At 48.5% G+C, this 60,948-nt stretch overlaps 1 protein-coding gene across 1 annotated transcript; it reads left to right on the plus strand.

The window, feature by feature from the left end:
- The first annotated feature begins 40,845 nt into the window (after window positions 1-40,845).
- On the plus strand, window positions 40,846-60,689 carry MYLK3 (myosin light chain kinase 3). The gene is made up of 13 exons (XM_063141031.1): window positions 40,846-41,301; window positions 42,722-42,812; window positions 43,950-44,355; window positions 45,669-46,213; window positions 47,879-47,984; window positions 50,084-50,177; window positions 51,569-51,678; window positions 53,415-53,556; window positions 53,889-53,959; window positions 55,328-55,456; window positions 56,445-56,597; window positions 57,503-57,635; window positions 60,350-60,689. Exons 1-13 carry the CDS (start codon window positions 40,870-40,872, stop codon window positions 60,419-60,421), a joined length of 2,484 nt encoding a protein of 827 aa, XP_062997101.1. The 5' UTR covers window positions 40,846-40,869; the 3' UTR covers window positions 60,422-60,689.
- The last annotated feature ends 259 nt before the right edge of the window (window positions 60,690-60,948 follow it).

A 60,948-nucleotide genomic window follows, 5' to 3' on the forward strand; every position in this document is an offset into this window, starting at 1 on the left:
CTTGCCAGTAGCTTCGATGGCTTCACTTGCCAGTACTTTACCTGCCAGTAGCTTCAACGGCTTCACTTGCCAGTACTTGCCTGCCAGTAGCTTCAACGGCTTCACTTGCCAGTACTTGCCTTGCCAGTAGCTTCAGCGGCTTCACTTGCCAGTACTTGCCTTGCCAGTAGCTTCAACGGCTTCACTTGCCAGTACTTGCCTTGCCAGTAGCTTCAACGGCTTCACTTGCCAGTACTTGCCTTGCCAGTAGCTTCAACGGCTTCACTTGCCAGTACTTGCCTTGCCAGTAGCTTCAACGGCTTCACTTGCCAGTACTTGCCTTGCCAGTAGCTTCAACGGCTTCACTTGCCAGTACTTGCCTTGCCAGTAGCTTCAGCGGCTTCACTTGCCAGTACTTGCCTTGCCAGTAGATTCAACGGCTTCACTTGCCAGTACTTGCCTTGCCAGTAGCTTCAACGGCTTCACTTGCCAGTACTTGCCTTGCCAGTAGCTTCAATGGCTTCACTTGCCAGTACTTGCCTTGCCAGTAGCTTCAACGGCTTCACCTGTCAGTACTTGCCTTGCCAGTAGCTTCAACGGCTTCACTTGCCAGTACCTTCCCTGCCAGTAGCTTTAACGGCTTTACTTACCAGTATCTTCCCTTCCAGTAGCTTCAACGGCTTCACTTGCCAGTACTTGCCTTGCCAGTAGCTTCACCGGCTTCACTTGCCAGTACTTGCCTTGCCAGTAGCTTCAACGGCTTCACTTGCCAGTACTTGCCTTGCCAGTAGCTTCAACGGCTTCACTTGCCAGTACTTGCGTTGCCAGTAGCTTCAACGGCTTCACTTGCCAGTACTTGCCTTGCCAGTAGCTTCACCGGCTTCACTTGCCAGTACTTGCCTTGCCAGTAGCTTCAACGGCTTCACTTGCCAGTACTTGCCTTGCCAGTAGCTTCAACGGCTTCACTTGCCAGTACTTGCCTTGCCTGTAGCTTCCATGGCTTCACTTGCCAGTACTTTACCTGCCAGTAGCTTCAACGGCTTCACTTGCCAGTACTTGCCTTGCCAGTAGCTTCAGCGGCTTCACTTGCCAGTACTTGCCTTGCCAGTAGATTTAACGGCTTCACTTGCCAGTACTTGCCTTGCCAGTAGCTTCAACGGCTTCACTTGCCAGTACTTGCGTTGCCAGTAGCTTCAATGGCTTCACTTGCCAGTACTTGCCTTGCCAGTAGCTTCAACGGCTTCACTTGCCAGTACCTTCCCTGCCAGTAGCTTTAACGGCTTTACTTACCAGTATCTTCCCTTCCAGTAGCTTCAACGGCTTCACTTGCCAGTACTTGCCTTGCCAGTAGCTTCAACGGCTTCACTTGCCAGTACTTGCCTTGCCAGTAGCTTCAACGGCTTCACTTGCCAGTACTTGCCTTGCCAGTAGCTTCAGCGGCTTCACTTGCCAGTACTTGCCTTACCAGTAGATTCAACGGCTTCACTTGCCAGTACTTGCCTTGCCAGTAGCTTCAACGGCTTCACTTGCCAGTACTTGCCTTGCCAGTAGCTTCAATGGCTTCACTTGCCAGTACTTGCCTTGCCAGTAGCTTCAACGGCTTCACCTGTCAGTACTTGCCTTGCCAGTAGCTTCAACGGCTTCACTTGCCAGTACCTTCCCTGCCAGTAGCTTTAACGGCTTTACTTACCAGTATCTTCCCTTCCAGTAGCTTCAACGGCTTCACTTGCCAGTACTTGCCTTGCCAGTAGCTTCAACGGCTTCACTTGCCAGTACATTACCTGCCACTAGCTTCACCGGCTTCACTTGCCAGTACTTGCCTTGCCAGTAGCTTCAGCGGCTTCACTTGCCAGTACTTGCCTTGCCAGTAGCTTCAACGGCTTCACTTGCCAGTACTTGCCTTGCCAGTAGCTTCAACGGCTTCACTTGCCAGTACTTGCCTTGCCAGTATCTTCAGCGGCTTCACTTGCCAGTACTTGCCTTGCCAGTAGCTTCAAAGGCTTCACTTGCCAGTACTTGCCTTGCCAGTAGCTTCAACGGCTTCACTTGCCAGTACTTGCCTTGCCAGTAGCTTCAACGGCTTCACTTGCCAGTACTTGCGTTGCCAGTAGCTTCAATGGCTTCACTTGCCAGTACTTGCCTTGCCAGTAGCTTCAACGGCTTCACTTGCCAGTACTTGCCTTGCCAGTAGCTTCAGCAGCTTCACTTGCCAGTACTTGCCTTGCCAGTAGCTTCAACGGCTTCACTTGCCAGTACTTGCCTTGCCAGTAGCTTCACCGGCTTCACTTGCCAGTACTTGCCTTGCCAGTAGCTTCAACGGCTTCACTTGCCAGTACTTGCCTTGCCAGTAGCTTCAATGGCTTCACTTGCCAGTACTTGCCTTGCCAGTAGCTTCAACGGCTTCACTTGCCAGTACTTGCGTTGCCAGTAGCTTCAACGGCTTCACTTGCCAGTACTTGCCTTGCCAGTAGCTTCACCGGCTTCACTTGCCAGTACTTGCCTTGCCAGTAGCTTCAACGGCTTCACTTGCCAGTACTTGCCTTGCCAGTAGCTTCAACGGCTTCACTTGCCAGTACTTGCCTTGCCTGTAGCTTCCATGGCTTCACTTGCCAGTACTTTACTGCCAGTAGCTTCAACGGCTTCACTTGCCAGTACTTGCCTTGCCAGTAGCTTCAGCGGCTTCACTTGCCAGTACTTGCCTTGCCAGTAGATTCAACGGCTTCACTTGCCAGTACTTGCCTTGCCAGTAGCTTCAACGGCTTCACTTGCCAGTACTTGCCTTGCCAGTAGCTTCAATGGCTTCACTTGCCAGTACTTGCCTTGCCAGTAGCTTCAACGGCTTCACTTGCCAGTACCTTCCCTGCCAGTAGCTTTAACGGCTTTACTTACCAGTATCTTCCCTTCCAGTAGCTTCAACGGCTTCACTTGCCAGTACTTGCCTTGCCAGTAGCTTCAACGGCTTCACTTGCCAGTACATTACCTGCCACTAGCTTCACCGGCTTCACTTGCCAGTACTTGCCTTGCCAGTAGCTTCAACGGCTTCACTTGCCAGTACTTGCCTTGCCAGTAGCTTCAATGGCTTCACTTGCCAGTACTTTACCTGCCAGTAGCTTCAACGGCTTCACTTGCCAGTACTTGCCTTGCCAGTAGTTTCAACGGCTTCACTTGCCAGTACTTGCGTTGCCAGTAGCTTCAATGGCTTCACTTGCCAGTACTTGCCTTGCCAGTAGCTTCAACGGCTTCACTTGCCAGTACTTGCCTTGCCAGTAGCTTCAGCGGCTTCACTTGCCAGTACTTGCCTTGCCAGTAGCTTCAACGGCTTCACTTGCCAGTACTTGCCTTGCCAGTAGCTTCAGCGGCTTCACTTGCCAGTACTTGCCTTGCCAGTAGCTTCAGCGGCTTCACTTGCCAGTACTTGCCTTGCCAGTAGCTTCAACGGCTTCACTTGCCAGTACTTGCCTTGCCAGTAGCTTCAGCGGCTTCACTTGCCAGTACTTGCCTTGCCAGTAGCTTCAACGGCTTCACTTGCCAGTACTTGCCTTGCCAGTAGCTTCAACGGCTTCACTTGCCAGTACTTGCCTTGCCAGTAGCTTCAACGGCTTCACTTGCCAGTACTTGCCTTGCCAGTAGCTTCAACGGCTTCACTTGCCAGTACTTGCCTTGCCAGTAGCTTCACCGGCTTCACTTGCCAGTACTTGCCTTGCCAGTAGCTTCAACGGCTTCACTTGCCAGTACTTGCCTTGCCAGTAGCTTCAACGGCTTCACTTGCCAGTACTTGCCTTGCCAGTAGCTTCCATGGCTTCACTTGCCAGTACTTGCCTTGCCAGTAGCTTCCATGGCTTCACTTGCCAGTACTTTACCTGCCAGTAGCTTCAACGGCTTCACTTGCCAGTACTTGCCTTGCCAGTAGCTTCAATGGCTTCACTTGCCAGTACTTTACCTGCCAGTAGCTTCAACGGCTTCACTTGCCAGTACTTGCCTTGCCAGTAGTTTCAACGGCTTCACTTGCCAGTACTTGCGTTGCCAGTAGCTTCAATGGCTTCACTTGCCAGTACTTGCCTTGCCAGTAGCTTCAACGGCTTCACTTGCCAGTACTTGCCTTGCCAGTAGCTTCAGCGGCTTCACTTGCCAGTACTTGCCTTGCCAGTAGCTTCAACGGCTTCACTTGCCAGTACTTGCCTTGCCAGTAGCTTCAGCGGCTTCACTTGCCAGTACTTGCCTTGCCAGTAGCTTCAGCGGCTTCACTTGCCAGTACTTGCCTTGCCAGTAGCTTCAACGGCTTCACTTGCCAGTACTTGCCTTGCCAGTAGCTTCAGCGGCTTCACTTGCCAGTACTTGCCTTGCCAGTAGCTTCAACGGCTTCACTTGCCAGTACTTGCCTTGCCAGTAGCTTCAACGGCTTCACTTGCCAGTACTTGCCTTGCCAGTAGCTTCAACGGCTTCACTTGCCAGTACTTGCCTTGCCAGTAGCTTCACCGGCTTCACTTGCCAGTACTTGCCCTGCCAGTAGCTTCAACGGCTTCACTTGCCAGTACTTGCCTTGCCAGTAGCTTCACCGGCTTCACTTGCCAGTACTTGCCTTGCCAGTAGCTTCCATGGCTTCACTTGCCAGTACTTGCCTTGCCAGTAGCTTCCATGGCTTCACTTGCCAGTACTTTACCTGCCAGTAGCTTCAACGGCTTCACTTGCCAGTACTTGCCTTGCCAGTAGCTTCAGCGGCTTCACTTGCCAGTACTTGCCTTGCCAGTAGATTCAACGGCTTCACTTGCCAGTACTTGCCTTGCCAGTAGCTTCAACGGCTTCACTTGCCAGTACTTGCCTTGCCAGTAGCTTCAATGGCTTCACTTGCCAGTACTTGCCTTGCCAGTAGCTTCAACGGCTTCACCTGCCAGTACTTGCCTTGCCAGTAGCTTCAACGGCTTCACTTGCCAGTACCTTCCCTGCCAGTAGCTTTAACGGCTTTACTTACCAGTATATTCCCTTCCAGTAGCTTCAACGGCTTCACTTGCCAGTACTTGCCTTGCCAGTAGCTTCAACGGCTTCACTTGCCAGTACATTACCTGCCACTAGCTTCACCGGCTTCACTTGCCAGTACTTGCCTTGCCAGTAGCTTCAACGGCTTCACTTGCCAGTACTTGCCTTGCCAGTAGCTTCAATGGCTTCACTTGCCAGTACTTTACCTGCCAGTAGCTTCAACGGCTTAACTTGCCAGTACTTGCCTTGCCAGTAGTTTCAACGGCTTCACTTGCCAGTACATTACCTGCCAGTAGCTTCACCGGCTTCACTTGCCAGTACTTGCCTTGCCAGTAGCTTCAACGGCTTCACTTGCCAGTACTTGCCTTGCCAGTAGCTTCAGCGGCTTCACTTGCCAGTACTTGCCCTGCCAGTAGCTTCAACGGCTTCACTTGCCAGTACTTGCCTTGTCAGTAGCTTCAACGGCTTCACTTACCAGTATCTTCCCTTCCAGTAGCTTCTATGGCTTCGCCTGCCAGTACTTGACTTGCCAGTAGTTTCAATGGCTTCACTTGCCAGTACTTGCCTTGCCAGTAGCTTCGATGGCTTCACTTGCCACTACTTTACCTGCCAGTAGCTTCAACGGCTTCACTTGCCAGTACTTGCCCTGCCAGTAGCTTCAACGGCTTCACTTGCCAGTACTTGCCTTGCCAGTAGCTTCAGCGGCTTCACTTGCCAGTACTTGCCTTGCCAGTAACTTCAACGGCTTCACTTGCCAGTACTTGCCTTGCCAGTAGCTTCAACGGCTTCACTTGCCAGTACTTGCCTTGCCAGTAGCTTCAATGGCTTCACTTGCCAGTACTTGCCTTGCCAGTAGCTTCAACGGCTTCACTTGCCAGTACTTGCCTTGCCAGTAGCTTCAACGGCTTCACTTGCCAGTACTTGCCTTGCCAGTAGCTTCACCGGCTTCACTTGCCAGTACTTGCCTTGCCAGTAGCTTCAACGGCTTCACTTGCCAGTACTTGCCTTGACAGTAGCTTCACCGGCTTCACTTGCCAGTACTTGCCTTGCCAGTAGCTTCAACGGCTTCACTTGCCAGTACATGCCTTGCCAGTATCTTCAACGGCTTCACTTGCCAGTACTTGCCTTGCCAGTAGCTTCAATGGCTTCACTTGCCAGTACTTTACCTGCCAGTAGTTTCAACGGCTTCACTTGCCAGTACTTGCCTTGCCAGTAGCTTCAACGGCTTCACTTGCCAGTAATTTACCTGCCAGTAGCTTCACTGGCTTCACTTGCCAGTACTTGCCTTGCCAGTAGCTTCAACGGCTTCACTTGCCAGTACTTGCCTTGCCAGTAGCTTCAACGGCTTCACTTGACAGTACTTGCCTTGCCAGTAGCTTCAACGGCTTCACTTGCCAGTACTTGCGTTGCCAGTAGCTTCAACGGCTTCACTTGCCAGTTATTGCCTTGCCAGTAGCTTCAACGGCTTCACTTGCCAGTACTTGCCAGTAGCTTCAATGGCTTCACTTGCCAGTACTTTACCTGCCAGTAGCTTCAAAGGCTTCACTTGCCAGTACTTGCCTTGCCAGTATCTTCAACGGCTTCACTTGCCAGTACTTGCGTTGCCAGTAGCTTCAACGGCTTCACTTGCCAGTACTTGCCTTGCCAGTAGCTTCAACGGCTTCACTTGACAGTACTTGCCTTGCCAGTAGCTTCAACGGCTTCACTTGCCAGTACTTGCCTTGCCAGTAGCTTCAGCGGCTTCACTTGCCATTACTTGCCTTGCCAGTAGCTTCAACGGCTTAACTTGCCAGTACTTGCGTTGCCAGTAGCTTCAACGGCTTCACTTGCCAGTACTTGCCTTGCCAGTAGCTTCAACGGCTTCACTTGCCAGTACTTGCGTTGCCAGTAGCTTCAACGGCTTCACTTGCCAGTACTTGCCTTGCCAGTAGCTTCACCGGCTTCACTTGCCAGTACTTGCCTTGCCAGTAGCTTCACCGGCTTCACTTGCCAGTACTTGCCTTGCCAGTAGCTTCAACGGCTTCACTTGCCAGTACTTTACCTGCCAGTAGCTTCAACGGCTTCACTTGCCAGTACTTGCCTTGCCAGTAGCTTCAACGGCTTCACTTGCCAGTACTTGCCTTGCCAGTAGCTTCAACGGCTTCACTTGCCAGTACTTGCCTTGCCAGTAGCTTCAACGGATTCACTTGCCAGTACTTTACCTGCCAGTAGCTTCACTGGCTTCACTTGCCAGTACTTGCCTTGCCAGTAGCTTCAACGGCTTCACTTGCCAGTACTTGCGTTGCCAGTAGCTTCAACGGCTTCACTTGCCAGTACTTGCCTTGCCAGTAGCTTCAACGGCTTCACTTGCCAGTACTTGCGTTGCCAGTAGCTTCAACGGCTTCACTTGCCAGTACTTGCCTTGCCAGTAGCTTCACCGGCTTCACTTGCCAGTACTTGCCTTGCCAGTAGCTTCACCGGCTTCACTTGCCAGTACTTGCCTTGCCAGTAGCTTCACCGGCTTCACTTGCCAGTACTTGCCTTGCCAGTAGCTTCAACGACTTCACTTGCCAGTACTTTACCTGCCAGTAGCTTCAACGGCTTCACTTGCCAGTACTTGCCTTGCCAGTAGCTTCAACGGCTTCACTTGCCAGTACTTGCCTTGCCAGTAGCTTCAACGGCTTCACTTGCCAGTACTTTACCTGCCAGTAGCTTCAACGGCTTCACTTGCCAGTACTTGCCTTGCCAGTAGCTTCAACGGCTTCACTTGCCAGTACTTGCCTTGCCAGTAGCTTCAACGGCTTCACTTGCCAGTACTTGCCTTGCCAGTAGCTTCAACGGCTTCACTTGCCAGTACTTGCCTTGCCAGTAGCTTCAACGGCTTCACTTGCCAGTACTTGCCTTGCCAGTAGCTTCAACGGCTTCACTTGCCAGTACTTGCGTTGCCAGTAGCTTCAACGTCTTCACTTCCCAGTACTTGCCTTGCCAGTAGCTTCAACGGCTTCACTTGACAGTACTTGCCTTGCCAGTAGCTTCAATGGCTTCACTTGCCAGTACTTGCATTGCCAGTAGCTTCAACGGCTTCACTTGCCAGTACTTGCCTTGCCAGTAGCTTCAGCGGCTTCACTTGCCAGTACTTGCCTTGCCAGTAGCTTCAACGGCTTCACTTGCCAGTACTTGCCTTGCCAGTAGCTTCAACGGCTTCACTTGCCAGTACTTGCCTTGCCAGTAGCTTCAATGGCTTCACTTGCCAGTACTTGCCTTGCCAGTAGCTTCAACGGCTTCACCTGCCAGTACTTGCCTTGCCAGTAGCTTCAACGGCTTCACTTGCCAGTACTTGCCTTGCCAGTAGCTTCCATGGCTTCACTTGCCAGTACTTTACCTGCCAGTAGCTTCAACGGCTTCACTTGCCAGTACTTGCCTTGCCAGTAGCTTCAGCGGCTTCACTTGCCAGTACTTGCCTTGCCAGTAGATTCAACGGCTTCACTTGCCAGTACTTGCCTTGCCAGTAGCTTCAACGGCTTCACTTGCCAGTACTTGCCTTGCCAGTAGCTTCAATGGCTTCACTTGCCAGTACTTGCCTTGCCAGTAGCTTCAACGGCTTCACCTGCCAGTACTTGCCTTGCCAGTAGCTTCAACGGCTTCACTTGCCAGTACCTTCCCTGCCAGTAGCTTTAACGGCTTTACTTACCAGTATCTTCCCTTACAGTAGCTTCAACGGCTTCAATTGCCAGTACTTGCCTTGCTAGTAGCTTCAACGGCTTCACTTGCCAGTACATTACCTGCCACTAGCTTCACCGGCTTCACTTGCCAGTACTTGCCTTGCAGTAGCTTCAGCGGCTTCACTTGCCAGTACTTGCCTTGCAAGTAGCTTCAACGGCTTCACTTGCCAGTACTTGCCTTTCCAGTAGCTTCAACGGCTTCACTTGCCAGTACTTGCCTTGCCAGTATCTTCAGCGGCTTCACTTGCCAGTACTTGCCTTGCCAGTAGCTTCAACGGCTTCACTTGCCAGTACTTGCCTTGCCAGTAGCTTCAACGGCTTCACTTGCCAGTACTTGCCTTGCCAGTAGCTTCAACGGCTTCACTTGCCAGTACTTGCGTTGCCAGTAGCTTCAGCGGCTTCACTTGCCAGTACTTGCGTTGCCAGTAGCTTCAACGGCTTCACTTGCCAGTACTTGCCTTGCCAGTAGCTTCAACAGCTTCACTTGCCAGTACTTGCCTTGCCAGTAGCTTCAGCGGCTTCACTTGCCAGTACTTGCCGTGCCAGTAGCTTCAACGGCTTCAATTGCCAGTACTTGCCTTGCCAGTAGCTTCACCGCTTCACTTGCCAGTACTTGCCTTGCCAGTAGCTTCACCGGCTTCACTTGCCAGTACTTGCCTTGCCAGTAGCTTCAACGGCTTCACTTGCCAGTACTTGCCTTGCCAGTAGCTTCACCGGCTTCACTTGCCAGTACTTGCCTTGCCAGTAGCTTCACCGGCTTCACTTGCCAGTACTTGCCTTGCCAGTAGCTTCAACGGCTTCACTTGCCAGTATTTGCCTTGCCAGTAGCTTCAACGGCTTCACTTGCCAGTACTTGCCTTGCCAGTAGCTTCAACGGCTTCACTTGCCAGTACTTGCCATGCCAGTAGCTTCAACGGCTTCACTTGCCAGTACTTGCCTTGCCAGTAGCTTCAACGGCTTCACTTGCCAGTACTTGCCTTGCCAGTAGCTTCAACGGCTTCACTTGCCAGTACTTTACCTGCCAGTAGCTTCAACGGCTTCACTTGCCAGTACTTGCCTTGCCAGTAGCTTCAACGGCTTCACTTGCCAGTACTTGCCTTGCCAGTAGCTTCAACGGCTTCACTTGCCAGTACTTTACCTGCCAGTAGCTTCAACGGCTTCACTTGCCAGTACTTGCCTTGCCAGAAGCTTCAACGGCTTCACTTGCCAGTACTTGCCTTGCCAGTATCTTCAGCGGCTTCACTTGCCAGTACTTGCCTTGCCAGTATCTTCAACGGCTTCACTTGCCAGTACTTGCCTTGCCAGTAGCTTCAACGGCTTCACTTGCCAGTACTTGCCTTGCCAGTAGCTTCAACGGCTTCACTTGCCAGTACTTGCGTTGCCAGTAGCTTCAACAGCTTCACTTGCCAGTACTTGCGTTGCCAGTAGCTTCAATGGCTTCACTTGCCAGTACTTGCCTTGCCAGTAGCTTCAACGGCTTCACTTGCCAGTACTTGCCTTGCCAGTAGCTTCAGCGGCTTCACTTGCCAGTACTTGCCTTGCCAGTAGCTTCAACGGCTTCACTTGCCAGTACTTGCCTTGCCAGTAGCTTCAGCGGCTTCACTTGCCAGTACTTGCCTTGCCAGTAGCTTCAACGGCTTCACTTGCCAGTACTTGCATTGCCAGTAGCTTCAACGGCTTCACTTGCCAGTACTTGCCTTGCCAGTAGCTTCAGCGGCTTCACTTGCCAGTACTTGCCTTGCCAGTAGCTTCAACGGCTTCACTTGCCAGTACTTGCCTTGCCAGTAGCTTCAACGGCTTCACTTGCCAGTACTTGCCTTGCCAGTAGCTTCAATGGCTTCACTTGCCAGTACTTGCCTTGCCAGTAGCTTCAACGGCTTCACCTGCCAGTACTTGCCTTGCCAGTAGCTTCAACGGCTTCACTTGCCAGTACTTGCCTTGCCAGTAGCTTCCATGGCTTCACTTGCCAGTACTTTACCTGCCAGTAGCTTCAACGGCTTCACTTGCCAGTACTTGCCTTGCCAGTAGCTTCAGCGGCTTCACTTGCCAGTACTTGCCTTGCCAGTAGATTCAACGGCTTCACTTGCCAGTACTTGCCTTGCCAGTAGCTTCAACGGCTTCACTTGCCAGTACTTGCCTTGCCAGTAGCTTCAATGGCTTCACTTGCCAGTACTTGCCTTGCCAGTAGCTTCAACGGCTTCACCTGCCAGTACTTGCCTTGCCAGTAGCTTCAACGGCTTCACTTGCCAGTACCTTCCCTGCCAGTAGCTTTAACGGCTTTACTTACCAGTATCTTCCCTTACAGTAGCTTCAACGGCTTCAATTGCCAGTACTTGCCTTGCTAGTAGCTTCAACGGCTTCACTTGCCAGTACATTACCTGCCACTAGCTTCACCGGCTTCACTTGCCAGTACTTGCCTTGCAGTAGCTTCAGCGGCTTCACTTGCCAGTACTTGCCTTGCAAGTAGCTTCAACGGCTTCACTTGCCAGTACTTGCCTTTCCAGTAGCTTCAACGGCTTCACTTGCCAGTACTTGCCTTGCCAGTATCTTCAGCGGCTTCACTTGCCAGTACTTGCCTTGCCAGTAGCTTCAACGGCTTCACTTGCCAGTACTTGCCTTGCCAGTAGCTTCAACGGCTTCACTTGCCAGTACTTGCCTTGCCAGTAGCTTCAACGGCTTCACTTGCCAGTACTTGCGTTGCCAGTAGCTTCAGCGGCTTCACTTGCCAGTACTTGCGTTGCCAGTAGCTTCAACGGCTTCACTTGCCAGTACTTGCCTTGCCAGTAGCTTCAACAGCTTCACTTGCCAGTACTTGCCTTGCCAGTAGCTTCAGCGGCTTCACTTGCCAGTACTTGCCGTGCCAGTAGCTTCAACGGCTTCAATTGCCAGTACTTGCCTTGCCAGTAGCTTCACCGCTTCACTTGCCAGTACTTGCCTTGCCAGTAGCTTCACCGGCTTCACTTGCCAGTACTTGCCTTGCCAGTAGCTTCAACGGCTTCACTTGCCAGTACTTGCCTTGCCAGTAGCTTCACCGGCTTCACTTGCCAGTACTTGCCTTGCCAGTAGCTTCACCGGCTTCACTTGCCAGTACTTGCCTTGCCAGTAGCTTCAACGGCTTCACTTGCCAGTATTTGCCTTGCCAGTAGCTTCAACGGCTTCACTTGCCAGTACTTGCCTTGCCAGTAGCTTCAACGGCTTCACTTGCCAGTACTTGCCATGCCAGTAGCTTCAACGGCTTCACTTGCCAGTACTTGCCTTGCCAGTAGCTTCAACGGCTTCACTTGCCAGTACTTGCCTTGCCAGTAGCTTCAACGGCTTCACTTGCCAGTACTTTACCTGCCAGTAGCTTCAACGGCTTCACTTGCCAGTACTTGCCTTGCCAGTAGCTTCAACGGCTTCACTTGCCAGTACTTGCCTTGCCAGTAGCTTCAACGGCTTCACTTGCCAGTACTTTACCTGCCAGTAGCTTCAACGGCTTCACTTGCCAGTACTTGCCTTGCCAGAAGCTTCAACGGCTTCACTTGCCAGTACTTGCCTTGCCAGTATCTTCAGCGGCTTCACTTGCCAGTACTTGCCTTGCCAGTATCTTCAACGGCTTCACTTGCCAGTACTTGCCTTGCCAGTAGCTTCAACGGCTTCACTTGCCAGTACTTGCCTTGCCAGTAGCTTCAACGGCTTCACTTGCCAGTACTTGCGTTGCCAGTAGCTTCAACAGCTTCACTTGCCAGTACTTGCGTTGCCAGTAGCTTCAATGGCTTCACTTGCCAGTACTTGCCTTGCCAGTAGCTTCAACGGCTTCACTTGCCAGTACTTGCCTTGCCAGTAGCTTCAGCGGCTTCACTTGCCAGTACTTGCCTTGCCAGTAGCTTCAACGGCTTCACTTGCCAGTACTTGCCTTGCCAGTAGCTTCAGCGGCTTCACTTGCCAGTACTTGCCTTGCCAGTAGCTTCAACGGCTTCACTTGCCAGTACTTGCCTTGCCAGTAGCTTCAACGGCTTCACTTGCCAGTACTTGCCTTGCCAGTAGCTTCAACGGCTTCACTTGCCAGTACTTGCGTTGCCAGTAGCTTCAACGGCTTCACTTGCCAGTACTTGCCTTGCCAGTAGCTTCACCGGCTTCACTTGCCAGTACTTGCCTTGCCAGTAGCTTCAACGGCTTCACTTGCCAGTACTTGCCTTGCCAGTAGCTTCAACGGCTTCACTTGCCAGTACTTGCCTTGCCAGTAGCTTCAACGGCTTCACTTGCCAGTACTTGCCTTGCCAGTAGCTTCACCGGCTTCACTTGCCAGTACTTGCCTTGCCAGTAGCTTCAACGGCTTCACTTGCCAGTACTTGCCTTGCCAGTAGCTTCAACGGCTTCACTTGCCAGTACTTGCCTTGCCAGTAGCTTCCATGGCTTCACTTGCCAGTACTTTACCTGCCAGTAGCTTCAACGGCTTCACTTGCCAGTACTTGCCTTGCCAGTAGCTTCAGCGGCTTCACTTGCCAGTACTTGCCTTGCCAGTAGATTCAACGGCTTCACTTGCCAGTACTTGCCTTTCCAGTAGCTTCAACGGCTTCACTTGCCAGTACTTGCCTTGCCAGTAGCTTCAATGGCTTCACTTGCCAGTACTTGCCTTGCCAGTAGCTTCAACGGCTTCACCTGCCAGTACTTGCCTTGCCAGTAGCTTCAACGGCTTCACTTGCCAGTACCTTCCCTGCCAGTAGCTTTAACGGCTTTACTTACCAGTATCTTCCCTTCCAGTAGCTTCAACGGCTTCACTTGCCAGTACTTGCCTTGCCAGTAGCTTCAACGGCTTCACTTGCCAGTACATTACCTGCCACTAGCTTCAACGGCTTCACTTGCCAGTACTTGCCTTGCCAGTAGCTTCAGCGGCTTCACTTGCCAGTACTTGCCTTGCCAGTAGCTTCAACGGCTTCACTTGCCAGTACTTGCCTTGCCAGTAGCTTCAACGGCTTCACTTGCCAGTACTTGCCTTGCCAGTAGCTTCAACGGCTTCACTTGCCAGTACTTGCGTTGCCAGTAGCTTCAACGGCTTCACTTGCCAGTACTTGCGTTGCCAGTAGCTTCAATGGCTTCACTTGCCAGTACTTGCCTTGCCAGTAGCTTCAACGGCTTCACTTGCCAGTACTTGCCTTGCCAGTAGCTTCAGCGGCTTCACTTGCCAGTACTTGCCTTGCCAGTAGCTTCAACGGCTTCACTTGCCAGTACTTGCCTTGCCAGTAGCTTCAGCGGCTTCACTTGCCAGTACTTGCCTTGCCAGTAGCTTCAACGGCTTCACTTGCCAGTACTTGCCTTGCCAGTAGCTTCAACGGCTTCACTTGCCAGTACTTGCCTTGCCAGTAGCTTCAACGGCTTCACTTGCCAGTACTTGCGTTGCCAGTAGCTTCAACGGCTTCACTTCCCAGTACTTGCCTTGCCAGTAGCTTCACCGGCTTCACTTGCCAGTACTTGCCTTGCCAGTAGCTTCAACGGCTTCACTTGCCAGTACTTGCCTTGCCAGTAGCTTCAACGGCTTCACTTGCCAGTACTTGCGTTGCCAGTAGCTTCAACGGCTTCACTTGCCAGTACTTGCCTTGCCAGTAGCTTCACCGGCTTCACTTGCCAGTACTTGCCTTGCCAGTAGCTTCAACGGCTTCACTTGCCAGTACTTGCCTTGCCAGTAGCTTCAACGGCTTCACTTGCCAGTACTTGCGTTGCCAGTAGCTTCAACGGCTTCACTTGCCAGTACTTGCCTTGCCAGTAGCTTCACCGGCTTCACTTGCCAGTACTTGCCTTGCCAGTAGCTTCAACGGCTTCACTTGCCAGTACTTGCCTTGCCAGTAGCTTCAACGGCTTCACTTGCCAGTACTTGCGTTGCCAGTAGCTTCAACGGCTTCACTTGCCAGTACTTGCCTTGCCAGTAGCTTCACCGGCTTCACTTGCCAGTACTTGCCTTGCCAGTAGCTTCAACGGCTTCACTTGCCAGTACTTGCCTTGCCAGTAGCTTCAACGGCTTCACTTGCCAGTACTTGCCTTGCCAGTAGCTTCCATGGCTTCACTTGCCAGTACTTTACCTGCCAGTAGCTTCAACGGCTTCACTTGCCAGTACTTGCCTTGCCAGTAGCTTCAGCGGTTTCACTTGCCAGTACTTGCCTTGCCAGTAGATTCAACGGCTTCACTTGCCAGTACTTGCCTTGCCAGTAGCTTCAATGGCTTCACTTGCCAGTACTTGCCTTGCCAGTAGCTTCAATGGCTTCACTTGCCAGTACTTGCCTTGCCAGTAGCTTCAACGGCTTCACCTGCCAGTACTTGCCTTGCCAGTAGCTTCAACGGCTTCACTTGCCAGTACCATCCCTGCCAGTAGCTTTAACGGCTTTACTTACCAGTATCTTCCCTTCCAGTAGCTTCAACGGCTTCACTTGCCAGTACTTGCCTTGCCAGTAGCTTCAACGGCTTCACTTGCCAGTACATTACCTGCCACTAGCTTCACCGGCTTCACTTGCCAGTACTTGCCTTGCCAGTAGCTTCAACGGCTTCACTTGCCAGTACTTGCCTTGCCAGTAGCTTCAATGGCTTCACTTGCCAGTACTTTACCTGCCAGTAGCTTCAACGGCTTCACTTGCCAGTACTTGCCTTGCCAGTAGTTTCAACGGCTTCACTTGCCAGTACTTGCGTTGCCAGTAGCTTCAATGGCTTCACTTGCCAGTACTTGCCTTGCCAGTAGCTTCAACGGCTTCACTTGCCAGTACTTGCCTTGCCAGTAGCTTCAGCGGCTTCACTTGCCAGTACTTGCCTTGCCAGTAGCTTCAACGGCTTCACTTGCCAGTACTTGCCTTGCCAGTAGCTTCAGCGGCTTCACTTGCCAGTACTTGCCTTGCCAGTAGCTTCAACGGCTTCACTTGCCAGTACTTGCCTTGCCAGTAGCTTCAACGGCTTCACTTGCCAGTACTTGCCTTGCCAGTAGCTTCAACGGCTTCACTTGCCAGTACTTGCGTTGCCAGTAGCTTCAACGGCTTCACTTGCCAGTACTTGCCTTGCCAGTAGCTTCACCGGCTTCACTTGCCAGTACTTGCCTTGCCAGTAGCTTCAACGGCTTCACTTGCCAGTACTTGCCTTGCCAGTAGCTTCCAAGGCTTCACTTGCCAGTACTTTACCTGCCAGTAGCTTCAACGGCTTCACTTGCCAGTACTTGCCTTGCCAGTAGCTTCAGCGGCTTCACTTGCCAGTACTTGCCTTGCCAGTATATTCAACGGCTTCACTTGCCAGTACTTGCCTTGCCAGTAGCTTCAACGGCTTCACTTGCCAGTACTTGCCTTGCCAGTAGCTTCAATGGCTTCACTTGCCAGTACTTGCCTTGCCAGTAGCTTCAACGGCTTCACCTGCCAGTACTTGCCTTGCCAGTAGCTTCAACGGCTTCACTTGCCAGTACCTTCCCTGCCAGTAGCTTTAACGGCTTTACTTACCAGTATCTTCCCTTCCAGTAGCTTCAACGGCTTCACTTGCCAGTACTTGCCTTGCCAGTAGCTTCAACGGCTTCACTTGCCAGTACATTACCTGCCACTAGCTTCACCGGCTTCACTTGCCAGTACTTGCCTTGCCAGTAGCTTCAACGGCTTCACTTGCCAGTACTTGCCTTGCCAGTAGCTTCAATGGCTTCACTTGCCAGTACTTTACCTGCCAGTAGCTTCAACGGCTTCACTTGCCAGTACTTGCCTTGCCAGTAGCTTCAACGGCTTCACTTGCCAGTACTTGCCTTGCCAGTAGCTTCAACGGCTTCACTTGCCAGTACTTGCGTTGCCAGTAGCTTCAACGGCTTCACTTGCCAGTACTTGCCTTGCCAGTAGCTTCACCGGCTTCACTTGCCAGTACTTGCCTTGCCAGTAGCTTCAACGGCTTCACTTGCCAGTACTTGCCTTGCCAGTAGCTTCCAAGGCTTCACTTGCCAGTACTTTACCTGCCAGTAGCTTCAACGGCTTCACTTGCCAGTACTTGCCTTGCCAGTAGCTTCAGCGGCTTCACTTGCCAGTACTTGCCTTGCCAGTATATTCAACGGCTTCACTTGCCAGTACTTGCCTTGCCAGTAGCTTCAACGGCTTCACTTGCCAGTACTTGCCTTGCCAGTAGCTTCAATGGCTTCACTTGCCAGTACTTGCCTTGCCAGTAGCTTCAACGGCTTCACCTGCCAGTACTTGCCTTGCCAGTAGCTTCAACGGCTTCACTTGCCAGTACCTTCCCTGCCAGTAGCTTTAACGGCTTTACTTACCAGTATCTTCCCTTCCAGTAGCTTCAACGGCTTCACTTGCCAGTACTTGCCTTGCCAGTAGCTTCAACGGCTTCACTTGCCAGTACATTACCTGCCACTAGCTTCACCGGCTTCACTTGCCAGTACTTGCCTTGCCAGTAGCTTCAACGGCTTCACTTGCCAGTACTTGCCTTGCCAGTAGCTTCAATGGCTTCACTTGCCAGTACTTTACCTGCCAGTAGCTTCAACGGCTTCACTTGCCAGTACTTGCCTTGCCAGTAGTTTCAACGGCTTCACTTGCCAGTACATTACCTGCCAGTAGCTTCACCGGCTTCACTTGCCAGTACTTGCCTTGCCAGTAGCTTCAACGGCTTCACTTGCCAGTACTTGCCTTGCCAGTAGCTTCAGCGGCTTCACTTGCCAGTACTTGCCTTGCCAGTAGCTTCAACGGCTTCACTTGCCAGTACTTGCCTTGTCAGTAGCTTCAACGGCTTCACTTACCAGTATCTTCCCTTCCAGTAGCTTCTATGGCTTCGCCTGCCAGTACTTGACTTGCCAGTAGTTTCAATGGCTTCACTTGCCAGTACTTGCCTTGCCAGTAGCTTCGATGGCTTCACTTGCCAGTACTTTACCTGCCAGTAGCTTCAACGGCTTCACTTGCCAGTACTTGCCTGCCAGTAGCTTCAACGGCTTCACTTGCCAGTACTTGCCTTGCCAGTAGCTTCAGCGGCTTCACTTGCCAGTACTTGCCTTGCCAGTAGCTTCAACGGCTTCACTTGCCAGTACTTGCCTTGCCAGTAGCTTCAACGGCTTCACTTGCCAGTACTTGCCTTGCCAGTAGCTTCAACGGCTTCACTTGCCAGTACTTGCCTTGCCAGTAGCTTCAACGGCTTCACTTGCCAGTACTTGCCTTGCCAGTAGCTTCAACGGCTTCACTTGCCAGTACTTGCCTTGCCAGTAGCTTCAGCGGCTTCACTTGCCAGTACTTGCCTTGCCAGTAGATTCAACGGCTTCACTTGCCAGTACTTGCCTTGCCAGTAGCTTCAACGGCTTCACTTGCCAGTACTTGCCTTGCCAGTAGCTTCAATGGCTTCACTTGCCAGTACTTGCCTTGCCAGTAGCTTCAACGGCTTCACCTGTCAGTACTTGCCTTGCCAGTAGCTTCAACGGCTTCACTTGCCAGTACCTTCCCTGCCAGTAGCTTTAACGGCTTTACTTACCAGTATCTTCCCTTCCAGTAGCTTCAACGGCTTCACTTGCCAGTACTTGCCTTGCCAGTAGCTTCACCGGCTTCACTTGCCAGTACTTGCCTTGCCAGTAGCTTCAACGGCTTCACTTGCCAGTACTTGCCTTGCCAGTAGCTTCAACGGCTTCACTTGCCAGTACTTGCGTTGCCAGTAGCTTCAACGGCTTCACTTGCCAGTACTTGCCTTGCCAGTAGCTTCACCGGCTTCACTTGCCAGTACTTGCCTTGCCAGTAGCTTCAACGGCTTCACTTGCCAGTACTTGCCTTGCCAGTAGCTTCAACGGCTTCACTTGCCAGTACTTGCCTTGCCTGTAGCTTCCATGGCTTCACTTGCCAGTACTTTACCTGCCAGTAGCTTCAACGGCTTCACTTGCCAGTACTTGCCTTGCCAGTAGCTTCAGCGGCTTCACTTGCCAGTACTTGCCTTGCCAGTAGATTTAACGGCTTCACTTGCCAGTACTTGCCTTGCCAGTAGCTTCAACGGCTTCACTTGCCAGTACTTGCCTTGCCAGTAGCTTCAATGGCTTCACTTGCCAGTACTTGCCTTGCCAGTAGCTTCAACGGCTTCACTTGCCAGTACCTTCCCTGCCAGTAGCTTTAACGGCTTTACTTACCAGTATCTTCCCTTCCAGTAGCTTCAACGGCTTCACTTGCCAGTACTTGCCTTGCCAGTAGCTTCAACGGCTTCACTTGCCAGTACTTGCCTTGCCAGTAGCTTCAACGGCTTCACTTGCCAGTACTTGCCTTGCCAGTAGCTTCAGCGGCTTCACTTGCCAGTACTTGCCTTACCAGTAGATTCAACGGCTTCACTTGCCAGTACTTGCCTTGCCAGTAGCTTCAACGGCTTCACTTGCCAGTACTTGCCTTGCCAGTAGCTTCAATGGCTTCACTTGCCAGTACTTGCCTTGCCAGTAGCTTCAACGGCTTCACCTGTCAGTACTTGCCTTGCCAGTAGCTTCAACGGCTTCACTTGCCAGTACCTTCCCTGCCAGTAGCTTTAACGGCTTTACTTACCAGTATCTTCCCTTCCAGTAGCTTCAACGGCTTCACTTGCCAGTACTTGCCTTGCCAGTAGCTTCAACGGCTTCACTTGCCAGTACATTACCTGCCACTAGCTTCACCGGCTTCACTTGCCAGTACTTGCCTTGCCAGTAGCTTCAGCGGCTTCACTTGCCAGTACTTGCCTTGCCAGTAGCTTCAACGGCTTCACTTGCCAGTACTTGCCTTGCCAGTAGCTTCAACGGCTTCACTTGCCAGTACTTGCCTTGCCAGTATCTTCAGCGGCTTCACTTGCCAGTACTTGCCTTGCCAGTAGCTTCAAAGGCTTCACTTGCCAGTACTTGCCTTGCCAGTAGCTTCAACGGCTTCACTTGCCAGTACTTGCCTTGCCAGTAGCTTCAACGGCTTCACTTGCCAGTACTTGCGTTGCCAGTAGCTTCAATGGCTTCACTTGCCAGTACTTGCCTTGCCAGTAGCTTCAACGGCTTCACTTGCCAGTACTTGCCTTGCCAGTAGCTTCAGCAGCTTCACTTGCCAGTACTTGCCTTGCCAGTAGCTTCAACGGCTTCACTTGCCAGTACTTGCCTTGCCAGTAGCTTCAGCGGCTTCACTTGTCAGTACTTGCCTTGCCAGTAGCTTCAACGGCTTCACTTGCCAGTACTTGCCTTGCCAGTAGCTTCAATGGCTTCACTTGCCAGTACTTGCCTTGCCAGTAGCTTCAACGGCTTCACTTGCCAGTACTTGCGTTGCCAGTAGCTTCAACTGCTTCACTTGCCAGTACTTGCCTTGCCAGTAGCTTCACCGGCTTCACTTGCCAGTACTTGCCTTGCCAGTAGCTTCAACGGCTTCACTTGCCAGTACTTGCCTTGCCAGTAGCTTCAATGGCTTCACTTGCCAGTACTTTACCTGCCAGTAGCTTCAAAGGCTTCACTTGCCAGTACTTGCCTTGCCAGTAGTTTCAACGGCTTCACTTGCCAGTACATTACCTGCCAGTAGCTTCACCGGCTTCACTTGCCAGTACTTGCCTTGCCAGTAGCTTCAACGGCTTCACTTGCCAGTACTTGCCTTGCCAGTAGCTTCAGCGGCTTCACTTGCCAGTACTTGCCCTGCCAGTAGCTTCAACGGCTTCACTTGCCAGTACTTGCCTTGTCAGTAGCTTCAACGGCTTCACTTACCAGTATCTTCCCTTCCAGTAGCTTCTATGGCTTCGCCTGCCAGTACTTGACTTGCCAGTAGTTTCAATGGCTTCACTTGCCAGTACTTGCCTTGCCAGTAGCTTCGATGGCTTCACTTGCCAGTACTTTACCTGCCAGTAGCTTCAACGGCTTCACTTGCCAGTACTTGCCCTGCCAGTAGCTTCAACGGCTTCACTTGCCAGTACTTGCCTTGCCAGTAGCTTCAGCGGCTTCACTTGCCAGTACTTGCCTTGCCAGTAACTTCAACGGCTTCACTTGCCAGTACTTGCCTTGCCAGTAGCTTCAACGGCTTCACTTGCCAGTACTTGCCTTGCCAGTAGCTTCAATGGCTTCACTTGCCAGTACTTGCCTTGCCAGTAGCTTCAACGGCTTCACTTGCCAGTACTTGCCTTGCCAGTAGCTTCAACGGCTTCACTTGCCAGTACTTGCCTTGCCAGTAGCTTCAACGGCTTCACTTGCCAGTACTTGCCTTGCCAGTAGCTTCAACGGCTTCACTTGCCAGTACATGCCTTGCCAGTAGCTTCAACGGCTTCACTTGCCAGTACTTGCCTTGCCAGTAGCTTCAATGGCTTCACTTGCCAGTACTTTACCTGCCAGTAGTTTCAACGGCTTCACTTGCCAGTACTTGCCTTGCCAGTAGCTTCAACGGCTTCACTTGCCAGTAATTTACCTGCCAGTAGCTTCACTGGCTTCACTTGCCAGTACTTGCCTTGCCATTAGCTTCAACGGCTTCACTTGCCTGTACTTGCCTTGCCAGTAGCTTCAACGGCTTCACTTGACAGTACTTGCCTTGCCAGTAGCTTCAACGGCTTCACTTGCCAGTACTTGCGTTGCCAGTAGCTTCAACGGCTTCACTTGCCAGTTATTGCCTTGCCAGTAGCTTCAACGGCTTCACTTGCCAGTACTTGCCAGTAGCTTCAATGGCTTCACTTGCCAGTACTTTACCTGCCAGTAGCTTCAAAGGCTTCACTTGCCAGTACTTGCCTTGCCAGTAGCTTCAACGGCTTCACTTGCCAGTACTTGCGTTGCCAGTAGCTTCAACGGCTTCACTTGCCAGTACTTGCCTTGCCAGTAGCTTCAACGGCTTCACTTGACAGTACTTGCCTTGCCAGTAGCTTCAACGGCTTCACTTGCCAGTACTTGCCTTGCCAGTAGCTTCAGCGGCTTCACTTGCCATTACTTGCCTTGCCAGTAGCTTCAACGGCTTAACTTGCCAGTACTTGCGTTGCCAGTAGCTTCAACGGCTTCACTTGCCAGTACTTGCCTTGCCAGTAGCTTCAACGGCTTCACTTGCCAGTACTTGCCTTGCCAGTAGCTTCAACGGCTTCACTTGCCAGTACTTGCCTTGCCAGTAGCTTCAACGGCTTCACTTGCCAGTACTTGCCTTGCCAGTAGCTTCAACGGCTTCACTTGCCAGTACTTGCGTTGCCAGTAGCTTCAACGGCTTCACTTGCCAGTACTTGCCTTGCCAGTAGCTTCACCGGCTTCACTTGCCAGTACTTGCCTTGCCAGTAGCTTCACCGGCTTCACTTGCCAGTACTTGCCTTGCCAGTAGCTTCACCGGCTTCACTTGCCAGTACTTGCCTTGCCAGTAGCTTCAACGGCTTCACTTGCCAGTACTTTACCTGCCAGTAGCTTCAACGGCTTCACTTGCCAGTACTTGCCTTGCCAGTAGCTTCAACGGCTTCACTTGCCAGTACTTGCCTTGCCAGTAGCTTCAACGGCTTCACTTGCCAGTACTTGCCTTGCCAGTAGCTTCAACGGCTTCACTTGCCAGTACTTTACCTGCCAGTAGCTTCAACGGCTTCACTTGCCAGTACTTGCCTTGCCAGTAGCTTCAACGGCTTCACTTGCCAGTACTTGCCTTGCCAGTAGCTTCAACGGCTTCACTTGCCAGTACTTGCCTTGCCAGTAGCTTCAACGGCTTCACTTGCCAGTACTTGCCTTGCCAGTAGCTTCAACGGCTTCACTTGCCAGTACTTGCCTTGCCAGTAGCTTCAACGGCTTCACTTGCCAGTACTTGCGTTGCCAGTAGCTTCAACGTCTTCACTTCCCAGTACTTGCCTTGCCAGTAGCTTCAACGGCTTCACTTGACAGTACTTGCCTTGCCAGTAGCTTCAATGGCTTCACTTGCCAGTACTTGCATTGCCAGTAGCTTCAACGGCTTCACTTGCCAGTACTTGCCTTGCCAGTAGCTTCAGCGGCTTCACTTGCCAGTACTTGCCTTGCCAGTAGCTTCAACGGCTTCACTTGCCAGTACTTGCCTTGCCAGTAGCTTCAACGGCTTCACTTGCCAGTACTTGCCTTGCCAGTAGCTTCAATGGCTTCACTTGCCAGTACTTGCCTTGCCAGTAGCTTCAACGGCTTCACCTGCCAGTACTTGCCTTGCCAGTAGCTTCAACGGCTTCACTTGCCAGTACCTTCCCTGCCAGTAGCTTTAACGGCTTTACTTACCAGTATCTTCCCTTCCAGTAGCTTCAACGGCTTCACTTGCCAGTACTTGCCTTGCCAGTAGCTTCAAAGGCTTCACTTGCCAGTACATTACCTGCCACTAGCTTCACCGGCTTCACTTGCCAGTACTTGCCTTGCCAGTAGCTTCAACGGCTTCACTTGCCAGTACTTGCCTTGCCAGTAGCTTCAATGGCTTCACTTGCCAGTACTTTACCTGCCAGTAGCTTCAACGGCTTAACTTTCCAGTACTTGCCTTGCCAGTAGTTTCAACGGCTTCACTTGCCAGTACTTGCCTTGCCAGTAGCTTCAGCGGCTTCACTTGCCAGTACTTGCCTTGCCAGTAGCTTCAACGGCTTCACTTGCCAGTACTTGCCTTGTCAGTAGCTTCAACGGCTTCACTTACCAGTATCTTCCCTTCCAGTAGCTTCTATGGCTTCGCCTGCCAGTACTTGACTTGCCAGTAGTTTCAATGGCTTCACTTGCCAGTACTTGCCTTGCCAGTAGCTTCGATGGCTTCACTTGCCAGTACTTTTCCTGCCAGTAGCTTCAACGGCTTCACTTGCCAGTACTTGCCCTGCCAGTAGCTTCAACGGCTTCACTTGCCAGTACTTGCCTTGCCAGTAGCTTCAGCGGCTTCACTTGCCAGTACTTGCCTTGCCAGTAGCTTCAACGGCTTCACTTGCCAGTACTTGCCTTGCCAGTAGCTTCAACGGCTTCACTTGCCAGTACTTGCCTTGCCAGTAGCTTCACCGGCTTCACTTGCCAGTACTTGCTTTGCCAGTAGCTTCACCGGCTTCACTTGCCAGTACTTGCCTTGCCAGTAGCTTCAACGGCTTCACTTGCCAGTACTTGCCTTGACAGTAGCTTCAACGGCTTCACTTGCCAGTACTTGCCTTGCCAGTAGCTTCAACGGCTTCACTTGCCAGTACTTGCCTTGCCAGTAGCTTCAACGGCTTCACTTGCCAGTACTTGCCTTGCCAGTAGCTTCAATGGCTTCACTTGCCAGTACTTTACCTGCCAGTAGCTTCAACGGCTTCACTTGCCAGTACTTGCCTTGTCAGTAGCTTCAACGGCTTCACTTGCCAGTAATTTACCTGCCAGTAGCTTCACTGGCTTCACTTGCCAGTACTTGCCTTGCCAGTAGCTTCAACGGCTTTACTTGCCTTGCCAGTAGCTTCACTGGCTTCACTTGCCAGTACTTGCCTTGCCAGTAGCTTCAGCGGCTTCACTTGCCAGTACTTGCCTTGCCAGTAGCTTCAACGGCTTCACTTGCCAGTACTTGCCTTGTCAGTAGCTTCAAAAGCTTCACTTACCAGTATCTTCCCTTCCAGTAGCTTCTATGGCTTCGCCTGCCAGTACTTGACTTGCCAGTAGTTTCAAAGGCTTCACTTGCCAGTACTTGCCTTGCCAGTAGCTTCAACGGCTTCACTTGCCAGTACTTGCGTTGCCAGTAGCTTCAACGGCTTCACTTGCCAGTACTTGCCTTGCCAGTAGCTTCAATGGCTTCACTTGCCAGTACTTGCCTTGCCAGTAGCTTCAACGGCTTCACCTGCCAGTACTTGCCTTGCCAGTAGCTTCAACGGCTTCACTTGCCAGTACCTTCCCTGCCAGTAGCTTTAACGGCTTTACTTACCAGTATCTTCCCTTCCAGTAGCTTCAACGGCTTCACTTGCCAGTACTTGCCTTGCCAGTAGCTTCAACGGCTTCACTTGCCAGTACATTACCTGCCACTAGCTTCACCGGCTTCACTTGCCAGTACTTGCCTTGCCAGTAGCTTCAACGGCTTCACTTGCCAGTACTTGCCTTGCCAGTAGCTTCAATGGCTTCACTTGCCAGTACTTTACCTGCCAGTAGCTTCAACGGCTTCACTTCCCAGTACTTGCCTTGCCAGTAGTTTCAACGGCTTCACTTGCCAGTACATTACCTGCCAGTAGCTTCACCGGCTTCACTTGCCAGTACTTGCCTTGCCAGTAGCTTCAACGGCTTCACTTGCCAGTACTTGCCTTGCCAGTAGCTTCAGCGGCTTCACTTGCCAGTACTTGCCTTGCCAGTAGCTTCAACGGCTTCACTTGCCAGTACTTGCCTTGTCAGTAGCTTCAACGGCTTCACTTACCAGTATCTTCCCTTCCAGTAGCTTCTATGGCTTCGCCTGCCAGTACTTGACTTGCCAGTAGTTTCAATGGCTTCACTTGCCAGTACTTGCCTTGCCAGTAGCTTCGATGGCTTCACTTGCCAGTACATTACCTGCCAGTAGCTTCAACGGCTTCACTTGCCAGTACTTGCCCTGCCAGTAGCTTCAACGGCTTCACTTGCTAGTACTTACCTTGCCAGTAGCTTCAGCGGCTTCACTTGCCAGTACTTGCCTTGCCAGTAGCTTCAACGGCTTCACTTGCCAGTACTTGCCTTGCCAGTAGCTTCAATGGCTTCACTTGCCAGTACTTGCCTTGCCAGTAGCTTCAACGGCTTCACTTGCCAGTACTTGCCTTGCCAGTAGCTTCAACGGCTTCACTTGCCAGTACTTGCCTTGCCAGTAGCTTCACCGGCTTCACTTGCCAGTACTTGCCTTGCCAGTAGCTTCAACGGCTTCACTTGCCAGTACTTGCCTTGACAGTAGCTTCACCGGCTTCACTTGCCAGTACTTGCCTTGACAGTAGCTTCACCGGCTTCACTTGCCAGTACTTGCCTTGCCAGTAGCTTCAACGGCTTCACTTGCCAGTACTTGCCTTGCCAGTAGCTTCAACGGCTTCACTTGCCAGTACTTGCCTTGCCAGTAGCTTCAATGGCTTCACCTGCCAGTACTTTACCTGCCAGTAGCTTCAACGGCTTCACTTGCCAGTACTTGCCTTGCCAGTAGCTTCAACGGCTTCACTTGCCAGTAATTTACCTGCCAGTAGCTTCACTGGCTTCACTTGCCAGTACTTGCCTTGCCAGTAGCTTCAACGGCTTCACTTGCCAGTACTTGCCTTGCCAGTAGCTTCAATGGCTTCACTTGCCAGTACTTGCCTTGCCAGTAGCTTCAACGGCTTCACTTGCCAGTACTTGCCTTGCCAGTAGCTTCAGCGGCTTCACTTGCCAGTACTTGCCTTGCCAGTAGCTTCAACGGCTTCACTTGCCAGTACTTGCCTTGTCAGTAGCTTCAACGGCTTCACTTACCAGTATCTTCCCTTCCAGTAGCTTCTATGGCTTCGCCTGCCAGTACTTGACTTGCCAGTAGTTTCAATGGCTTCACTTGCCAGTACTTGCCTTGCCAGTAGCTTCGATGGCTTCACTTGCCAGTACTTTACCTGCCAGTAGCTTCAACGGCTTCACTTGCCAGTACTTGCCCTGCCAGTAGCTTCAACGGCTTCACTTGCCAGTACTTGCCTTGCCTGTAGCTTCAGCGGCTTCACTTGCCAGTACTTGCCTTGCCAGTAGCTTCAACGGCTTCACTTGCCAGTACTTGCCTTGCCAGTAGCTTCAATGGCTTCACTTGCCAGTACTTTACCTGCCAGTAGCTTCAACGGCTTCACTTGCCAGTACTTGCCTTGCCAGTAGCTTCAGCGGCTTCACTTGCCAGTACTTGCCTTGCCAGTAGCTTCAACGGCTTCACTTGCCAGTACTTGCCTTGCCAGTAGCTTCAACGGCTTCACTTGCCAGTACTTGCCTTGCCAGTAGCTTCAACGGCTTCACCTGCCAGTACTTGCCTTGCCAGTAGCTTCAACGGCTTCACTTGCCAGTACCTTCCCTGCCAGTAGCTTTAACGGCTTTACTTACCAGTATCTTCCCTTCCAGTAGCTTCAACGGCTTCACTTGCCAGTACTTGCCTTGCCAGTAGCTTCAACGGCTTCACTTGCCAGTACATTACCTGCCACTAGCTTCACCGGCTTCACTTGCCAGTACTTGCCTTGCCAGTAGCTTCAACGGCTTCACTTGCCAGTACTTGCCTTGCCAGTAGCTTCAATGGCTTCACTTGCCAGTACTTTACCTGCCAGTAGCTTCAACGGCTTCACTTGCCAGTACTTGCCTTGCCAGTAGTTTCAACGGCTTCACTTGCCAGTACATTACCTGCCAGTAGCTTCACCGGCTTCACTTGCCAGTACTTGCCTTGCCAGTAGCTTCAACGGCTTCACTTGCCAGTACTTGCCTTGCCAGTAGCTTCAGCGGCTTCACTTGCCAGTACTTGCCTTGCCAGTAGCTTCAACGGCTTCACTTGCCAGTACTTGCCTTGTCAGTAGCTTCAACGGCTTCACTTACCAGTATCTTCCCTTCCAGTAGCTTCTACGGCTTCGCCTGCCAGTACTTGACTTGCCAGTAGTTTCAATGGCTTCACTTGCCAGTACTTGCCTTGCCAGTAGCTTCGATGGCTTCACTTGCCAGTACTTTACCTGCCAGTAGCTTCAACGGCTTCACTTGCCAGTACTTGCCCTGCCAGTAGCTTCAACGGCTTCACTTGCCAGTACTTGCCTTGCCAGTAGCTTCAGCGGCTTCACTTGCCAGTACTTGCCTTGCCAGTAGCTTCAACGGCTTCACTTGCCAGTACTTGCCTTGCCAGTAGCTTCAATGGCTTCACTTTCCAGTACTTGCCTTCCCAGTAGCTTCAACGGCTTCACTTGCCAGTACTTGCCTTGCCAGTAGCTTCAACGGCTTCACTTGCCAGTACTTGCCTTGCCAGTAGCTTCAACGGCTTCACTTGCCAGTACTTGCCTTGCCAGTAGCTTCAACGGCTTCACTTGCCAGTACTTGCCTTGACAGTAGCTTCAACGGCTTCACTTGCCAGTACTTGCCTTGCCAGTAGCTTCAACGGCTTCACTTGCCAGTACTTGCCCTGCCAGTAGCTTCAACGGCTTCACTTGCCAGTACTTGCCTTGCCAGTAGCTTCAGCGGCTTCACTTGCCAGTACTTGCCTTGCCAGTAGATTCAACGGCTTCACTTGCCAGTACTTGCCTTGCCAGTAGCTTCAATGGCTTCACTTGCCAGTACTTTACCTGCCAGTAGCTTCAACGGCTTCACTTGCCAGTACTTGCCTTGCCAGTAGCTTCAGCGGCTTCACTTGCCAGTACTTGCCTTGCCAGTAGCTTCAACGGCTTCACTTGCCAGTACTTGCCTTGCCAGTAGCTTCAACGGCTTCACTTGCCAGTACTTGCCTTGCCAGTAGCTTCAATGGCTTCACTTGCCAGTACTTGCCTTGCCAGTAGCTTCAACGGCTTCACCTGCCAGTACTTGCCTTGCCAGTAGCTTCAACGGCTTCACTTGCCAGTACCTTCCCTGCCAGTAGCTTTAACGGCTTTACTTACCAGTATCTTCCCTTCCAGTAGCTTCAACGGCTTCACTTGCCAGTACTTGCCTTGCCAGTAGCTTCAACGGCTTCACTTGCCAGTACATTACCTGCCACTAGCTTCACCGGCTTCACTTGCCAGTACTTGCCTTGCCAGTAGCTTCAACGGCTTCACTTGCCAGTACTTGCCTTGCCAGTAGCTTCAATGGCTTCACTTGCCAGTACTTTACCTGCCAGTAGCTTCAACGGCTTCACTTGCCAGTACTTGCCTTGCCAGTAGTTTCAACGGCTTCACTTGCCAGTACATTACCTGCCAGTAGCTTCACCGGCTTCACTTGCCAGTACTTGCCTTGCCAGTAGCTTCAGCGGCTTCACTTGCCAGTACTTGCCTTGCCAGTAGCTTCAACGGCTTCACTTGCCAGTACTTGCCTTGTCAGTAGCTTCAACGGCTTCACTTACCAGTATCTTCCCTTCCAGTAGCTTCTATGGCTTCGCCTGCCAGTACTTGACTTGCCAGTAGTTTCAATGGCTTCACTTGCCAGTACTTGCCTTGCCAGTAGCTTCGATGGCTTCACTTGCCAGTACTTTACCTGCCAGTAGCTTCAACGGCTTCACTTGCCAGTACTTGCCCTGCCAGTAGCTTCAACGGCTTCACTTGCCAGTACTTGCCTTGCCAGTAGCTTCAGCGGCTTCACTTGCCAGTACTTGCCTTGCCAGTAGCTTCAACGGCTTCACTTGCCAGTACTTGCCTTGCCAGTAGCTTCAATGGCTTCACTTTCCAGTACTTGCCTTCCCAGTAGCTTCAACGGCTTCACTTGCCAGTACTTGCCTTGCCAGTAGCTTCAACGGCTTCACTTGCCAGTACTTGCCTTGCCAGTAGCTTCACCGGCTTCACTTGCCAGTACTTGCCTTGCCAGTAGCTTCAACGGCTTCACTTGCCAGTACTTGCCTTGACAGTAGCTTCACCGGCTTCACTTGCCAGTACTTGCCTTGCCAGTAGCTTCAACGGCTTCACTTGCCAGTACTTGCCTTGCCAGTAGCTTCAACGGCTTCACTTGCCAGTACTTGCCTTGCCAGTAGCTTCAATGGCTTCACTTGCCAGTACTTTACCTGCCAGTAGCTTCAACGGCTTCACTTGCCAGTACTTGCCTTGCCAGTAGCTTCAACGGCTTCACTTGCCAGTAATTTACCTGCCAGTAGCTTCACTGGCTTCACTTGCCAGTACTTGCCTTGCCAGTAGCTTCAACGGCTTCACTTGTCAGTACTTGCCTTGCCAGTAGCTTCAATGGCTTCACTTGCCAGTACTTGCCTTGCCAGTAGCTTCAACGGCTTCACTTGCCAGTACTTGCCTTGCCAGTAGCTTCAACGGCTTCACTTGCCAGTACTTGCCTTGCCAGTAGCTTCAATGGCTTCACTTGCCAGTACTTTACCTGCCAGTAGCTTCAACGGCTTCACTTGCCAGTACTTGCCTTGCCAGTAGTTTCAACGGCTTCACTTGCCAGTACTTGCCTTGCCAGTAGCTTCAACGGCTTCACTTGCCAGTACTTGCCTTGCCAGTAGCTTCAACGGCTTCACTTGCCAGTACTTGCCTTGCCAGTAGCTTCAACGGCTTCACTTGCCAGTACTTGCCTTGCCAGTAGCTTCAATGGCTTCACTTACCAGTACTTTACCTGCCAGTAGCTTCAACGGCTTCACTTGCCAGTACTTGCCTTGCCAGTAGTTTCAACGGCTTCACTTGCCAGTACATTACCTGCCAGTAGCTTCACCGGCTTCACTTGCCAGTACTTGCCTTGCCAGTAGCTTCAACGGCTTCACTTGCCAGTACTTGCCTTGCCAGTAGCTTCAACGGCTTCACTTGCCAGTACTTGCCTTGCCAGTAGCTTCAACGGCTTCACTTGCCAGTACTTGCCTTGCCAGTAGCTTCAACGGCTTCACTTGCCAGTACTTGCCTTGCCAGTAGCTTCACCGGCTTCACTTGCCAGGACTTGCCTTGCCAGTAGCTTCAATGGCTTCACTTGCCAGGACTTGCCTTGCCAGTAGCTTCACCGGCTTCACTTGCCAGTACTTGCCTTGCCAGTAGCTTCAACGGCTTCACTTGCCAGTACTTGCGTTGCCAGTAGCTTCAACGGCTTCACCTGCCAATATTTCAGCTGCCAGTAGATTTGTCGGCTACTGTTACAGGCACGCAAAGCTGTTGGAGCTACTGGGTACTGGAAGGGCATGGACCTGCCAGTAGGGTTGTGCACTGCTCTGGATCCGAATCTCAAATCCGATCGAGATTGAGGTGATTTGGACCTCTTTTAAGCAGACCTGAGGCAGATCGGGTCGGTCCAAATCGTTGCTAGGTGTATCCGGTCGCTCCGAATCGATTCAGATCAATTCGGAAATGCAGACTTTTTTTTCAAGGACTACACGTAGGAATTTACAAAAAACCCATTAATCTCTTATTTTTTAAGGTAAAGACATGAAATTTGTCAGTATAACAGCACAAGTAGGGCTTTAGGTTGGCAAAATTTGAAGCACATCCGGTCATATCCTGATCTCTATATGATTTCCCCTTCAACCGCTCCTCTCCCCGTTTACAAAAATTAAGTATTTTAAAAGACATATCCTTGGTTCCAACCCTTGCCCTTGGCTTTTTTTGACCTGCCAATAGTTTCACCGGCTTCACAAAGGGGATCACTTTGCTCTAGTGAAAATCACACATTTATTTCAAATTGCCCTGAAGAAGGACATCAATAGTCTGAAACACATTGGCAATGAATAAATATTTTTGAAGATATATCCTGGGCTCCACCCCTTGCCCTTGGTTTTCCTCCTTTTTTCTTTTGGGTTTTCTGCTCTTTTTGCTGGCTTCACTTGCCAGTACCTTCCCTGCCAGTATTTTAATGGCTTTGCTTGCCAGTATTTCAGCTGCCAGTAGCTTCACTGGCTTCACCTGCCAGTACTTACCTTGCCAGTAGCTTCAACGGCTTCACTTGCCAGTACCTTCCCTGCCAGTAGCTTCAACGGCTTCACTTGCCAGTACCTTCCCTGCCAGTAGCTTCAACGGCTTTACTTACCAGTATCTTCCCTTCCAGAAGCTTCTATGGCTTCGCCTGCCAGTACTCGACTTGCCAGTAGCTTCAATGGCTTCATTTGCCAGTACTTGCCTTGCCAGTAGCTTCAACGGCTTCACTTGCCAGTACTTGCGTTGCCAGTAGCTTCAACGGCTTCACTTGCCAGTACTTTACCTGCCAGTAGCTTCAACGTCTTCACTTGACAGTACTTGCCTTGCCAGTAGCTTCAATGGCTTCACTTGCCAGTACTTGCCTTGCCAGTAGCTTCAACGGCTTCACTTGCCAGTACTTGCCTTGCCAGTAGCTTCAACGGCTTCACTTGCCAGTACTTGCCTTGCCAGTAGCTTCAACGGCTTCACTTGCCTGTACCTTACCTGCCAGTAGCTTCACTGGCTTCACTTGCCAGTACTTGCCTTACCAGTAGCTTCACCGGCTTCACCTGCCAGTACTTGCCTTGCCAGTAGCTACAACGGCTTCACTTGCCAGTACCTTCCCTGCCAGTAGCTTCAACGGCTTCACTTACTAGTATCTTTCCTTCCAGTAGCTTCTATGGCTTTGCCTGCCAGTACTTGACTTGCCAGTAGCTTCAATGGCTTCACTTGCCAGTACTTGACTTGCCAGTAGCTTCAACGGCTTGACTTACCAGTAATTGCCTTGCCAGTAGCTTCAACAGCTTCACCTGCCAGTATTTCAGCTTCCATTAGATTTGTCGGCTACTGTTACAGACACGTAAAGCTGTTGGAGCTACTGGGTACTGGTAGGGCATGGACCTGCCAGTAGGGTTGTGCACTGCTCTGGATCTGAATCTCAAATCCGATCCAGATCGGGGTGATTTGGACCTCTTTCAAGCAGATCTCAGGCAGATCGGGTCTGTCCAAATCGTTGCTAGGTGTATCCGGTCGCTCCGAATCGATTCAGATCAATTCGGAAATTCAGACTTATTTTCAAGGACTACACGTAGGAATTTACAAAAAACCCATTAATCTCTTATTTTTTAAGGTAAAGACATGAAATTTGTCAGTATAACAGCAGAAGTAGGGCTTTAGGTTGGTAAAATTTGAAGCACATCCGGTCATATCCTGATCTTTATATGATTTCCCTTTCAACCGTTCCTCTCCCCGTTTACAAAAATTAAATATTTTAAAAGACATATCCTTGGTTCCAACCCTTGCCCTTGGCTTTTTTTGACCTGCCAATAGTTTCACCGGCTTCACAAAGGGGATCACTTTGCTCTAGTGAAAATCACACATTTATTTCAAATTGCCCTGAAGAAGGACATCAATAGTCTGAAACACATTGGCAATGAATAAATATTTTGTAAGATATATCCTGGGCTCCACCCCTTGCCCTTGGCTTTCCTCCCTTGTTCTTTTGGGTTTCCTGCTCTTTTTGCTGGCTTCACTTGCCAGTACCTTCCCTGCCAGTTGCTTTAATGGCTTAATTTACCAGTACATTCCCTGACAGTAGCTCCAATTGCTTTGCCTGCCATTATTTCAGCTGCCAGTAGCTTCAATGGCTTCGCCTGCCAGTACGTGACTTGCCAGTAGCTTCAACGGCTTCAATTGCCAGTACTTGCCTTGCCAGTAGCTTCAACGGCTTCACTTGACAGTAGTTGCCTTGCCAGTAGCTTCAACGGCTTCACTTGCCGGTACCTTCCCTGCCAGTAGCTTTACCGGCTTCACTTGCCAGTACTTGCCTTGCCAGTAGCTTTAACAGCTTCACCTGCCAGTATTTTAGCTGCAAGTAGATTTGCCGGCTTTTTGCTGGCTTCACCTGCCAGTACTTTCCCTGCCTGTAGCTTCAATGGCTTCGCCTGCCTGTACTTGCCTTGCCAGTAGCTTCAATGGCTTCACTTACCAGTACCTTCCCTGCTAGTAGCTTCAATGGCTTCACTTACCAGTATCTTCCCTGCCAGTAGCTTCAGTGGCTTCACTTGCCATTACTTGCCTTGCCAGTAGTTTCAACGGCTTCACTTGCTAGTACTTGCCTTGCCAGTAGATTCACCGGCTTCACTTGCCAGTCCCTTCCCTGCCAGTAGCTTCAACGGCTTAACTTACCAGTATCTTCCCTGCCAGTAGCTTCAATGGCTTCACTTGCCAGTACTTGCCTTGCCAGCAGCTTCTACAGCTTAACTTGCCAGTACCTTCCCTGCCAGTAGCTTCAACGGCTTCACTTATCAGTACATTCCCTGCCTGTAGCTTCAACGGCTTCACTTACCAGTATCTTCCCTGCCAGTAACTTCAATTGGTTTGCCTGCCCGTTCTTGCCTTGCCAGTAGCTTCAACGGCTTCACTTGCCAGTACTTGCCTTGCCAGTAGCTTTAACAGCTTCACCTGCCAGTATTTTAGCTGTAAGTAGATTTGCCGGCTTTTTGCTGGCTTCACCTGCCAGTACTTTCCCTGCCTGTAGCTTCAATGGCTTCGCCTGCCTGTACTTGCCTTGCCAGTAGCTTCAATGGCTTCACTTGCCAGTACCTTCCCTGCTAGTAGCTTCAATGGCTTCACTTACCAGTATCTTCCCTGCCAGTAGCTTCAGTGGCTTCACTTGCCATTACTTGCCTTGCCAGTAGTTTCAACGGCTTCACTTGCTAGTACTTGCCTTGCCAGTAGCTTCACCGGCTTCACTTGCCAGTACATTTCCTGCCAGTAGCTTCAACGGCTTAACTTGCCAGTATCTTCCCTGCCAGTAGCTTCAACGGCTTCACTTGCCAGTACTTGCCTTGCCAGCAGCTTCTTCAGCTTAACTTGCCAGTACCTTCCCTGCCAGTAGCTTCAACGGCTTCACTTATCAGTACATTCCCTGCCTGTAGCTTCAACGGCTTCACTTACCAGTATCTTCCCTGCCAGTAACTTCAATTGGTTTGCCTGCCCGTTCTTGCCTTGCCAGTAGCTTCAACGGCTTCACTTGCCAGTACTTGCCTTGTCAGTAGCTTCAGTGGCTTCGCCTGCCAGTACTTGCCTTGACAGTAGCTTCAACGGCTTCACTTGTAGGTACCTTCCTGCCAGTAGCTTCAACGGCTTCACTTACCAGTACTTGCATTGCCTGTAGCTTCAACGGCTTCACTTGCAGGTACCTTCCTGCCAGTAGCTTCACCGGCTTCACTTGCCAGTTCTTGCGTTGCCAGTAGCTTCAACAGCTTAACTTGCCAGTACCTTCCCTGTCAGTAGCTGAAATTGCGTAATTTGCCAGTACCCTCCCTGACAGTAGCTCCAATGGCTTTACTTGCCAGTATTTCAGCTGCCAGTAGCTTCATCGGTTTCACTTGCCAGTACTTGCATTGCCAGTAGCTTTTACAGCTCTGCTCGCCAGTACCTTCCGTGCCAGTAGCTTCATCAGCTTCAGTTGCCAGTACTTGCCTTTCCAGTAGCTTCTGTGGCTTCACTTGCCAGTACTTGCCTTGCCAGTAGCATCAACAGCTTCACCTGCCAGTATTTCAGCTGCAAGTAGCTTTGCCGACTACTGGTAAAGGCACGCAAAGCTGTTGAAGCTACTGGGTACTGGTAGGGCATGGACCTGCCAGTAGGGTTGTGCACTGCTCTGGATCCGAATCTCAAATCTGATCCTGATCGGGGTGATTTGGATTTCTCTAAAGCAGATCTGAGGCAGATTGGGTCGGTCCAAATCGATGCGAGGTGTATCCGGTCACTCCGAATCGATTCAGATCAATTCGGAAATTCAGATTTTTTTTCAAGGACTACACGTAGGAATTTACAAAAAAACCCATTAATCTCTGTTATTTTTTAAAGTAAAGACATGAAATTTGTCAGTATAATCACACAAGTAGGGCGTTAGGTAGGCAAAGTTTGAAGCACATCAGTTTATACTCTGATGTTTACATTATTTTCCCCTTAACTAGTCCTCTCCCCGTTTACAAAAATAATATATTTTCTAAGACATATCCTTGGTTCCACCCCTTGCCATTGGCCTTCCAGTAGCTTCACTGGCTTCGCCTGCCAGTACTTGACCTGCCAGTAGCTTCATCTGCCAGTACTTGAGCTGGCAAGATAAGCTGCTTGCAGGCAAAACTGCTTCTCCTGCTTTGCCTGCCAGTAGCTTCACCAGCTCTTATTTCAAATTGCTCTGAATAAGGACTTTAGTATTTTGAAATGCATTAGCAAAAAATAAATATTTTCTAAGATATATCCCTAATTCCACCCCTTGTCCTTGGCTCCCCCCCCTTTTTGCTATTCGAGATTTACTTCTCTTTTTGCTGACAGTAGCTTCACCAGCTTCACCTGCCTGTACTTGACCTGCCAGTAGCTTCACTGGCTTCACAAAGGAGATCACTTTGTTCTAGTGAAAATCACACTTAATTTGAATTGCCCTGAAGAAGAACTTTAATAGTCTGAAACGTGTTGGCAAAAAAAAAATATTTTCTAAGATATATCCTTGGTTTTACCCCTTGCCCTTGGCTCCCCCCCCCTTGTTATTTGGGGTTTCCTTATCTCTTTGCTTCCAGTAGCTTCACCAGCCAGTACTTCCCCAGCCTTTATAGTCTGAAACAGTTGGCAAAAAATAAATGTTTTCTAAGATATATCCTTAGTTCCACCACTTGTCTTTTTTCCCCTTGCTGTTTGGGGTTTCCTTCTCCTTTATCCTGCCAGTAGCTTCACCGGCTTCGATTGCCAGCAGCTTTGCCTGAAGGTAGCTTCTCCTGCTTCACATTGTAGCAATTTCTACGGCTTCACCTGCCAGCAGATTGTTCAGCTGGCTGGGGAAGCTGCTGAAGCTACATGCAGCTCTTTTGTTTAGGGAAGGTCTATGTGTAGTATATTACTGTGTTCAAACCTGCCTAAAGCTGCAATCCTGTGCACACTTACAAGGGGGTAAACCCCACTGCAAACAATGAAGGTTCAGAGAAAACGTGCCTAAGATCACAGTGCAAATTGTATAACATTTGTCTGATTGTAGAACTGACATTTCCTGCCAACTAGAGGGTCTAATGGAGCAAACAGAGACAAGATATATCTAAAACAACTTTGAGCAATCAACCATAAACATAAGCCAAATCCAGGTCTTGCTACCAATTGCCTGAGAAAAGAGAAAGGCGTTAACCTGGGGCTGAAAACGTTGGAGCTAGGCAGGCTTCATCGGGGAGATCATTCCTGAATTATGGGGCCACCACCGATAAGATGCCCCTGGAGGGAGAGGGAAAGATGAGAGTCAGATTGACTTACCCCAAGGTACCTGCAAAACCTGCCTCTGGGCTGGTATTTCATCCATATTCTATCCACTGGGCTGAGCAAGCTCTCACATCTTTTTAACCAAGCTCCTATCGCAACTTCTTATGCATCTCCAAGTTAACAAAAGGGGAGACATAACATGAAGGGATCTCTTTAGGGACTTCAGTTCAGACACTTCAGCATCTTCCATCCTGCACTGCTACCCTTATCAGCGTTTCAGGAAGTGAGCTGTAGGAATACAGATAACAGCCGGGACTTGGAGATAAGAAAGTGACTGAAATGCCTGGTCTAGTGGCAGATAAGGCGGGGTGCCTATTCCGGCAGGCCCCCACGAGGTTTTGATTCTTCGTGCGGTTCAAAGCGGCAGGCTGCCCTGGTGATTTGCCCAACAAGGCCAATGGGGTAGGAAAAATGGGAACCGTGCATCAAGGATCTTCGTTGCATAAGAACCTTTGTTTGAGCATGGGAGGATCTTGTGTCTCTGATTACGTAAAGAAGTTCGCGGTAAGGGATTATCATCGTTATTAACATTATCATTATTATTACTATTACTGTTATTATTATTTTCTTTCATTTTAAAATCTACTTTTATGTAAACAATCATTTTCTGCGTGCTGTTTCAGAGACGCTTATTATTGCTGTTGTTTATGTTGCTTATTTAGTTTTGTAGTGTTGTGCTGTGCCTGTGTGGTGCGTTCCTTTTCTTCCCCTTTTGGTTCTATGTTGTGATTTTATTAGAATGCACACCTTTGTGGCAGGGATGTGCTGTTTTATCCTTCATCCGTACAGTGCCATATATTGATGGTGCTATATAAAGAACTAATAATAATAATAATTCTGGTGGTAGGTAGGCCCAAAATATGGGGATATTTCAGATTAAAGGTCTTGTTGCCAGTATCTAAATTCTCAGAAGCATTTCAAGCATCTAGAATGGAAGAAAAGCCATGCAAAAGTGGAGGAACTGCCAAGCTGGAATTTGGGGGAATGGGGTTGCGGTCGAGGAAGAAGTCCTGGCCGGATTTGGCTTGCATGCTGAAGGGTCAACACCCCCGTTGTAAGGGGTCAGAACAAGATAACAGACATGCTGTGCTCTGAACGCCGGACAGCTAAGTCTTCTTGCTGAGTGCTGTGTATGCTTCTGCCTCACCCGCTCAATCTGTTACTGATGCCTGCCTTACTGTTATTGTTGGACCGCTAACTCCAAATGCCTTTTTTCCGCAACCGATAAATTATTCTTGTACGTGCGAATGACGTCAAATGAAAATGTCACGGAGATCTCGGTTGGCGGAGGAGCATGCCAGAGAGCACACGCCGAGATTAATTGCAGTGGGAGATCCCAGGTGTCAAAGGGACATTGATCTGAAAGTTCACTTGGGGAGTTTCCACCACCCCCTCCCTGACGTTAGCAAGAGGGCGGCCAGTCGGTTGTGGAAAGAGGCTCCTTAGGAAAAGGCTCCCGTTAGAGGTAATGCAAGGAGGATGCCGATTTTGTGCCTGAAAGATGTACTGGAGAGCAAGAGGCAAATGGAACACAGAGGCCCGGATTACCTGCGCGGCACGCCAAGCCAGCTGCCCGGGAACACCTCTTCACAGTGCTGTTTTAGGGGGGCTGGTAAGCATTGCTGTCTTAGCTTGGGCTAAACGGGGGTGTTCTGCCCGGCGATAAATTTGGATGCTGAAGCTCAACGATGTTGGAATCCAATGCATGTCAAACCGCGCTACTAATTCTCTTTGAAACAAACTGCAAAGACGGTGAATTGGCAGGGTCTTTTCCAGGGGAGGTGAACCTCAGGCCTCCGCAGGCAAAATCTAACCCCCCCACCCCTGGGTTCTGTACCCGGCCATAACTCCTTTCCCTTATGGATGCATGGTGTTTCAGCTTTTGCAGTTATTTCCCAGTTCTAAAAGGTTGAAATGCCTCTCCCAAGGCTTGATTGATGGCAATAAGAGCTGGTATTTTTGTCCCCGCCTCTTTGGCCCCGCCCACTCTGGAATGCGGGCCCCGAGGGCGTCTCTGAAATTGAATTCAGCCCTCAGGCTGAAAGAGCGTTGACACATGCCTGGTCTATACTGAGACCATCAGAAAAGCTACTGCTGATTAGAGCAAAGATCCATAAAATCGAATCCCTGGCTGCATCCAGCCAGATGCCATCAGGAAGCCCTCCAGCTGTGCATGAAAAAAATAGTTCTGTGAACTCTGACAAAATAAGCATTCGACACCCTAAAAAATCAAATTTCCCAACCTTTGTAAAAAATGTAAACTTTCTTTTGTGTGTGCATAATTTCTCTTGTTTTGCATAATTTATTTTGCTTATTTTGTGCTGTATAGGGTTTGCAGTGTTTATTCTGCATCTAATAATTATGGGGAGAGATGTGGACAGGGTTACATTGAGTGCTGTTGATGGACTCATTTCCTGTCCTAAACCCTGGACGTATTACCCAGTCATCCCTCTTGCTTCTGAGATTTTGCCTGACATGCTTTGGAAGAGTGCAAGCAACACTCTTTAGAGAACCCCTTTCCTCCCCATTTCCTGCTTTCTCCAGAACAGACTGTCTGCTTTCCCCATCCACTGAGGGTGCACAGGATGGTTTATTTTTCTTGAATAAACCACCTTGAGAACCCATGGTTAGTTGTTGGGTTGTCCAGGGTGGTTAGCAAGCCACACTGCAAGGTTAACAAGCCACCCTTCAGAAAATGTCCTGGATTTAGACAATTTGTTCAACAACAACAACAATTTGTTGCAGTCAATAGACCATTCCAACAAAAGTTACGTACAGAAACACTTAGCAAACAGTTAGCTATTGAAAAGACAAGTAATCATAGAGGATCTAATGGAAATGGCCAAGTTCAAAAACTTGGCCACTTGCTCGGTGATTGATTTGTCTGTGTTCCGAAGTAATAGGAGCATTAAGAATTCAGTTGGGTGACTAGGAAAAGGTTGTAAAATGGGGTTCAGAAGATCATTCCTAGCCCCTTGATAAAATCTTCAGGACAGTATCACGTGTGATATGGTTTCCACCTCGGTATTTTTGCAGGGGCAGCATCTGTAGAGCAGTGGGATTTTGTTGTATCGGCCATCTAAAAGTTTAGAGGGAAGGACGTTAAGTCTGGCTAGTGAGAATGCTCTCCTGTATTTGGGAATTGTTAACCAGTGCATGGAATGCTGTAACAGCAATGAAGATCAGATGGAGTTACTCAGAGAGGTGGTGATGAACACATGAGGACAACTTGTCCAAAGGCCAGCCACAACCTGGAGCTGACACTAATCACAAGGGGCCATCTTTGGTGACATCCTCATAGCCCAAAACAAACAAACAAACATGCACTCAGGCCCTTATTGTGCTCCTGCTTGTGAGGAATGCCCATCTTGATAATATATCAAATTGTTTTAAACTGTGCATGTTAAAAACTTTAGACGATGTTTTAGGATCATCTAATGTTTGTATAATGTTGTGGTTTGTAATTTTTGTTAATTGCTGTGAACTGCCCAGAGAGCTTTGGCTATTGGGCATTATAGAAATGAAATAAATAATAATGAATAATATCAACAATATCAACAGTAATATACACAGTACAGAAGTAAGGCAAGCCATTCTGCATAACCACAATTGTAGCATCTACAATGTGAACCCAGACATAAAAGAGAAAAACCTTGGGCATTTCAGCAAATATCATTAGAGCTAACTCCCTCCAGAAAGTAATTGATAAGAAAACCACAGTGTCTGAACAGTAAATCCTTTTTTCCTGGGGTTGGGGTTGGGGCGCCTGTTGGATTAATGATTTTGCTGTTAATTGTGGAAACAATTTTGACATGCCATTCTGTGGATTTCTATTTTTTTTTTAAAAAAACTGTTGGCTCTCTTGAAACCACAGAAAGAATTTAGCTTGAGTTGTTTCAGTTGACAAAGGCATGCTGGCGCTAGATATATGGTTCATATCATTGTCATTACGTTCTATTTTTAAACCCCAACTGCCAGCCAACTTGAAGCACGGATGGCATACGCGTCGGCCCTTGAGCGTGTATTTCTATTCGACAATATTGCCTTTTTTCAGGCCTCACCGTCATATCCCCAATTCAATTTTATGCTTTTTTTTTTACTTATGACAAAAAAGAAGTCAGTCTTCTCAATTAAGTAGAAACAACCCACCACCACCAAATTCTAACTTTCTTCTTCTGTGCGGATGTCCGCTATACAATCGTTGCCAATTCTTCAGATGCTTGGTTATCAACAGCCTCTCAAGGAAAGAATTTTAAATGGTCCTGTGACGTCAAGGAGACCAGCAGTGTGTGTGAGAGAAGGGTGGGAGACCAGAGCCTTAAACCCACTGCCAAGTTATAAGCATGCAGGTAACAAAACAGATAATACAAAATGAAGAACATTTTGCATAGCAGCTAATAGCTGATGTGCACCCAGAGTGTTCTAGAATTTCCCCTTCATTCCAAAGTGAGATGGGATTTCGAAGCACTCGCCTCTAATTTCAACAAGTAGCAGGCAGCCAATTTAAAACTCTTTTCGCATCAGAATGTCTGAATGTAATCTGGAGCCTGAGGAAGTATTTGTGCAGAGGTCGCAGGTTAGCAGAGGGAACAGTTTAAGCACAATGGACAAAAAACTCAACCTTCTCAATGAAAAAGTCGACAAACTGTTAAATGACCAGGAAGATTTGACGGGAAAGCTTCACAAGGTGAATCAAGGGATTGAGGATTTGGGGAAAGGCCTTCACAAGCTAAGTGTATCGCAAACCCCAGCTGAACAGATCGGAGGAGTAAAAAGAGGTCCGAGATCTGAAGATGGCATTCAACAGATGGATACCCAAAGTGTGTGCTTCGAGATCTTAAAGCTGATGAAAGCTACGCATCAGGACACCTCAAAGTACAGGGAAAGACTGGAAAAAATGGAGAAAATGGTAGACTCGGTGGACAAGGTTGTGAAATGTTTGGGAGACACGTTCAAAAACTCTAAAGTGGTGGATTTTATTCTGAGGGGTGGGGTCCCCTGGCGGAAAGGGAGTCTCGTTGGAATCCTAGAAGAGGTGAGTTTCTCTCCCCGCTCCTTTCGTTTGGGATTTTCACAGTAGTAATATAATGTCTTCTGGTAAAATTATATGAAACATCTGTAGACTCTCCTTGCAGCATTTTATCTTCAACTCCACTGGATCCTCTAAATCCTCCCCAAGTTCTCAACATCTTCTCTTTTTTGTTGTCTTTTTAAAACCCAGAACGGAGTCGTTTTTATTCCTTTAGGGACATGTTCCAAGTTGCCAGATCTGACGGTGAAATTAAGTGAAGATGTGGGAATAAAAATACTCCTGCACCACAGGGCATGAGAAACTAAGGCTAGCATTTGGAGCTATCTGTAGTTGAGGTGACAAGATGAGCATGGCTGGAATTGGATGAGAAATGGTTATGGGATGCACGTCGACTCACTTTTAGCCCAAGGGTTGAATTCAGTTTTGGAGAAGCTCTCAGGAGCTGCATTCAAAATGCGGGCAGTACCAAAGGCAAATTGGGGTGGGGCTAAAATACATCTCACCCACCCCCAGAGTATTTCAGTTTAAAACTCTTACTGCCAGGAAGTAAGCTTAGGAGAGGCGTTTGAAGATTGGGGGAAATGCACAAAAGCTAGGAAGCCATCAAGGGCCGGGAGAAAGGGGTGGACGGGGTCAGCACCAAAGGTAGGTATGGTTGGGGATCAGCCAAGGATGACTTCAGATTGCGTGAACGGCATCTTGTCTAGTTTAGCCCTAAGGTGGAAACCGCTTTGCATAATGGAAGTGCAGGTCTGAAATTATCTTGTCTTTCTTGAGTTGTATTTTGCTTGTTTTTTGGGTGGTGGGAGAAGAAACCAATGCATTGACTTTGGTTTCCCATTGGTGGCTAAATTCTGGTCTGGAGGCCTTATTTTGCATCTAATTGTACATGCTTTTATGAGTGGGTGGAGAAAGGGTTCAGAATTTTTCCATGGAACATGTATTCTTCAGCCACTTGCCATGGTGGATCTCTTATCACTCAGAAAAGCAGATAAGCTGAACCCAGACAAGTGAAGAATGTATAAACAACTGTGTTCCTTGAAAAACAACCGGGTTTCCTGGGAATGCTCCCTTTGCTCAGGTGAGCTTAATGAGGGGGGGGGGATACCCCATTTTAAGATGTGTGCAGCTTAACTGGAGTTGCTCCAGCCCCTTGATCACTTTAGTTGCCCTTTTCTGCAGTTTTCCAACTCTACAATATTATTTTTTGTTCTGATTTTGTATTGCTGTTTCTGGTGTGATAAAGTGGCGTACAAATTAAAGTGGTGGTGACGATGCAGTGGTGACAGTGGCACCGGGGGTGGGCACCAAGCGCCCACCAAAATCTGGATCTGAGAATGAAATAAATAAAAGGGAGAAGGGGTTCTTTAACCATTGCCAGTCCATAGTTGAACCAGAGTTTCTCTGATCTTATCTTTTCTAGACAAAAGATAAACCAGAAGAGAAAGGTGCAAAAGGAAAGCATGCTCCCGTCAACAAAGGAATCCAGGCAGAAGGCAAGAATTCCTTGGAAGGTAGTTATAAACGCATCCCAATGAATAAAAATGCAAAGTTGTTGCAGAGTCCGTTGTTCGAACGCTTGATTTATTTTATTTTATTTTATTTATTTTATTTATTTTATTTATTACATTTTTATACCGCCCAATAGCCAAAGCTCTCTGGGCGGTTCACAAAAATTAATGACGTGTTGATGACGTGTTGATAGTATGGATTAATTCCAGGCAAGTCTCAGCGCCAGGCAAGAGCATGATTTAGCGAAGGAGGGCAGACACCCCCCCCCCATTCCTGCCATTTGACACCACAACTTAATTAACTGGTTGGACAAGGAGAACCTCCTGTCAGATGCACAAACTGGGTTTAGACAAAGTATATCAATTGTAGACCACCGTTTGGCTTCGAATCAACTAATTGATAAATATGCAGAAAAACCCAAAGGAGCTTTCAATGCTGCTTTTATTGGCTTAAAAGCAGCATTTGATTCAATCTCCCATATGAGACTGTATGGCTCAGGAGCATCATTTCTAGTCCATTTGCTGGTTTGACACATTGTTGTTTAAAATGAAATCGGTCCATGTGCTAGCTGTGCATGCTGAAAGCACACGGCCCGTTGCAGAAAAAGATGGTGGCTCGACCAGTATTTATGCTATTACTGTAGTTGCTGTGTGGCATATGTAAAAGAGAAAATAACTGTTGATGGTCAATTAAAGATGGTTCTTTATCTTTAAACTGGAATTAGACAGGACAGCCACTCATATAGAAGCCAACTTCAAACGGAGGACTGTCTTTTGTAAAGGACCCAAAGTATGCCTGGTGCTGGTGCAAGGCCTCAGAAAATGGTGGTGTGCTATCTCCAGTATTGGAGGCAGTAAGCCTGTGTGCACCAGTTGCTGGGGAACATGGGTGGGAAGGTGCTGTTGCACCATGTCCTGCCTTGTTGGTCCCTGGCTGATGGCTGGTTGGCCATTGTGTGAACAGAGTGCTGGACTAGATGGACCCTTGGTCTGATCCAGCATCAGGGCTCTTTTTATGTTCTGAAAATGTGAAGGAATAATATGAGAAGGAGAGAGAAACTGAATGCTTCACCACCTTCCTGTCACCCAACTAATGACTCATACTAATATTTTCCCTATGAATGTAATTTCTGTCCCTAGAAAACAACCGGGAGAAAAAGTTGGGTGACTGTGATGGAGTGTGTGAAAAGGTGAACTTGGCTGGTACGGTCCTTTCCAAAGTTGACTCCGCTCCACCTGCAAAAGAGAAGATGGCCCAGCGAGAAACGACAGGAACGTTTGGACAGGCAAAGAACGCTAAGGGTTGGCCAAAGCCCATGGACACTGCTGGGGTCAGCGTCCGGAACAATGGCCTCTCCTGTGTAAGCGGCAGCAATCCAGCAGGAAGCCAGAATACAGACAAAAGCCCTGGCCTGGATGAACTTTCTAAGAAACCTGTCAATCCAAAATCAAAGGAAAGTGAAAAAAACATCTCCAGACTTGGTCCGTCTGCTGGGGAAGCCGCGCCGTCCACCTCCAAGCCTGGCAGTGAAGTGATTCGGACAAGGTAACGGCCTGTAGCCTCTTCTTTTCTACTCTTGGATAATAAGAACATAAAGAGGGTCCCTACTAAATAGACCAAGGGTCCATGTAGTCCAACATCCTGCTTCCCACAATAGCCAGTGGCTCCTGCCTTTTATATACTACTTTCATAGTGCAATATCCTGCTTGGCGTAGATTAGGCCATTGTCCATTCAGCTGTTACGGCCAGTAGCTATTGATGGGCTTCTAACCGTCCTCCATGACCTGGTTGACTTCCCAGCTGAGACAGTGGCCGTGACCAAATCTTGGGGTGGCAAATCCCATAAATTAATCACACGCTGCCTGCTTTTTTGTGTGTCTCCCAACTCCACTGGCTCTCGCTGTCAGGCAAATGGAGCCAAAATGGAGCCAAATGGAGTAGTGTGACCTAGTGGCCAGAGGGCATGTTTGTTTTTCTAAAGGCGAAATTCTGTTATTAGGTGAGAGAAGATTATCTTCCCCGTGTTTTGGGACCCTCCCAATCCAGGTCTTCAGAGATCCACATTATTATTATTATTATTATTATTATTATTATTATTATTATTATTATTCCGCCTTTTGCCCAATACTGGGCCTCAAGGCAGCCTTACAAAGTTTAAAAGATATACATTGTAAACCTAGGAAAAGAAATGTACAGAAATTAAAATTAAAAAATACAGTATTAAAACATTAAATGCTTAAACACATGACAAGTTTAAAGGCCTTAACATAGATGGAGGACCAGTCCTGCTATAGTTTGATCAGCAGTTTTTTGGTCCCAACCCCTTTGGCCCTGCCCACCAATGATATGCTGAAAGAGACTTGACACTCCTGTGATGTGTCTTTTAGTGTGTGGGGGGGGGATCCCAAAGTCACAGTAGTGTAATACTTTTATTAGGGCCAACACAGGGCTCCTCTAAACAAGTGATTTATTGCATACTCGTGATTAGCCACTCGTGGAAGTTTGCGGGTTGATTTCATGATGTCGTCGACATCCAGGACATCTCCTGCGGAATCCTTTAGAAATACAGGGATAAAAAGAACCACTTTTAAAGTGGTAATAGCCGGAAAACAGCAGAATCGTCTGCCAATAGATGGCACTGTCTCAATAGAACTCAATGGAACTGAACAGATAGGAAGTATTCAATTCAATCCCCTTGTGTCCCCTCTCCTCCCATGTAACACAGCCCATAACATTGCCCCAAAGAAACCCGGAAGCAGAAAAGCCTTGGGTAAATAACACATTACCCTTTATGTAGACACACTCTAAGAGGCCAGAAAGAAGTGTCTAAGATTACTTTCTTTCTTTTTGCTTCGTAGGCTTTCAATCAATGTGCAGATGAGTGATACTCAAGAGAAGACTTCAAAGAGAAAAGAAGGAAGTGTCGACGGTCATGGAGGTAGAAGTGTGGATGTATCGTCTCCTTTCCCTCCTCCTTCGACAGGCGAAGGAGCGAAACGTTTGCCTGAGCCTTGTAAAGCTAAGCTGCCCTCTAAGAGCAGCAGGACTGAACCCGCTCAAGACTCAAAAGGGCTGAGGTCACCTAATAAGCAAGGTGAGCGGAAGCCCAAACTCGTGGAACCAGTACAGCCAACACCACCTCTGGGAAAGACTGAAGAGAAAGGTGAGAGCCAAAGCAAGGCTGCATCAAGCCCTGGTTCTGTTGCAAAGGACTCTGGGAAAGATCCAGCAGGCTTGGCAAAAAGCCCCAAGGAAGCAACAAAAGACTCTATAAAAGATGATGACAAATCAGAATCTGCGGAATCAAGAAGTGCAGCCTTAGGGAGGCGAGAGAGCAGATCCAGTCAGGGGGCAGAAAATGCTAAATTGCTAGGAGCTGGCAAAGCGGAGGAGCTGGTCATTGGTAAGTCATTGGTCCTGTGTCACCTGAATGCTCTCCAGCAGTGGAACCAGGGTACACCGGGACATAGCAGTAGCACTTTATTAGCAGGGATGCTCACTTCATCTGCCACAACCTTCCCTTCAGATGTCTGTGGTCCCTCTCAGCTGACCTTCAATTCTCTGGGGGAGAAATGGATTTTCCTAGCAATAATATCTTGTTCGCTTTTGTAATGCAAAGTATTTTGGGTTGCTTCGTCTTGAATGGGCGGTTAAGACCAATTTGCTTTACCAATGGCAAGTGCCTGGCGTTGATGAAAAAGGCTACAACTGTTTTGTTGATAGCGATGGACACAGCTGCCTGGGGGCTTACAACAGTGGTGGGGAGAAGTTAGATCTCCAGATGTTTCGGATGTTAACTCCCAGAAGCCCCTGCAAGCATGGACAATGGTCAGGAAAGCTGGGAGATGCAATTCCAAACATCTGGAGATCTACTTTCTGCCCACCACTGGTTTACAAGGCCCCTTCCAGCTCTTACCATGTTACGATCTGTGTTTGCCTACCTCCCACAGGAGATGTGGTGTTAAAACTTTTGTCTAGACTGTACAGCATCAGGCCACAGGTTGGGGGTTAACATGATTGGAAGTTCCTCCATTAAAACAACAATGACGACAACCCTGGATATAGAAAACAAGCATAGAATCGTTTTCCTGGACATGTAGCTTTCTACAGATGGGGGATGTTTTATTTTGGGAAGGGGCATTCTCAAACTGGAGTAAGTTCCTGCTCCTTTCTCAAATAGAAGAAAAGTGATTGATTTGATTTATTACATTTATATAGCTGAAGCTCTCTGGGCGGTTTACAAAAGTAGTTTGTCAATCTTGAGATTAACCTCAATTAAAGTTCACCATGGTTTCCCCTTTACCCAGGATCTGAGATCAACTTTGTTAAGCCATGAGCTCTGATCCTGGGTTAAGGAGAAGCCTGAATACAGGGCCGTTGAATACAGGGCCTTCATCTCCCCAGGAGAAGATGCAGCAAAATGCCAGAGCATTCACACATGCACGTTCCCACATGACGGAGGTATTCTCCCAATGAGGCAGCTGAAGGTACTGGTAGGCGAAGCCAGCAAGATAAGCTGCTGGCAGGAGAAGCAGGTGAAGCAGGACAAACTGCTGGCAGGTGAAGCTACTGGCAGGTGAAGCCATTTCACCTGTCAGTAGCTTTGCCTGCTTCACCTGCCAGCGGCTTCGCCTTCCAGAAGTTTGTCCTGCTTCGCCTGCTGGCAAGAGAAGCTGCTGGCTGGAGAAGCTTCTGGCAGGCAAAACAGGAGAAGCTGCTGAGAGGTGAAACAGGCAAAGTTACGGACAGGCAAAACGGCTTCTCCTGCTTCACCTGCCAGTAGCTTCACCTGCCAGCAGTTTGTCCTGCTTCACCTGCTGGCTGGAGAAGCTGCTGGCAGGCGAAACGGCTTCTCCTGCTTTGCCTGCCAGCAGCTTCTCTTGCTTCCCTTGCCAGTACCTTCGGCTACCTCATTAGGAGAATACCTCCATCATGTGGGAATGTGCATGTGTGAATGCTGTAGCGTTTTGCTGCATCTCCTCCTGGGGAAGTGAAGGTTCAAGCAAAAGAGACCACACAGCTGTTTGTAAAGAAGAATACATGTGATGATGGTTCGCTTCTCCTTTAGACGACAGCCCTCCGCCTCCCGCACCTTTTGAACATCGCATAGTGAGCATCAAGCAAACGGAGTTAACAGCTTCCTATTCTGTTTGCCATCATGAAGTCCTTGGAGGGTAAGTCCAACTATAATGTGCCACGACACAGGCTCTGAACACCAGACCTCACGTCTGCCACCACTTATTATGGGGCGACACAGGCTCTGAACACCAGACCCGGCCGAGGCTACTCCCTGCTCAAGCCAAGCACCACCGCTTGATATGCCTGAGGCAAGGGATGAGAACCACCTTCCTCCAAACTATGTGGAGAAAGGGGTTTAAAATGGAGAAGGATTTTAATATATATAATAATGCGCTGTGAGTTATATCTGCTTAGGTGAATGATTGTCAGAGTGGGTGCTGAATGTGTAAACTTAAGATGACAAATGCCAAACAGACACGTGGGCTTTTTGTGGTAGTTTAAAAACAAAACAATCAAAATTTATTTTTAAAAGTTCATAAGCTTTGTTTCAAATAACAACATTTAAAACCCTTTTTGAAACCTTTCATACAATCCGGTCACTCATTCACATTCGCGCTTTCCTTTTTCTCACACAATCACTCTTGAACTTCCTTTATTATCAGTATTGATTAATATACTTCCACTATGTGCACACCACACTCTAAAGACACCACTCACTACACTGACTCTCAAATTTCCCAGAACTTAAGTACCATAAATACAAAGAGCACTACAGACGCTAAGAGTACCTAACAAGTCTCCCTGAAAAGATTCCCTGAAAAGGACAAGAACTCACAATCCCCTCAGTCCTTCCCTTATATATCACTCCTCCCCCCTCCCAAGACATTCTAACTCCGCTCACTCAGGCCAACATTCTAAAAACCACAGACTTACAAACTGCAGACATACATTTGGAATTGACTTGTGGGGTGTAACGCCACAGGTAAGTCCAACTATAATGTGGTCATAGCACTCATTGTACCCCATAAACCATCGGGACCTTGCTCTCATCTCCAATCAGAGGGATAAGGGTCTTCCTCTCATCCCTTCCACATTGCAAGTGAGGCTTTAAAAAAACCCTCCGTTTGTGACAATGCCATTTTTACAAAGCCCAATGATGGAATAGGGGAACTGAGGTGAGGAGGTGGGATAATCCTCCACTCTAACCCTGTGACCCCACCAAAACAACTGCCCCTTCTTTGCTGCATTTAGGCTTTAAAAGAGCCTCCACTGGTACCAATGTTTTTGGCTCTTTTAAGAGTCTTGCGGCAGCATGGGGGATTTTGGGGGGGTCCAGGGGGTGACTTCTGGGAAGGGAAATGTGCAGTGTCTGCACATATGTACCTCACTCTCCCCAAAGGCCAATCACCTATCTGGTCATAGCAGGTGCAAATGCAAGAAATGTAAATACAATTCCTATGTTCAAACCTGCTTAAAGCTGCAACCCTGTGCACACTTACATGGGAGTAAACCCCACTGCACACAACGAAGGTTCTGAGAAAACCTGCCTAAGATCACAGTGCAAATTGTATAACGTTCATCTGATTGTAGAACTGACATTTCCTGCCATCTAGAGGGTCTAACGGAGCAATGGCAAAATCCTGGAAATAGTTTTGGTTCTAGTGCCATTTTAGAAAGGGACAAATTCAGCCCAGAGATATATGCTGATGGCTATGTGCTACCTCCAATATCCGAGGCAATAAGCCTATATACACCAGTTACTGGGGAACATGGGTGGGAGGGTGCTGTTGCACCATGTCCTGCTTGTGGGTCCCTGGTCAACAGCTGGTTGGCCAGTCTGTGAACAGAGTGCTGGACTAGATGGACCCTTGGTCTGATCCAGCAGGGCTCTTCTGATGTTCTTACCCACTTGAAGAGAGCTTTGGTAAATGCATTGCTAAAGGACAGCAGATGAAACATGTACCATTACAGAACCAAACGGAGGCAATTGCTGGGCCATCGTTCCATTGTGAAATGGGTGTAATCTTTTAATGTAAGCATCAAACAACTGGCTCGAAAGATCAAGCTTAATCCTCCTAAGCCGGGAGAAAGAAGAGCTCTTTGACTCTTGACCTCCCGATTCCGTTCGCTTTGTACCAGGTTATTTTTAATTGTCGATAAGAATAGTTGGTGTCCGAAGGCGTCTGCAGAGAGTTTCCCCCTAAGCTGTTTTCCCTTTGGGCTTCATTGCCTTGTGTTCTCCATCTTTCAACAGGGGGCGTTTTGGTCAAGTTCACAAGTGTACGGAAAAGTCAACTGGACTCTGCCTGGCGGCCAAGATCATCAAAGTGAAAGTGGCGAAAGAAAGGGTAATGACGGCCTCTTAAAAATAAAAGCAAGACGAGCAGGACAAAATGTTTCCCTGTATCTTCCTTTCTAAAAGGAGTGCTCCTCTTCAGGGTTCCAGCAAGTCATCCCGCAACCGCATGACATTCTACTAGAAAAGGGCAACTAGAATGATCAAGGGGCTGGAGCATCTCCCCTATGAGGGAAGATTACAACAGCTGGGATTGTTTAGCTTGGAAAACAGGAGGCTAAGAGAGACACGATTGAGGTGTACAAAATTAAGCATGGTGTGTAGCATGTGGAGGGGGAGACATTTTTCTCCTGCTCCCATGCTACTAGAACCTGGGGTCATCCCATGAAGCTGATTGGTGGGAGATTCAGGACAGATAAAGGGACATCCTTCTTCACACAGCGAGTAGTTAGACTATGGAACTCGCTATCGCAAGATGTGGTGATTGCTTTAAAAGGGGGTTGGATAAATTCCTGGGGGAGAAGGCTATCAATAGTTACTAGTCCTGATGGCTATGTGCTACCTCCGGGATCAGAGGCAGTAAGCCTATATACACCAGTTGTTGGGAACGTCTCGTCCAGCAATCTGTTCACACGGTGGACAACCTGCTGTCGACCAGGAACCCACAAGCAGAACACGGTGCGACAGCACCCTCCCACCCATGTTCCCCAGCAACTGGTGTAGATAAGCTTTTAGATATAGTATTTTAGATTGCTTGGGGCAGGTTGCAGAAGGCTGATCTAACAGAACTGGGGGAGGGATGTCCAGGAGATGCTGGGACTGCCTCGGTTTTCCCGGACATGGTGCCCTCCAGATATTTTGAACTTCGGCCCTCCCATGATCCCTGACCAGCGGCCATGCTGGGTGCTGATGGGAGTTGCAGTCCAGAATGTCTGGAGGCCACTTCAGATGTCTGGGGAAGACTGGGCAACCTTATCTCTCAGTTTGACAACACAAAAGTAAAAGTGCAGGGGAGTTTCCAAGCCTGGGAGTTGATCCAAAATATCCGGAGAGTGCTGGGAAGTCTGCAAGAAACATTAATATGTCTTCAGACTTTGGCTCATGCAAAAAACCTCTTAGAGCGTCATCACACGGGGGTGGGGGATCGCATTTCCTTACTGTCGCTTCTCTGCCCCTGCGTTTGTCCTTCATTACTTTCTCATTCTTCCCGGAGGGGAAACAGGAAGTAAACAAAGTCCATGTGGCCCATTCAGGGGCTGTTTTTATCGCACCGCTTTTCCTGCACGCAACAGGAGATCGTGACACATTCCGTTTTCTAAAAATAGTCAGAATAAAAGGGGTCTATTTTGCTACGGAAGAACGAGCAGGAGAAGGAGGCACGCGGGAGGTGGATGTCATTGTCTAAAGGACGCACTCACAAGCTCTTAATCTCTGCTCTTCCAGGAAGAAGTGAAAAATGAGATCAACATCATGAACCAACTGAATCATGTGAATTTGATCCAGCTCTACGATGCTTTTGAGAGCAAGAACAACCTCACCTTAATCATGGAATAGTGAGTCACAAAATAGCTTAAGAGTATTTTATTTATTTTTTGGAGTCGAAGGAGCTCAGTGTTATTGAAAAGCGTTTGGGGGAGGCAGTGAGAGAAAGGTTCCCTAAAAGGAGATGGGTCGGGCCACATATATCTTGCAACAGGACAAATATGACTTCCAGGGGGCAATGCAAGCAAATGGATCCACTGGAGACATGCGAATAAACCAAACTATAAGCTTTTGAGGGTCTTCCACAAGAAAGGCTCATTCCTGGTGCTGTAAGCTTTTTCTTTGGATTCTCTCCTGAGTTTACTCTGCAAGTGAAAAAACGTATAGGGCACAATCTATCTATTGCAATGGCTTTTAAAGATCTGTATCAGGGTTAAAATTCCTGTTGCTGCTGTTTGGTTTTCATGTTTTAAACTGTAGTTGGTGCTATTCTTCTCTTCTGCTGCTCCCAGACTGTGGAATGGCCTGCCGGAGGAGACTCGTCAACTTAACAGTCTTTTAGCATTTAAGAAAGCTATAAGGACTGATCTATTCCGGCAGGCCTATCAGTGGAATTTTAGGATGCTTTTAGGATGTTTTAATGATGTATACTATGTTTTTAATTCAGTTTTATGTATTTTATACTTATTGTTCCCTGCCTCGATCCAAATGGAGAGGCAGGTAAGAAATATTAATTATTATTATTATTATTATTATTGCACATGTATTTTTAAAGATGTGCTCAGTATTGTTTTATATTGGTCTCTTTCACTATGCTGTTTTAGTTTTTTTTTAAATTTTATCTTTGTAAGCTGCCTTGAATACTTTGTTAAAAGTCAGGATAAATTAAGAACAAGACCACCATCAACAACAACACTAATAATGATAACAGCAGCAATAATACAACTTGCAAGAGTTAGTCATGCTTAAATCCCATTGACATAAGGTTTTAAGTTGAGACTAATGAGGCTGCAATGCTATACAGGCTTACCTGTGAGTGAGGGCTTTTCTACGTGAGGTCGTTAATCTGCTGCATCTACTTTCAGTTTTGTCACAGAACTGAGATCCAAACACTACACAAGGATTGGTTCCTTTCCTGATTTTCTGCTACATAACCTCTAAGTGGCAGTGTGATGAAGCGGAATAGCGCAAATACACAAGAGGAAATTGGGCTTTCTTTCAAGAACAGGAATAATACCCCATTTTCCATGTTCCAAAACAAACAAACAAAAACTCGCAGAAAGTACTGTTTACCAAAAACAAAAGCAGCTCAACTGGAGGGTCATGACACTGTGTAAAGAACCTGTAAACAGTCGGGAGTAGGGAATGAGAAATGCACAACAAATGCCTCGGGTAGAAAAGCTCTAAGTCCCACTGAAGTCATTAGGGCTTACTTCCACAAAGACATGTATAGAATTGCACTGAAAGCCCCATTTCATTGCTTTGATGCATTGCCCGACCTTGTACATTTTTACCCAGACTTACTCCCATGCGTAAGTGTATAGAACTGGAGTCATGCCGCACAATTCCTGAAAAAGTTGACTCAGAAGTAAATCACGTAAGAGTCCTCCCAAATAACTGCACACCCTCAGTCATATTTAATTTTTGCTGGTCTGTTGTCTCATTTAAATGAGTGGAACTTAAGTTAGACTGATATTGGATGCAAGCCAATATTTGCTGAATTTTGGATGTGATGTAGATAAAACACTTGAGCTAATAAGAGGATACCTATTTCTCTCCTTCATGTTCTGTTTCGTCACTGTGTCAGCGTTGATGGCGGCGAGCTATTTGACCGGATCATAGATGAAAACTATAATCTTACTGAATTAGATGCCATCCTTTTTACCAAGCAAATATGTGAAGGAATTCATTACCTGCATCAACAGTACATTCTTCATCTAGACCTGAAGGTGACGGAAATTTCAGCTTATTCCCATAAAGTCGTCATAAACATTCTTTCTATTCAGGCTGTATAATGCCATGGCTTAGGCAGCCAAAATGGCACCACCCGTGCTCAAGACGGAGGTACTAGCAGGTTTAAGGGAACCCCAAGGTTTGTGGAACTACGATAGATACAAAAGACTGCAATTGTGGGAGTGGGGAACACTTTGATTTCAACATGGCAGGGATCCAAATCTTAGCAAGCGTTCTAATCGCTAAGACACACGGGGCTATTGCAAGTTAAAAGCAGGTTCTGAAAAGATTGCAAATGTGGATTGAAGCCTGCTCTCTTCTCTTGCAGCCAGAGAACATTCTATGTGTGAATTACACAGGAAACCAGATTAAAATAATTGATTTTGGATTAGCCAGGAGGTAAGACCCTCCCTCATTTTTACCTTTATGTCTTTTGATGAGGTTCTTCTTTATGTTCTAACGTCAGCCATTTGCTCTATTTTGCAGCCCTTTAAATGCGACAATGACCCTATTCAGAAGACATGCTAAGCCACGATGGTTAAGCATTTTGAGCTAAACGTTATAGCTTCACATGTCATGTGAACCATTCCTAACCATGGTGGCTACCTAACCACAATTTAAACACGTTCAATCATCAGTTGCTGCAAAAGGGTTAGCAGCCAAACCATAGTTTAGCGTGTCATCTGAACAGGGTCATTGTGTTGTGGAAACCATTCCTAACCACATTGGCTACATAACCACAGTTTAAGCACGCTTACTATTTGATGCAAAAGGGTTAGCGGCCTAACCATGGCTTAGTGTGTCGTCTGACAGGCCCATTATCCACACGCAAGGCACTTTGCTGTTGCAGGCACTCCAAGTACCAACTCTCGTATTCAAAAAGCACTTAACTTATGCCTGGGCCTCACCCTTACTAACAAGCTAACCATTTATTCTTTTTTACAATGGTATAATTGGGCTTCTGTCTATTCCGCAATCACCAAAATGTGTATGTTACACTGTTTTAATTTGTGTGGATTTTATGCGGCCTCTCTTTATCTTTGTGAGCTGTTTTTCAAACCTTTCTTACATCCTTAAAGTCTCTCGAAGCTTGCTCCCTTTTTTATTTGGGAGTTTTATTTGGGATTGGGAGACCTTGCGGTGGAATGACATGTTTTCTATCAGATGATACAATTTTCAGCCCTATAGATGGTTTTGTTTTTAAACACACATTATGTCAGGTTTTTGAAAGCTTTTGTCTGATTATAAAACATATGTATATAGAATTTTAATATCAGGATAGTTTAGTTTTAATCGGCGAATTCATAATATTTTGGAAACGTGAAATTGTCTATTCAATGTTTTGATGTATATTTTATAATTTGCCAAGTATTTAATAGTTTATATTCCCCAGTTCCCTTGATAAAGACTCACATCAAAACACGTCGGGAACACAACCAGTTCAGCCGTCTCTTGTTCGTTTCCTCAGAAGGCCTTGTTCATTTCTCCTGGCCCACACCTTTTCTCCTGACCACCCATCATTTCCAGCTTTTGCGGTTTTCCTTTCCTAAAAAGGTTGAAATGCCTCTCGGAAGGCTAATTTACTGGTACTAAGAGCTTGAGGCAAAAATACGTTGGTATTTTTGGCCCCGCCCCATCCCCCTGAGAGCTTTTCCCTCATGGAATTTGGCCCTTGGGGCCGAATGAACTTTAACATGAAGATGTTCATTTCCGAGCGACATTTCATGGCTTTCACCTCTCTCTCTCTCGCATATATTTCTGGCAAAGGTACAAGCCCCGTGAGAAGCTGAAAGTTAATTTTGGCACGCCGGAATTCTTGGCTCCTGAAGTGGTGAACTATGAGTTTGTGTCGTTCCCGACGGACATGTGGAGTGTAGGCGTCATAGCATACATGCTGTGAGTAAACCCTTCTGGAGCGAGGGCGGGTGGTAGTCAGGATAACAGTAGCTCTCACATAAGAGGAGCAGGTGGGATCTTGTAAGGCTGGAATGCAGAGGAATGTCGTAAAAGCCTGGAGCTGGTCTTTGCATTACCTTTGCTCTGGTACATTCTCCAGGATAGGAATGATGGTGGGGGTGGGTGGGTGAGGGAGAGAGAAGGGTACATAGTAAGGCTATGTATCACCCCAGGTCCGAATCCAGATCCTGAATAGAAGCAGACCGATTTGGCCTACCTCGGGCCGAATCTGAATCAGACCGAAGCAGTCTGGGGCAGATTGGATCATGCCCAAAGCGCCTCAAACTTCTTCGGCCTGATCAGGAATGATGTTGAGCCCCTGCCCCCCCCCCCCCCGGGCGGGACGTACCTGACCTGTCTGGCAGTCGCCTATCCTTGATGAGATCTGATGGCAGCTCTGCCGTTTCTTAGGTCTAATGTTGAAACTACGGCGGTCGTAAAGGATTTGAACACCTAGAGAGCTGGTTTGGGAACCCTGCTTCAACCCCAATTTTATTTATATCCTGCGGTGAATGGCAGTGAAATCCAAAGTAACAATTGAAACCCTTAAAAGGAAAGCAAGTAAAACACATTGAATAATTACTCAAAACAATCAGCAGTCGAAGCAATTGCAGCAAATTTACATGATAAGCCAGCTTATGAGACCAAAGCCCTGTCTGTATAAAAAGGACTTAACCTACCAGCAGAAGGCCATCAGAGTAGGGACTAGGTGGGCCTCCCTTGGTAAGGAGTTCCAGATGTTGAGAGCGGTCGCCGAGAAGGCCCTGCTTACCCCTGTTGGCTTTCCACGATTCCAAACTAGACCTGTAGAGAGGCTGCAGAGCCCTTTGGGAGCTCTTAAAGGCACTACAAAGCATAGGCGGGCTGGCAGATGACACGCGTGCAAAGAGGCACCGCCTACGAATACCGCTTTTGCTCCCTATTTTAGGGTCAGCGGCTTATCACCCTTCCTTGGCGAAACTGACACGGAGACCATGAACTATATTGTCAATTGCAGCTGGGATTTCGACGCGGAAGCCTTTGAGCAAGTGTCGGAAGAGGCGAAAGACTTTGTTTCCAGGCTCCTCATTAAGGAGAAAAGGTACAGCCCTTTGGTATCTGGTCTTGCAGCCTCCAGGTCTGGACGCTATCAGTGAGTCCATCCCAGGCTGCCAGAACCCTCTGTCCATTCAGCCATCTTTCCTCTTCTTATGAGTGCTCCATGCTTTTTTGGGGTGGGTGGGGAAAGGCAACGCATTGGCTGGCTGCACTCCATCTTCTTTGCATTTGCTGCTGATGCCCACCAGACCTTTATGCGTTGAAGTGATGGTGAGAATCAGATGTCTGCGTGCGCAGTGATATGCGCAAGACCCGTCTTTCCCCACTTGGTCCCCTCCAGATGTATTGGAGTACAATTCATACCATCCCCAGCCACTGTGGTCAATGGCTAAGCCTGGGTGTCCTATCATTTTAATGTAAAGATACGTAAGTTATTTTAAAGTTTTAATGGGTGTGTTTTTGTTTGGCTTTCTGATCAAAGAGTTGTTGTTCCATTTGCTTTTTAATTATGTTTTTTTTAATATGGGATCTGTGGTTTTTAACGTTGCGTACACTGCCCCGGGATCCTGTGGATGAAGAGCAGTTTATACATTTTAAAAGCAAGCCAAATAAATAAAAACACTATGACCTGGTTTTCATGATCGTTGCAGCCCACCAGGGCTAATAGTGACAACAGGTTGGCAATCCAAGCACCCGCCATGGTTTGTCGTCACATGCGAACCCAGCAACGGTGGGTTGTTGGTGTGGTTGACCACCCACTCAGAGCCGATGGGCTATTTTAGGGTTCCGTGCGGCTTGTGAACCACCTCAAACCCTCTCCAGCTTTCACCCATGCCAGCTTCTCACTACGTGTGGACGGGGCCTATATGTCCAATTTCGGTTGGTTCCCGAATAATTGGGTCAGCTGCCCATTCACAAATTGCTTTCCTTCTGCCCAAATCCTCCCAGCGGCCGGACGAGTGCAGCCAATTGCCTTAAACACGAATGGCTGACGGACCTGCCTGCCAAAGCCAAGAAATCCAAAGCTCGCTTGAAGTCTCAGCTGCTCCTGCAGCGTTATATGGCTCAGCGGAAATGGAAGGTACGTCCTGTGGGGGGCTTCCTTACTCTTTACTGGGCACAATTCAAGGCATTTGCTCAATGCATTGACTCTTCCCATATGTTCTCCAGTCACCTTAATGGAAAGGGGGAGATGCTTGGGGAACGGATCGTGGCCATCTGGGGGACCCTGGAAGGCCAAATTTGGCCCTGGCCCTGAAGCCCTGCACCTGTTCTAGATAGATCAAAAGAAGGACTTTTTCACAGTGTGCTCAAAGGACCACTATCATAGGTGGCTTTGAAATTTATTTATTTATTTATTTATTTTATTTATTACATTTTTATACCGCCCAATAGCCGAAGCTCTCTGGGTGGTTCACAAAAATTAAAACCACAATAAAACACCCAGCTGGTTAAAAACACAATTACGAAATACAGTATAAAAAGCGCAACCAGGATAAAACCACACAGCAAAAATGCTGGTGGAAAAGAACTGTCTCTTTGCCACCCTCACCGCCACAGAGTAGGCTCGATAGTGAGCTCTAACCCGTGTTCGATCAGACCCAGCACGAGTCTTCCTCCACCTGCGTTCTAGCCGTCTCCCCTCTTGCTTCATCGCCCTCAGCTCAGGTGTATACCAAGGAGCTGACCGGGCTCTGCTCAGAGGGAGAGGACACTTGGGCGCGATCGTGTCAACCGCCCGAGTCATCTCTGCATGTACACCAGCAGAATCCCTAATCTGTCTCGAGTACCCAACACACAGTACAAACACTCAAGATCAGCACTCGACTGAACAGGAAGCCTAGAGAGGGAGATTGTATTCCTATAGACCACGGCAACCCACCCCCTCCCCAGCCCTCGAGTCTGTGCTGGTGCTGCACCGAGTACCCAGGAGGGCAGAGCTGGGTGAGAGCAACCCCTCCCAGTTCCCCCACCCAGGTCTCAGTGATACATACCAGGTCAGCCCCCTCATCCACAATCAGATCATGGATGAGAGAGATTTTGTTTTGGACTGACCTGGCTGAAAGGCAAATTGATTAAGGATAAGGCTACTGTTGACTACTAGTCATGATGGTTCAGAACCTAGGAAGCTGCCTTCTACTGAGTCAGAGCATTGGTCCATCTAGCCTGGTGTTGTCGACACTGACTGGCAGCAGCTCTCCAGGTTTTCAGGCAGGATTCCTTTCCTCACCAAGCCTGGAGAAGCTGGGGATCAAACCTGGGACCTTCTGCATGCAAAGCATGTGCTTGATCACACTGAGCTATGGCCCCTCCCATGATGCCTCCAGCTTCAGAAGACCAGTTGCTGGGGAATGACAGGAGGAGAAAGCTATTGTTTTCATGACCCTGTGGGCTTCCCAGAGGTGTCTTCTTTCTGGTGGGCCACTGCAAGAAGCTGTATGCTGGACTAGATGGACTCTTGGTCTGAGCCAGCAGGGCTTTTCTTCTGGTCTTCTGAGACTCATCTAAAGTATTTTTATGCAGCTCCTCGGCCCAAAGAAAGGTTCCCAGAGCAGCTTACAATCCATCAGCAAAAGACAACCCCTGCATGCAGGCTTACAATCTAAAAAGACACAACATACAAGGAAAAGGGGAAGGGGAGGGAAAAGGAAAAAAAAAAAGATTCAGCAAGGCTGAATGGTAGAATGGCCCTGCTTCACCTCTTATTTCCTGGTGAAAGGAGGAAAGGAACCTCTCGTGCAAGCACTGAGTCATTACTGACTCTTGGAGGTACGCCAGCTTTCGCTGATGTTTTCTTGGCACGCCTTATAGCGGGGTGGTTTGCCGTTGCCTTCCCCCGCCGTTATTACCTTTCCCCCAGCTAACTGGGTACTCATTTTACCGACCTCGGGAGGATGGAAGGCTGAGTCGACCCGAGCTGGCTGCCTGAAACCAGCTTCCGCTGGGATCGAATTCAGGCCGTGGGGAGAGTTTCAGCTGCAGAAACTGCTGCTTTACCGCTCTGCGCCACACGAGGCTCATTATTTCCTGGTGAGGGCAGTCCAAATGGAGTTAATCCTTGATGTTCCCTTGGCCTGCTCCGGTCTTTCTTAAGCCGTGTCCATTCCACTGGACTTCTCCTGTATGGCAGTTGCTACCCCTTGGTGATTGGGCGGCTTTTGTCGCAGCATTGCAGGAACCACGGGGAAGGTTGTGATGGGTAAAACATGGGACTTTGTGCTGTGATAAAACCAGGAAGCTCATGTCTCCCCTAGGAGAGAACATAGTCACAATGAGAAAGGTCAAGATCGTGGCCGCTTTTCCTTTGACCACGTCAACACCTTGGATCCCCCCAATTGTTGTAATTAACGGCAGGCAGGGCAGCTGTGTAGACGTGGTGGGAAACACTGACGAGCAGGCAGAAAGAGCATTCTGAATGTGACATATGAGTACCGAGCTAGTCGATGGACTTCATGGGTTGAAAGAGGATATTTTATTTTTATTTACCATACTTTGAACTGCCCAATAACCGAAGTTTTCTGGGTGGTGTACAAGACATTGAAAGCATACGGTACTAATATTAAAACAAAAATAAATAAGAACAGCACAGGATAAAACAAAGGATATAAATGCGAAAGTAAATCAAAGATACCTTCATGCAGGGATCTAGAAGTCTCAGTGCCTGTGATCCTGCCATAAACCAGGGTTGGCAAATCTATTAGCTAGGTTCTAACCATTTCCTGGTTTGAAGCTCAGAACATCTTGGATAGCATCACAGCTAACTTAAGCATCTCATTGTTTCTCTTTTCTTTACAGAAACATTTCTACGCAGTTGCTGCTGCCAACAGGTTGAAGAGGTTCCAGAGTATGTCTGAGAATCCTGCATAACCTGTTGTGGAAGATGACTCAAAAGCAAAGGACTTGATGATTTTAGCGATTGGTCCACTCCCACCCATTTGACAATAAGATTTCTTCCGTCTTCTTCCGTCACATAGCTCACAAGTGTGAAAAGGTTTCTGCCTTCAAGCCTAATAGGATAGAAAGGGACTTCTTATAAGCAGAGAGAAACCAGCTCTGTTGTGTTACAAGTTATCACATGAAGGGGAAGCGGTAAAAAGCTTGAATTATGCCTCTTATGCCTTCATTTCTTGAATTATATGTTGATGATTAGCAATTACCTTTTCTGAGTGGGACTGGATTTCCTTTAAGAATATAATTCTGTTTTAGAATTGCAGGGTATGGAAGGAGACTTAAGTTAAAACAGAAAATTTTATAGCTCCAGGGCTGTGCTGAATATCTTCTAAGATTAGTCATTTTACTTTGGAAGTAGCACATTGGACTAGGGATAACCATCGCTTGGAAATCCGTCCATTTTGGGACTCAGCGGAACTCCACTGCTTGTCCAACTCAACTTG

The sequence above is a fragment of the Elgaria multicarinata genome, chromosome 14 (genome assembly GCF_023053635.1).
Source record: "Elgaria multicarinata webbii isolate HBS135686 ecotype San Diego chromosome 14, rElgMul1.1.pri, whole genome shotgun sequence".
In the NCBI taxonomy this organism is placed as follows: domain Eukaryota; kingdom Metazoa; phylum Chordata; class Lepidosauria; order Squamata; family Anguidae; genus Elgaria; species Elgaria multicarinata.

What these genes read in the sequence shown, in the direction of transcription:
- MYLK3 (XM_063141031.1), top strand. Translation starts at nt 40,870, where the DNA reads ATGGACAAAAAACTCAACCTTCTCAATGAAAAAGTCGACAAACTGTTA. An exon ending in AGTGAAGTGATTCGGACAAG is followed by an intron (nt 44,356 to 45,668) that starts GTAACGGCCTGT and finishes TTTGCTTCGTAG; the next exon opens with GCTTTCAATCAATGTGCAGA. An exon ending in AGCGGAGGAGCTGGTCATTG is followed by an intron (nt 46,214 to 47,878) that starts GTAAGTCATTGG and finishes CTTCTCCTTTAG; the next exon opens with ACGACAGCCCTCCGCCTCCC.